The 72,089-nt window shown below is 39.8% G+C and overlaps 3 protein-coding genes across 4 annotated transcripts; all 3 read right to left on the reverse strand.

The window, feature by feature from the left end:
- Window positions 1–20,470: 20,470 nt before the first annotated feature.
- Window positions 20,471–23,506, reverse strand: LOC309701871 (lactose-binding lectin l-2-like). Its single transcript, XM_082526187.1, has 9 exons — window positions 23,442–23,506; window positions 23,230–23,306; window positions 22,751–22,777; window positions 22,223–22,249; window positions 22,066–22,110; window positions 21,826–21,932; window positions 21,614–21,748; window positions 21,417–21,525; window positions 20,471–20,729 (listed from the first exon to the last, which is right to left on the reverse strand). Exons 2-9 carry the CDS (start codon window positions 23,288–23,290, stop codon window positions 20,653–20,655), a joined length of 588 nt encoding a protein of 195 aa, XP_082382313.1. The 5' UTR covers window positions 23,291–23,306; window positions 23,442–23,506; the 3' UTR covers window positions 20,471–20,652.
- Window positions 23,507–38,609: 15,103 nt separating this feature from the next.
- Window positions 38,610–41,643, reverse strand: LOC309701870 (type-2 ice-structuring protein-like). 2 transcript variants are annotated; one of them, XM_082526186.1, is made up of 9 exons: window positions 41,580–41,643; window positions 41,368–41,444; window positions 40,889–40,915; window positions 40,361–40,387; window positions 40,204–40,248; window positions 39,964–40,070; window positions 39,752–39,886; window positions 39,555–39,663; window positions 38,610–38,868 (listed from the first exon to the last, which is right to left on the reverse strand). In XM_082526186.1, exons 2-9 carry the CDS (start codon window positions 41,426–41,428, stop codon window positions 38,792–38,794), a joined length of 588 nt encoding a protein of 195 aa, XP_082382312.1. In that variant the 5' UTR covers window positions 41,429–41,444; window positions 41,580–41,643; the 3' UTR covers window positions 38,610–38,791. The 2 variants fall into 2 exon arrangements, with proteins under 2 accessions (XP_082382312.1, XP_082382311.1); XM_082526185.1 differs by having other exon boundaries at window positions 40,877–40,915.
- A 15,897-nt stretch (window positions 41,644–57,540) lies between these two features.
- Window positions 57,541–62,612, reverse strand: LOC309703139 (uncharacterized protein; the record flags this gene model as incomplete). The annotated part of the gene is made up of 13 exons (XM_082527849.1): window positions 57,541–57,799; window positions 58,486–58,594; window positions 58,683–58,817; window positions 58,895–59,001; window positions 59,133–59,177; window positions 59,288–59,314; window positions 61,229–61,267; window positions 61,383–61,409; window positions 61,586–61,662; window positions 61,795–61,848; window positions 61,959–61,963; window positions 62,353–62,464; window positions 62,572–62,612. 13 exons carry the CDS (start codon window positions 62,610–62,612, stop codon window positions 57,723–57,725), a joined length of 855 nt encoding a protein of 284 aa, XP_082383975.1. The 3' UTR covers window positions 57,541–57,722.
- Between the last annotated feature and the right edge of the window lie 9,477 nt (window positions 62,613–72,089).

A 72,089-nucleotide genomic window follows, 5' to 3' on the forward strand; every position in this document is an offset into this window, starting at 1 on the left:
TTTTCGTGGATAATGTAGTTTTTTACTTGTAGGCCTTATAAGCCTATACTGGTGTTTTTAAAAGTCACGTTTGACTTTTATGCTTTTCCGAATAGTTTCTAGGATGCTTACAACTCAAATTGCACAGCTTTAAATAGTTTATTTTGATGCACATGCTGTTTTCTTTGCAAATTTGCATTATAGGATTGTTTTTTGTTTTTTCTGCAGCATTTGAGAAATTGGAGTATCTGAAAAATAAAACTACGAAAACACTCAAAATAAATTTCCTGTGGTTGGAAACAATTTTTTGCAACTTTTTTGTATTTAAAGTTTTGAGGGATAAGCCTCTCTAAGTAGAAATATGTCGCAGCAGATGGCCGCCCCTCCTTGAGCCTGGTTCTGCTGGAGGTTTCTTCCTGTTAAAAGGGAGTTTTTCCTTCCCACTGTCGCAAAAGTGCTTGCTCATAGGGGGTCATATGATTGTTTGGTTCTACTGTAAAATATAATTTGATTTGGCACTATATAAATAAAATTGAATTGAACTGAATATTTAATAATAAAAAAGTGATCTATTGCAAAATTACCTTCTGTTCATCCTTCTCAAAGTCAGTCTGGAGTTCAGTCTGCTTGTGTGGACAAACTGTATTCAGCTTTAAATAAGAAAAAAAAATGACTCATTCAAACATGACTCAGCGATTCTATTGGCCCCAACATCCTGATCCTTTTACAGGGAATACCTTGAAACTCACCTGACCTGTCATCAGAAAAAGCAAAGTAAACTTTATAATGTTTATTCAAGGCTTCAGCAGTGCTTTAGTATTTGTTTCAATACTTCACATAGTGTTTCTGGCAGACGTAACAATAAGAGACTGCACTGACACAACACATGTGCAAGGTCTTTCTCTGAAATTTTGATAAGATGAAATTGCAGGTCACGAGTCAAATACTAATATATTTTGAAAGTATGAGCTATCATGAGCTTAGACAGAGTCCCAAAGATCCGCCTGATAACCGGCAGAATCCTCTCTCCACGTTGAAGAGGCCGAGCCACCCGGACCACAACTCCTCCATGGTCACCTTCCATGACCATGTATCAAAGGGATCAAAGCTCACTAAGCCCCAGATAAGCCCCAGATTCCAGGTCCAGTCATACATATACACACCCAGGCCATTCATTTACACATACCCACCAACTAACAACCTAAAGACAAAAATACACACCTCAACAACTACCTCTGAACTGCAGCAGAGCAGATGCTTCCCCAGAACCAGCAGGAAACCACCAGCTAGAACATCCCCGAAAGATCAGTGAATCCCGACTTAGGCGAGGTGTGTGAAATAGAGGTGTAGGAAGACCAACATAGCTAAGCCAATCTCAGCTGAGCATAGGGTAAATAATAGTACTAAGATTCTATATAATGGTAAAATGATAAATTGATCATTATTAATTTAGTTTTCTAGACAAATTACTACACCAAGCTGAAGATATCAGAGGCCCAGCCAATAAAAGGTGTGAAGAGCTGTAATAATTGCACATTTATTATAATCAATTCGTTAAATTTTAATAGAGTAAACTGACTGAAAGCAACATTTAAATCTGCATCCAACTCTAGTTTACACCCTAAATGGGAAAATCTAGCCAATAATGGTTGAAAGTTAGTGATAGCTATAAACCTATGTGCATTACATTAGCTTCATGTTTTCCACTTGGTATATGTCAAACTGCACTGTCCATTTTAAATAAATTAATAAATAAAATAAAATAAAATTAGTGTGTTGCCAGACCTGAATGCCTTCATCCTCTGTATGGATGGTCGTTTGGACCTTTCAAATTGTATTGTCATGAGAGAAACATAGTTGATGCATTTATTGTAATTTGACAATTTTTTCAAAGCCACTGTATCAGACATAGACTTACCTTGTTGTGCTACTAACTTCCACGTAAAACAAATTGTATCATTTATTCCTAAAACTAAATCAGGATGTTGCTTTAGAAAATGTCACTTGCAAGTGAGTTACACCCTCAGTAAATAAATACAGTACCAGTGAACTTCAACAGTGGTCTAAAGGCTGCAGTGTTTTTATATTAACTGTTTGAATTCACAAGTTTTATTTCTGTAAATTAAACCCTTGCTTGACACTATAGCTGGACTGGCCACTGGGCACGGTGGGCTGATGGTTATTTTTTGTGTTAGGTCTGCACTCGCAGGCCTTGCTAGCTCAGAGACTTATCACCACGAACAAAGCAAGACAATCAGAGCTAGGGTTGCAAAATTCCCGGAATTTTCAAAGATGGAATCTTTCCATGGGAATAAACGGGAATTAACGGGAATTTATGGGAATAAATGGGAATTAACGGGAATTTATGGGAATAAAGTGGGAATTTTCAAAATTGAAGGTTGGCTCTTCTTAGGGAACTTAAATATAGTTGAGCAAAGTATATTTTAGCATAATATTGACAAAAACAAACAAATGCAATTCAAATACACTTGAATATCCATGCCATTCCTTAATCACATGTACAGAGCACAAGCTTGCTGCATGGCTATTGAGACCACCTACTGGCACTGTGCATGCCTCCATCACATGTACACATGGACCACACTTTTGAGCCTGAAGGACAAAGAGTATTAAAGGCACACATTTGAGCCTGTGGACTTAACAAGTGAGGTAAGTTTTGGTGATATTATGGGAAAATATATTCATTAAATGTTTAAATTGTGAATATCACAAAAAATGTATTAATCTGGTAGATAGCAATCTGATAAGATGCTAAATAAAATGCTAGCATCTGTTAGATGCTAAATAAGCCATAGCTAGTATAACATAAAGAAGATGCTAGCTTCCTCATTTGGCTGTTTTGTTTTGAAGATCATTCCAGTTGTTTAGCTAGCCTTACTATTTATATCTGTTTATTATCATATTGCAATTGTATTATTACGATCTCTTGCATTGCATTCGCATTTTTACAAGCTCTTGTTTTATTTTACAGAAAAATGCCACGTACGCTATCTGATGTGTGGAGACATTTTACACCAGCTAATGTACAAGGGAAATCTGTATATATGTGTAAGTATTGTGATAAGACGTACGTGAAGAATGCCACAAAAATGCAGCAGCACATTGCAAAGTGCAAAAAAATTCCTCAAGGCCCAACACATGCAGCAGCCAGGAGTTCCACTCAAGGGGAAAATTAATCTGTTTCAGCTGTATCAGAGTCAGATACCCACTCATCAGCTCCTGGTCCCTCTGGCATCGGAGGATTTTATGGATGACACTAGCCAGAAAAACGCAGATGAGTGTTTCGCTCGTGCAATCTATGCAACTGGCTCACCCCTGATGCTGACATCCAATGTGTACTGGAAGAGATTTTTGAATGTTCTCCGACCAGCATACATTCCCCCAACCAGACATGCATTGTCTCCTAATCTACTGGATGAAGAGTTCAGTCGAGTTCAAGCAAAGGTGAAACAGACCATTGACCAAGCTGACTGTATTTCAGTCATCTCTGATGGATGGTCCAATATCAGGGGACAAGGAATTATTAACTACATATTCACCACTCCTCAGCCTGTGTTCTACAAGAGTGTAGACACAAAGGAAAACAGACACACAGGCCAATACATTGCAGATGAGCTAAAAGTGATCATCAATGACCTTGGACCAGATAAGGTTTTTGCACTGGTCACTGACAACGCAGCAAACATGAAGGTTGCCTGGGCACATGTGGAGGAGACCTACCCTCATATAACTACTATTGGCTGTGTAGCCCATACACTAAATCTTCTCCTAAAAGACATAATGGCACTAAAAACAATGGACACTGAATAAGAGAGTGAAGCAAGTTCTGAAATATGTTAAAGGCAAACAAGTAACTTCCGCTACATTTCTGTCAAAGCAAAAGGAAAAGAACAAGAGTACTATACTGAAGCTTCCCAGCATAACGTGATGGGGTGGTGTTGTTATCATGTTTGACAGCCTTCTGGAGGGAAAGGAGTCTCTGCAAGAGATGGCCATATCCCAGTCTGTAGGCATCGACAGTGACATCAAGAAGGTCATCTTGGATGATGTGTTCTGGGAAAGAGTATCTAGCAGTCAGAAAATCCTCAAACCTATTGCAGCAGCAATAGCGAAGATAGAGGGGGATGGTGCCATCTTGTCAGATGTCCAGTGCCTTTTTGCAGAACTCAAAGAAGAAATCCAGACAATTCTGCCCACTTCCCTACTACTGAAAGCAGAGGAAACGGCTGTGGTCAAGTCATTGGAACAGCAGAGGGAGCATGCACTGGCTTCATGCAGCCAGTGCATGCAGCAGCATACATGCTGGACCCCAAATATGACAAGGGCATACTTTCTGGGGAAGAGATCAACGGTGCCTATGCGGTCATTACAGCCATGTCTGACCACCTGGGTCTCGATAAAGGCAAAGTTCTAGGCAGTTTGGCAAAGTATCGAACAAAGCAAGGCCTTTGGAAAGGGGATGGAATATGGCAGTCATGCCGGCACATATCTGCAGCCACCTGGTGGAAGGGACTATGTGAATCTGAGGCCCTTGCACCTGTAGCCTCCATCCTCCTCCAAATCCCACCATCATCAGCCGCCTCCGAGCGCAACTGGTCACTGTTTGCGAACACCCACACAAAGGTTCGCAACAGGCTCACAAATGTGAGAGTGGAAAAGCTGGTCGGCATTCGGGCAAACCTACGGCTCTTTGAGCCTGACACAGAGCCATCCTCAACAAGGCTGGAAAGTGACACTGAAGAGGAAGACTCAGAGTTGGATCCTGAGGAAGTGGACATGTTGTTGGATGATGATGAGGTCCAGGAAGAGTCTATTGACTGAGCAAAAATGAGAAAAGAGGATTGCTTGAAGGAAGATTTGCATGTTTAATGGGACGTTTTGGAGGATAAGTGACATTTTTCATTTAACCTTTTGAGTGGGACTTTGTGGGGATTTTTGGACAGGGGGCATTTTTGAATGAGCGGGGTTACGGGATGGTAATATTGAACTCAACATTTCTGTTTTTATTCATCCATGAAACAAGTTATTGAAACATGTTCTATTCTACTGTACTTACAAATAAATCTGTTGAAAACATTTTGCATGGAGGTTTTCTTATGATTTCTGTTTATATTTATGCTTGGAAATAATATATTCCCAGTTAGTTCTCCTAAATTCCCATTAATTTCCATAATTCCCATTATTTCCATGGACAGTTTCCAATATGGAATATTTCAAAAATTCCCAAGCTTAATTTACCATGGAAATTTACCGGAAACTTTTCGGAAATTTACCGGAAATTTTCCGCCCCTTTGCAACCCTAATCAGAGCTCGATTGGTTTTTGCTTGTGCAAGGGAAGCTGGTCTATTCAGGATCTTGGAGGGCTCACCTGATCCCAGACAACTCAAAAAAAACAGCATCCCCTCACAGCCTTTTATTGAGTGACAACAGTTACACAAACACCCCATTATAAAACCCAAATGATGTGTTGTAAAAGCTAAGGCACTGTGTGTGCATGCATGTAAGATAAGATAAGATAAGATAAGATAAGATAAGATAGAACTTTATTAATCCCTCGGGTGGGTTCCTCTGGGAAATTCGACTTCCAAAAAGCACAGCAACGACCGAAGTTACAGTTACAGAATTGTTATATATATATATATATACACACACACACACACACACATATATAAATACAGAGACAAATATAAATAAAATATACAAAGGGGATAAATAGAATAAATAGGAATAAAAAATAAAAATACAAGTGAATTGCACATTTCAAGTATTGAGTCTATTGCACTGTTGACTATTTACAAAAAGTATTGCACAAGGTATTGTACAGTGAGGTGAAGAGGCACTACAGCTTAGTTGTTCCCCCCTCCTTTGTCCGTGCGAGTAAGGAAGTAAGGAAATCAGAACCTTGCATGGAATTGTGACTTGGTTAAAGACTATAGCTCATAGCATCCCCCACCATCCTAGATGTAGGGGAGGGACAGAAAAATATCTTTTTTTTTTTTTCGTAACGGTATAAACAATGAAAGGTGGTGGATTGACCAGATGCTGGAAGATGTGTAAAAATAACTCAACTGTTTGGTGGTGGCTATGGCAGAGCTTCCACAGATTCAGTAACATTAGCAAGTGGTGGAGGCCACCGATCAATCCAAATATCAATGGTAATAACAGGAATGCCACTCAAAACATGTACCACCAAAAATCTATTTCTGATGATTGTGACAGCTGTTTAACATTTTAAAAACAGAAGTGTAAGTGCTTAGAGACAGGCACATTTACATTCCATATTTTTACACCTTGCACAAATTTGACCATTATAAATTTTTTAAACTCTCTCTCACTCTTTCTCATAGTATACCTTTTGAGGCAGATGCTAGTCTACGTACTACATACTACTACATACTAGAAACTCATCATAAGGAGCTTGTAAGACTTTTTTGTTTGTTTTTTTCATTGTTACTTTATTCATTTTGTACAAAATGTATTTGTTTGATTGATTTTGATATATATTATATATATACTAGTTTTATTTTCTATGGATAGGGTATAACCAGCTGTTTGATTATGTTTAGTTTAACTGTACCATGGATTAAACTGGTCCCCAGAAAGACAAACACAAAGATAACACAGAGGATAGTTGGTTATATTTACATAGTTGCAAAATCAGGAACTAATATTTCATTAGAAAGAAAAAACTGATGAAAAAAAAGATGTAACTAAGATCTTTATTGCACTTTTCTGTTTCTGAATCAAAACATAAAATTACTTAATTATTACTTAAATAATTAATTTCATCTACTGACTGATGTTCAATGACAGAGCACAACCAGTCAACAATGAAAAATAAACTTTTCTGTGGTAATGGGAAATGACACAATTTTAAAGTCCATCTATCCATCTTCTGTGACTTATCCACATTAGAATCGATGGCTGGATGGATGGTCAAGGTTCATATATTCACCCATAGCCATGAACTGTGTATGTATGTGTCTACAGATACTTTATCTTTATCTTATATATTGGAGAGATATGACTCCTGCATTTACCCTTAATTGTACATCTCACATACCCCATTTTTAACTTATTTGCAGGTATGAGTATGCGTTTTAATAAGGGAGAGAGAATTTCAGTATTGAAATACATGCTAAAAAGTCCAGTGCTAGCACTAGCACTCATCTGTCCCAATGCATGTGTTGTAACTATTCTGTACTGCTGTGTAATATTGCATATAATGCAAGACACAAAGAAGGGCTGAGCCTTCATTTCCACTTTCAGTAGAAAAAAAAAAGATCAGATTCTCCTTTTGACCTGTAGCATGTGGCCTCGTTTTTTCTTTTACTTGTTCATGCGTGTATCCATTGTGGGCACACTTTGTCTGCATATTGAAAAAATAATATTATTATGTTACATTCACATTTATGTTGCAATGACATATTGCATATGACCATATTTTGATTTCCAAAAAAGGGGACACTTGGCTCAGTCATGAAGAACTTGCTTAAAGAAACATATTTAACATATTTAAACGATGCCTTCTCTGTGCGGTTAATGAATTGTGAAATAAAATATGTCACATAGGCTTTTACAAGTCAACAAGTACAAAATAAAATAACATAAAAGCCTCTGGAATTAAATAATGGTACAGAAATAATGCCTCATCTGCATAAGAAAAATTACCAGTACTGGGTTGGTACGAGGAAAATGTATCTTTTAAACCAACTCTTCCTCCTATGATGTTTAGAAAAGAGTGGGTTTACTAGCCATAATTCTTGCACTTTATCTACAGTCCTTTTCATCTAGGAGAAACAGAATTTCACTGATTGTTGAAAGTGCTCTTGTGAAATGAAATTTCATGATTTCTGTCTGATTGGGATTGCGCTCTAATTTTGTTGGGCCTTGTAATACAAGTTGACTTGAGACCTTAAGGTGACTGTTGTTTCTGAGACTGCTCTATAAAAAATAAAATATATCTTAAATGAACTTAATATGATTCTGATATTAGATCAGCCGGGGGAGGTGGAGCACCAGCCCTAGTCACTGGGAGATACAGGTTTCTGTTTTTGTACTAAAACTGCAGTTAGTCATGATGAGTGAACCAATTAACCAAGACTGTTGCCCAGTTGAGGAGATAATACTGAGTTTATGTACAATCGCTGTTGGTTTGCTTTCTAATAAAACTCACCAGACATTGCATTTTCAACTACAGGCAATAAAGTCTCTTAAGGTTCAGTCCAGAAACCTTCAACTATCTAAACAAGAGGCTGTTGTATTGGAAAGCTGTAAAAACAAAGTAGGTTTATAAGGGAAGGTTTTGTTTGCAAACATGTTAAGAACACTTTTAAAAAACCTTTTGAACGAGCTCAAACACAACTGTTGACCTAAGGTTTACTTCTCTTGGTGGATATGCACAACGGAATTCAGCAAGCTGTACTTGTGACCAGGAACACTACAGTAAGTGTGCACCAGTGCAACATAGTGCATTATTGTTAAAGCAAGCTGACCTGTTAAACCTAACTAAACTTCTTAGTAATTTCATTCAACCTTCAAATAACACAAAGTTAGTAGACCATAGCTCGTTTTGCAGGATATTTCACAATATGATAAGGTCATGATCCCGGAGTCTTCCTGAGCTAACCTGCCTTCTCTGACTCCCTCTCTCTCGCTCTCTTTTTCTCCCTGCCTGTGTATGTTTGTTTATGTTTGTGGGTGTGTTTTTATTTAGCTCTTACAGCATTGGTTCCTCCAGGCTCCCCCCCCCCCCCCCCCCCAGCTGTTAAACCTTGCCAAAGATCTGCTGTTATCCAGTCTGGTCCTCATGGGGTCATCAGAATGACTATTTTAGCCTGAACCACTCCCTCATGCTTTAAATCAGTTGGTTCTCTGTAGTGAATTACCAAATTTTCTCGAGGTTTAAATGTTAAAGTGCTAAACTCACACATTGCAGATTTAAATGTGCATAGAGGAAAAACAGATTCAGAGCAAAGTTAAAAAATTGGTTATAAGGTTTCAAAACTCAGCTCACAACTACACATTGTGATTTACAAGTACAAAATATTTATGACCACAATTTGAGCCCATTGCTTTTCTACTAGTTCGGGTGACTATGCAGAAATATGCTGACAGTCTGAGGAAGTTTTCCGAGATTTGCTCACAAAGTCAAAGACATTTTTCAAATTGAAAAGGAAAAAAAAAGAACTTGTGAATTCCACGAGAGCTCTGAGTGTGAGGATTGTTTTATATTGTGGCATGCAGAGGAATCTTTACAAAGAAGCTCACAGAGAGAGATTGTTATTCAACCCCAAGCTGGTAGGGGGAGCTCTTTATTACAACACACACTGATGCTACACTGTGCTTCGAGGGTCATCAACAGCATAACAGAACTCACCCATGGTTGCATTCATTCTATAAAACAACACTGTAAGTGCCTTTGAACTGCAGTACAAACACAACATTCAAGATAACAGTTAAAAGTAGTGTAACCATAAACAACAAAACAAGAACATCCAAACAGCAGTCCCAAGGCATGATGGGAGAGAACTAGCCGCTCCCCCAACACGCCACACAGCCCCCACCTGAGTGGTTAGCTGTCCCCAGCAACCGGCATGTCCATAGCAAAGTCTCTGAGGTGTCGGGGAAGGCGACGGCTTCGTTGAGGACGTTCCGTGGGTCCCCCAGCTGCCTCCGAGGCCAGGTTGGGGGCCTGCAGTTGAAGCTGGGACCCTGACGTCTCCCTGGATGGACTCAAGGGCTGATAGGGTGCCAGGCGATCGCGATGGAGTACGACCACCCTGTTCCGTTTGACCAGCCGCACCCTGTAGACCACGTCAGACGGCCTCTCAAGAACAGTGCAGGGTCCAACCCACTGGCTCATCAGTTTGGGAGAAAGCCCTTTCTTCCTCTCCGGGCTGTAGACCCACACATGCTGACCGGGCGAAAGTCCTTCCCCCTTGCAGCGGGTATCATAAGCCCGCTTTTGCCGGGAGCCTGCATCTCGGAGAGCCTGCCTGGTCAACTGATGCACCTCTCGGAGCCGAGCGAGGAGGTTGTGGAGGTAGTCCAACCCGGGGTCCCCGCATACTTCCTGCCCGGGGGGAGATCCAAACACCAAGTCCACTGGGGTACGAAGCTCATGACCGAACATCAAGGCCGCTGGAGTGCACTTAGTAGACTCCTGGACTGCAGAACGGTAGGCCATTAGGACCAGGGGAAGGTGTTGATCCCAGTCACGCTGCTGGTGGCAGGTCAGGATAGCAAGCTGGGTGGCCAGGGTGCGGTTGAAGCGTTCCACCAACCCATCGCTTTGGGGGTGCAGTGGCGTCGTCCGGGTCTTCCTGATACCCAGCCGCTGACAGACCTCCTTGAACACCGCAGCCTCAAAATTCCGGCCCTGGTCGCTGTGCAGCTCCTCTGGTACCCCGAACCGGCAGAACATCTCGTTGACCAGACGCTCAGCAGTGGTAACAGCACTCTGGTCAGGGACTGCATAGGCCTCAGGCCACTTAGTGAAGTAGTCCATGGCAACCAGGACGTAGCGGTTCCCCTGGTCAGTGGTGGGGAAGGGTCCCAGGATGTCCACACCAACCCGCTCCATGGGAGCCCCCACCTGATACTGCTGCAAGGGGGCATGAGAGCGTTGGGAAGGCCCTTTCTGAGCCGTGCAGGCATCACACCGATGGACATAGAGCTCTACGTCCTGGCGACACCCGGGCCAGTAGAACCGAGACCGGAGTCGCCGCAGAGTCTTGGTAACTCCAAAGTGTCCTGCCCCCGCTGCACCATGAACCAGCTGGAGCACCCTGGACCGCAACTGTTGAGGTACCACAAGCTGGAAGACCTCACGGTGACCCCCGGGAGCCTGCCAGCGGCGATAGAGGAGGCCGTTTCGGTTTGTGAGGTTGGCCCATTGGGAGTAGAGAGCCTTGGTCTCGAGGTCCAGTGCAGATACCTCTGGCCATGATGGTCTCTGACCGGCTCCAATCCAACACTGAACCTGGGAAAGGGCAGGGTCCTGGTTCTGGTCGTGTTGCAGCTGTTGGGGATCCATGGCCTCCAGACCCTCAGTATCCCCTGCGGCGGACTGGACCTGAAGACTGCTACAATGCCCACCTGGAACAGAGTCATTCTCAGGGTCGCCCTGTGGTGACGCGATCACTGAAGTCATGCCCATCTACTGACTGATGTTCAATGACAGAGCACAACCAGTCAACAATGAAAAATAAACTTTTCTGTGGTAATGGGAAATGACACAATTTTAAAGTCCATCTATCCATCTTCTGTGACTTATCCACATTAGAATCGATGGCTGGATGGATGGTCAAGGTTCATATATTCACCCATAGCCATGAACTGTGTATGTATGTGTCTACAGATACTTTATCTTTATCTTATATATTGGAGAGATATGACTCCTGCATTTACCCTTATTTGTACATCTCACATACCCCATTTTTAACTTATTTGCAGGTATGAGTATGCGTTTTAATAAGGGAGAGAGAATTTCAGTATTGAAATACATGCTAAAAAGTCCAGTGCTAGCACTAGCACTCATCTGTCCCAATGCATGTGTTGTAACTATTCTGTACTGCTGTGTAATATTGCATATAATGCAAGACACAAAGAAGGGCTGAGCCTTCATTTCCACTTTCAGTAGAAAAAAAAAAGATCAGATTCTCCTTTTGACCTGTAGCATGTGGCCTCGTTTTTTCTTTTACTTGTTCATGCGTGTATCCATTGTGGGCACACTTTGTCTGCATATTGAAAAAATAATATTATTATGTTACATTCACATTTATGTTGCAATGACATATTGCATATGACCATATTTTGATTTCCAAAAAAGGGGACACTTGGCTCAGTCATGAAGAACTTGCTTAAAGAAACATATTTAACATATTTAAACGATGCCTTCTCTGTGCGGTTAATGAATTGTGAAATAAAATATGTCACATAGGCTTTTACAAGTCAACAAGTACAAAATAAAATAACATAAAAGCCTCTGGAATTAAATAATGGTACAGAAATAATGCCTCATCTGCATAAGAAAAATTACCAGTACTGGGTTGGTACGAGGAAAATGTATCTTTTAAACCAACTCTTCCTCCTATGATGTTTAGAAAAGAGTGGGTTTACTAGCCATAATTCTTGCACTTTATCTACAGTCCTTTTCATCTAGGAGAAACAGAATTTCACTGATTGTTGAAAGTGCTCTTGTGAAATGAAATTTCATGATTTCTGTCTGATTGGGATTGCGCTCTAATTTTGTTGGGCCTTGTAATACAAGTTGACTTGAGACCTTAAGGTGACTGTTGTTTCTGAGACTGCTCTATAAAAAATAAAATATATCTTAAATGAACTTAATATGATTCTGATATTAGATCAGCCGGGGGAGGTGGAGCACCAGCCCTAGTCACTGGGAGATACAGGTTTCTGTTTTTGTACTAAAACTGCAGTTAGTCATGATGAGTGAACCAATTAACCAAGACTGTTGCCCAGTTGAGGAGATAATACTGAGTTTATGTACAATCGCTGTTGGTTTGCTTTCTAATAAAACTCACCAGACATTGCATTTTCAACTACAGGCAATAAAGTCTCTTAAGGTTCAGTCCAGAAACCTTCAACTATCTAAACAAGAGGCTGTTGTATTGGAAAGCTGTAAAAACAAAGTAGGTTTATAAGGGAAGGTTTTGTTTGCAAACATGTTAAGAACACTTTTAAAAAACCTTTTGAACGAGCTCAAACACAACTGTTGACCTAAGGTTTACTTCTCTTGGTGGATATGCACAACGGAATTCAGCAAGCTGTACTTGTGACCAGGAACACTACAGTAAGTGTGCACCAGTGCAACATAGTGCATTATTGTTAAAGCAAGCTGACCTGTTAAACCTAACTAAACTTCTTAGTAATTTCATTCAACCTTCAAATAACACAAAGTTAGTAGACCATAGCTCGTTTTGCAGGATATTTCACAATATGATAAGGTCATGATCCCGGAGTCTTCCTGAGCTAACCTGCCTTCTCTGACTCCCTCTCTCTCGCTCTCTTTTTCTCCCTGCCTGTGTATGTTTGTTTATGTTTGTGGGTGTGTTTTTATTTAGCTCTTACAGCATTGGTTCCTCCAGGCTCTCCCCCCCCCCCAGCTGTTAAACCTTGCCAAAGATCTGCTGTTATCCAGTCTGGTCCTCATGGGGTCATCAGAATGACTATTTTAGCCTGAACCACTCCCTCATGCTTTAAATCAGTTGGTTCTCTGTAGTGAATTACCAAATTTTCTCGAGGTTTAAATGTTAAAGTGCTAAACTCACACATTGCAGATTTAAATGTGCATAGAGGAAAAACAGATTCAGAGCAAAGTTAAAAAATTGGTTATAAGGTTTCAAAACTCAGCTCACAACTGTCAGGGTTTCTGGGTCTTTGACCCAGTATTCTTAGTTCATGTTCACTGTTTATATTCTGTCTGCTTCACCTCCTGTTTTATTGTGTTAGCCTTGGTCCATGTGCATTATGTTCAGTCCTCTTCCCGTTTATCATTAGGTCATTATGTTCAGCTGTGTACTCACCAGGTTCTAATCTCTCATCACTCAGCCTGTGTATTTATGTCCCTCAGTTCAACCAGTCCAATGTCTTGTCATTGATGTTATTGTGATGTTGTTCTTGCCGCCGTTAGGTTGTCCTCTGTTCAGTTCCGTCAGGTCAGCCGGTCAGTTGTCAGTCAGTCTTTCATTCATCCATTCAGTCAGTCGTCCAGCCGGCCAGCCGTTTCCTACTTCTGTTCTGTTTGTTCACTCCGTTGACAATAAAACACCAATCTTCACCTACCTGTGAGTCCAGCGTTTGGGTCCTCCTTCTTTCGTCCACGACCTCATCCTGACAACAACTACACATTGTGATTTACAAGTACAAAATATTTATGACCACAATTTGAGCCCATTGCTTTTCTACTAGTTCGGGTGACTATGCAGAAATATGCTGACAGTCTGAGGAAGTTTTCCGAGATTTGCTCACAAAGTCAAAGACATTTTTCAAATTGAAAAGGAAAAAAAAAGAACTTGTGAATTCCACGAGAGCTCTGAGTGTGAGGATTGTTTTATATTGTGGCATGCAGAGGAATCTTTACAAAGAAGCTCACAGAGAGAGATTGTTATTCAACCCCAAGCTGGTAGGGGGAGCTCTTTATTACAACACACACTGATGCTACACTGTGCTTCGAGGGTCATCAACAGCATAACAGAACTCACCCATGGTTGCATTCATTCTATAAAACAACACTGTAAGTGCCTTTGAACTGCAGTACAAACACAACATTCAAGATAACAGTTAAAAGTAGTGTAACCATAAACAACAAAACAAGAACATCCAAACAGCAGTCCCAAGGCATGATGGGAGAGAACTAGCCGCTCCCCCAACACGCCACACAGCCCCCACCTGAGTGGTTAGCTGTCCCCAGCAACCGGCATGTCCATAGCAAAGTCTCTGAGGTGTCGGGGAAGGCAACGGCTTCGTTGAGGACGTTCCGTGGGTCCCCCAGCTGCCTCCGAGGCCAGGTTGGGGGCCTGCAGTTGAAGCTGGGACCCTGACGTCTCCCTGGATGGACTCAAGGGCTGATAGGGTGCCAGGCGATCGCGATGGAGTACGACCACCCTGTTCCGTTTGACCAGCCGCACCCTGTAGACCACGTCAGACGGCCTCTCAAGAACAGTGCAGGGTCCAACCCACTGGCTCATCAGTTTGGGAGAAAGCCCTTTCTTCCTCTCCGGGCTGTAGACCCACACATGCTGACCGGGCGAAAGTCCTTCCCCCTTGCAGCGGGTATCATAAGCCCGCTTTTGCCGGGAGCCTGCATCTCGGAGAGCCTGCCTGGTCAACTGATGCACCTCTCGGAGCCGAGCGAGGAGGTTGTGGAGGTAGTCCAACCCGGGGTCCCCGCATACTTCCTGCCCGGGGGGAGATCCAAACACCAAGTCCACTGGGGTACGAAGCTCATGACCGAACATCAAGGCCGCTGGAGTGCACTTAGTAGACTCCTGGACTGCAGAACGGTAGGCCATTAGGACCAGGGGAAGGTGTTGATCCCAGTCACGCTGCTGGTGGCAGGTCAGGATAGCAAGCTGGGTGGCCAGGGTGCGGTTGAAGCGTTCCACCAACCCATCGCTTTGGGGGTGCAGTGGCGTCGTCCGGGTCTTCCTGATACCCAGCCGCTGACAGACCTCCTTGAACACCGCAGCCTCAAAATTCCGGCCCTGGTCGCTGTACAGTTCCTCTGGTACCCCGAACCGGCAGAACATCTCGTTGACCAGACGCTCAGCAGTGGTAACAGCACTCTGGTCAGGGACTGCATAGGCCTCAGGCCACTTAGTGAAGTAGTCCATGGCAACCAGGACGTAGCGGTTCCCCTGGTCAGTGGTGGGGAAGGGTCCCAGGATGTCCACACCAACCCGCTCCATGGGAGCCCCCACCTGATACTGCTGCAAGGGGGCATGAGAGCGTTGGGAAGGCCCTTTCTGAGCCGTGCAGGCATCACACCGATGGACATAGAGCTCTACGTCCTGGCGACACCCGGGCCAGTAGAACCGAGACCGGAGTCGCCGCAGAGTCTTGGTAACTCCAAAGTGTCCTGCCCCCGCTGCACCATGAACCAGCTGGAGCACCCTGGACCGCAACTGTTGAGGTACCACAAGCTGGAAGACCTCACGGTGACCCCCGGGAGCCTGCCAGCAGCGATAGAGGAGGCCGTTTCGGTTTGTGAGGTTGGCCCATTGGGAGTAGAGAGCCTTGGTCTCGAGGTCCAGTGCAGATACCTCTGGCCATGATGGTCTCTGACCGGCTCCAATCCAACACTGAACCTGGGAAAGGGCAGGGTCCTGGTTCTGGTCGTGTTGCAGCTGTTGGGGATCCATGGCCTCCAGACCCTCAGTATCCCCTGCGGCGGACTGGACCTGAAGACTGCTACAATGCCCACCTGGAACAGAGTCATTCTCAGGGTCGCCCTGTGGTGACGCGATCACTGAAGTCATGCCCTCCCGGTCCTCCAAGCGTTGGCAGTACCTGCACTGTTTTTCCTCACAAGGGCGTCGGGAGAGGGCATCTGCATTGGTGTGGAGACGTCCCGCCCTGTGACGGACCTCAAAGTGGTAATCTTGCAACGTCTCCAACCACCGGGCTAGCTGTCCCTCCGGTTCTTTAAAGCTGAGCAGCCAAGTGAGGGACGCATGGTCTGTGCGCAGGAGGAACTTCTTCCCGTAGAGGTAGGGTCTGAAATGGCGGAGACCCAGGATGATGGCCAGCAGCTCTCGACGGGTGACACAATAGTTCCTCTCCGGTCTGCTGAGGGAATGGCTGTAGTAGGAGATGACCCGCTCCCCCTCAGGGCCTTCCTGCGACAGTACAGCCCCCACCCCTGTGTTGCTGGCATCGGTGTCCACGACAAAAGGGAGCTGCAGGTCTGGGTAGGCTAGCACCGGTGCCTCAACCAGTGCAGATCGGAGCCGATCAAATGCCACGGCACTGTCCTCACTCCAATGGAACTCCCGGCCCTTCTGTGTGAGCCAGTGCAGGGGGCTTGCAATGGTAGCAAAGTCCTTGACGAAACGCCGGTAGTATGATGCCAGGCCAAGGAAACCCCGCAACTCAGCAGTGTTGCCCGGAATGGGCCAGTCTTTCACAGCGGCCACCTTCGCAGGGTCAGTGGAAACCCCTGCTCCGCTCACAACGTGACCCAAGAAGGTCGTCTCCTTTCGGAAGAGATGGCACTTTTTGGGGTGGAGGCGAAGGCCAGCCTGGCGGATAGCGTGGAAAACAGCAGTCAGGTTAGCCAAGGCTTTCTCGAAGTCTGTCGCGTGGACGAGGAGGTCATCCAGGTAGACCACACAGCAGTCGCGGGGGATGTCAGCCAGAACCCTCTCCATTAGGCGCTCGAATGTGGCTGGGGCATTGCAGAGGCCAAAGGGCATCACCTTAAACTGCCACAGTCCCTGGCCAATGGAGAAAGCAGTCTTTGGGCGGGCCTCTGGCGTCAGCTCCACCTGCCAGTAGCCACTGCGCAAGTCGAGGGAACTGAACCAGCAGGACCCAGCAATGTCGTCGAGGGCATCGTCAATCCGGGGCAATGGGTAGGAGTCCTTGCGTGTGATGCTGTTGAGTAGACGATAGTCGACACAAAACCGCCAGGTACCATCCTTTTTCCGAACCAGTACAGCCGGGGCTGCCCAGGGGCTGTTTGAGGGTTCGATGATGCCCGCCTCTGCCATTTCCCTGATCTTCTGCTCTGCTGCGGCACGCTTGGCAAGGGGAAGGCGACGAGGGCGGAGGCGGATGGGCCGTGCATCCCCAGTGTCAATGTCGTGTTGTACCAGGCTGGTTTGCATGCAGTCCTCATCCTTGGCTGCAAAGATGTCGGCAAACAAGTCTAGTATCTCTCGCAGCTGCCGTCGCTGATCAGCCTGGAGACCCTCGCAGCTCCTCTGGTATAGGTCCTCGACAGCTTGCTTGGTCTCTGCAGACAGTTGCGGTACTGCTGGTGAAGGGGAGGCCCCTTCCCCCGCCAGCAGTGACAGGTCCTCAGGCTTCCTGACGCTGGCTGAAAAAGTGGAGGCAGGCAGCGGGACTTCCGTTGTGGTGTGGAGCTTCACAGCCTCCGTGCCCAGGTAAAGGATTGCTCGGGACACGTCCACTGTGGCCTCCCATTTGGCTAGCAGGTCCAGGCCAATGATGCATTGGTCCTGGATGCTGGCTAGCCAGAACTGGTGGTCCACGCTGCAGTTAGCAACAGTCACCGGGAGGGATCTTTCCCCCTTAACTTTGGCATGCTCCCCCGTGACTGTGGTGATGTGGAGCTGAGTAGGCTGCCAACCCTGCGGTATTGGGCCATCAGAACCAGGGAGGACTCCAGCCTGTACTAAGGAGAGCGTGGACCCAGTGTCTATCAGGGCTCTACAGGTGGTGCCGGCAAGGTCACAGTCCAGATACAGTCCCCGTGTCTGGCCAAGCTGGCCAACCCGCAATTGTGATTCGGAGGACAGAGTGGTGGCAGGGGGCAGTCCCTCCGTTGTGCCACCCCGCCTCAGTTTAACGGCAGCTGGGGTGCCAAGCTTTGTGGGCTTGGTGCTAGACAGTAGCGTGCGATGTGGCCTGGTTCTCCGCACCGATGGCAGTTACCCCTGGATTGGCCTCCTGCTCGCCTATTCCCTCGCCAAGATCGCCAGGGTGGTGTGTTGGTGGTTTGGCGGGCCTCCTCCTCCTGGTCGCTCCTTTCGTAGTCTGTTTGGCGCACTTGGTGACTTATGCCAGGGCTGCGTGCACCTGGGCTGAGCACATGCTCCACTCTTTCGGCCTCAGTTAGAGCTGCCACCAGGGTTTCTGGTGCATGCAGACGGATGTGCTCTTGTAGTCTTTTTGGCTGGAGACCCCGGACAAAAGCCTGGAGAGCAAGCTCTTCTTGTGCTGCAGCATCAAAAGCAGGGTACCCTCTACGTGCATAAAGACGTAGGTCAGCAGCATAGGCACCCAGACTCTCCTCTTGTCTCCGTGGGCGGCTAGCAAGTTTATCTCGGGCATCATCTGCATGTGTACGGAGGCCAAACCTGCTCTGCATTGCTCTGGCAACAGCAGGCCAACTTAAACCCTCTTCTGGCTGAAGATCTATGAGGATCTGCAGGGCCCTGCCTCCCCATTATAGCGTGGCAGCTTCATGCTCCCCCGAACAGGAGCCTCTGATGGCAGTGGCGGCTGCACTTGGTCCTGGAGACAGTTGGCGTTGTCCCCCTCGGCTGCCAACGATGAGGGTGTGCTGCTCCCAGGCATCACCATGAGTGGAGGCTGACCGGTCGCTCGTGGTCTTGGAGCCTGCAGCATGCCTTGGCGGCTCCGACAGCTCCCCAGTGGGCGGGGGTGTGAGGCTCCATCTGGTAAGCCCCACAGATCTTCCCCTGGCTGGCTTGCTGCTGCCCGGGGCTCTCCCCGCTTCTTCAATTGTGCTCCATTCACTGCTTCCAGGTGAGTGATAAGCTCCTCAATCTTCCTCAGCTCCTCTTCCTCTTTCAGAATAGTGGCCATGCTCTTGGAATCCCACTTCTGACACCAATGTGGCATGCAGAGGAATCTTTACAAAGAAGCTCACAGAGAGAGATTGTTATTCAACCCCAAGCTGGTAGGGGGAGCTCTTTATTACAACACACACTGATGCTACACTGTGCTTCGAGGGTCATCAACAGCATAACAGAACTCACCCATGGTTGCATTCATTCTATAAAACAACACTGTAAGTGCCTTTGAACTGCAGTACAAACACAACATTCAAGATAACAGTTAAAAGTAGTGTAACCATAAACAACAAAACAAGAACATCCAAACAGCAGTCCCAAGGCATGATGGGAGAGAACTAGCCGCTCCCCCAACACGCCACAATATGGTAATGTATTGTTAAAACTTATTTTTTTAAGGGTTATGGAATTGTTTCATGTTCTTCTTTTTTAACTACAGTTTAATGAAAATAACTCTCCTTGTCTCCATTATTATATGGTCAGATTATGCTTATGGTCTACAAAGTTTGATTGTTCGTATCAATGTATATTTTCCAATAAGAAGAAGAAAGTGATTATTACTGTATTAATTTTTAAAGGTAATATATAGAGAGAGTTGAATAGGCAGACTTTCATTATGCAGAATATTACTTAAGCATTACTTAATTACTTAGTAATTACTTAGGCTGCTACGATACTTAAAGTTATTTACAGAAGAATTTGTGTCTCCTTAAGTAAGTACAGGGTACTTGTGCTTTATTTGCGTGTCAAGTTATAAAGTGTTACCCTCTCTGTTCTCTGACTTGACAATCATCTCCGCTTTATAAATCTGTGGAGCAAACGGAAGGGCAAGGCTGCAACCTAACCAAATATGTTTTAAATGGATAATTCAGATAATTAAGAGCAATGAGTTTTCAGTGAGTTTATTTAGCAAAGGGCCAACGTTGTAAGTTCTTTTTGAGGTTGTTGATAACTAAACTCACAGTCAACTGAAATTCCTGTGTGTTATGGTTATTTGCACTCATATTCAACTCCTCCCTGAGTGGTTGGGGCGTGGGTTACAATACTTTAGTCAGACTGCAGCCTATTCTGGTGTCTACCATTGACTTTCCTTATCTTAACCCAGACATGCTGCAGTTTGGAGGAACATCTCTGTAACCAGCAGGGTCGGTAGCCATACCTCCACCCTGCTGGCTGTCAGAAGAACATGATTGACAGTTTCTATGTCACCATGAATAAACATCTCATCCATGGAAGGCACAGCTCCTTTGGGGCATTTGGACATAAACTTTAAAAAACCCCATTTTGTATTCAATTTGCTAATGTTAGTGGTGAATAACTCACAGACAAATTTCAATGCTAACAGTTGTTTTTTTTGTTTTTTTTTTGTTTTTTTTTGTTTTTTTTGTTTTTTTTGCTAACAGTTTTAATTTAAGAATGAGATACAGTTCACTCTACAAAGTAAAGGTCTACAGAAAGCTTTCTTTTAATCGTACAGAAAATTCAGCTCCAGTTCATTGCACATGATGCCTGATTGCTTGCATCATAGCGATGGTGTGGAAATACAGAGAAAGAAACAGCACTGAGAAAGAAAAACACAGATCTTTGTGCTTTTTACTGATGCATTATAGAGTTGATTCACAATTACATAATAATGTTTCCACAGATAGACGGGAGCTCAGTTTCACAGTCCATGCTCTCTAAGCATCCACTCTTTTCCTCTGCAAGAAAACCAAAATAAAACACAAAAATCACACTCAGTCAGTGCTACTCAGACTAAAAAGGTTTCCAACATGGGGTGACAATGTTTAGCAAATAAGTGTAATTTTAGTTTGTTCAGTACTAACTGTGAAATTACAGTATTTGTAAATGGTAATGGTATTTACATTAAAGGGTATTTGTCAAGAAGACTGACACAAACAGTGATTAGCTGTTTTACTTCCTGATTCACAGCCATTTATGTTACTCAATTCAGTGTTCTGTGCCTATATATAAATGTCCCTGTCTTTTTAATCTGTTTCACCCACCATGTTTGTACACAATACTTACAGTTATTTTTTGTACCGCACAATTAACATCTTAGTGAGTGGACAACATTAATCCACATATTAATAACCCAGTACATAGAAGTTTTGAACATAACATGATAGCTTTGTGTAACTTCAGAACACTGTATTTTTTTTTTTATTTCTAAAATCTCAATTATTTAATGATGCATCACTGGGAACACAAACTGTAAATATTCTAGGATAAGAAACAATGCTCAGTGCAATAATAAGAAAAGAAAAATATACTTTAATACATACTTTTAAAACACTTGATAGAGTAGTAATGAGTTTGAAGTGATAATCAAAATAAATGAATCCAAATAAGATTGTTTTGTTTTTTTAAACACTTGACAGACTTACCAGTAAAAGTTATTTGCAAACAGTGGTGCTCATCTTCGGCTGTGTCTCCATTACAAAAGTCAGCAAAAGCAGACATTCCCAAATAATCACTCCAGGACCAAGAAGGATTCTGTTAAAGCAAAATAAAATATTATATAAATTCATATTCATAAAAAAAAACAATTGTTTCTCAAAATCTTAGACATCGTGCTATTTACCCCTGGACTATTATGGCCTCCAACCCAAAATTCTCCATGATCATGTCCAGCACGCTTCAGCTCCGCTTGAATCTCATAAGCTTGAAAGTCATCATACACAGATGCAAGCTGTCCTCCATGAGAGTGACAGTTATTCTACGATGGAGATAAACAGCATGGAGTGACCAAGAAAATGTAAGATTTATTAATAGGAAAAAAGTCATCCTTGTTACCTGAGCATCGTCCCAGGTCATGTTTTCTGGAACAAAGATGAGGCACTGTTGACTGTGCATACTCCATCCATCTGGGCAAGATGGATGCCAGCCCCCAAATGAGTCATCTGCAAACAAATAACAAATAAAGAAGAAAGCATGAAACTGAGTCTGAAGTGTAGATTTTCCTTATGTTCAAATTGAATTTTAAAGAAGGAAAAAAAAATAAATAAATCCATATACTCCAATAAGTATACCCACCTTCTGTAGATGGTGGAGATGGTGGTGTTCCCCAGTTGTCTCCATCTGCATGAGTTAAAATGTTCTTTTGTTGCAATTAACTTCATGGGGTAAAAACTTTCAATATTTACTAGTGGATAAAAAATTATTCTCATTAAAAGACAACTTTTAGATTCACCTGGCACAGTTGTTTCCTCTGGAAGAGCTGCAAAGACAGTTTGAACCACAGATATTTTTTTCAGTGTATCATTGCTGTGGTGTCATTGATTACCTTCTACGTTTTACAACATTAAAAATAAATACAAAATGCAGGTAAATTACAGAAGTGAAGAGATATTAGCAAAATGTAAACTAAGAATTATGTCACTTAGCGTGTCTTTATGTACAGTATAATAAATGTATGATTACACAAGCTTATAATGTGTATTATATTACATTATTGTACAATATTTTTAAAAACAAATCGTAGATAAAGAAGAACACATGAAAATGAGTCTGCTGTGTAGACTTTCTGTATGCCTGACTTTTGGAGGAGAAAAGAAGTAATGTACTCCAAGTGAAGGTTATGGCAGTACTCCCAAACAGTCTCCATCTGCATTAGTTGATGGTTTTGGTTGCAGTTAGTATTGTAGATTAATCGCTTTAATTATTTACTAGTGGATCAAAATAGAGTATATTCCCACTAAAAGACAACCTTTATATTCACCTGGTACAGTTGTTTCCTCTGGAACAGCTGCAAAGACAGTTTAAAATACATTTTATTTGACACACAAATATTGTTTGTGATTAGTAACAAAAGTGATTAAAAAGAAGTAGAAAATTTGTGATGCAAGTTACTCACAGAAGTGAAGCGATATTGGCAAAATGCAAACAAATCAAACTCAAATTGATCAGCATGTCCTTATATACAGTATAGTCATGGTATATCTATACATAGGCTTAGATATTATATGAAATTACTGTACAATGATTCTCATTCATGTTTAGACAAAGAAAAAGTTCCGATTGTTTAATTCAGTTTTGCAAAGCCTTGACACTTTTTTTCTTACAAACATGGGTTTAAAACAAAATTTAAGATATTCCATTCTCTGGTTATGTTTTGCATGTATATTCTATATATACAGTGTGCATGTATAGATAATGTAGAAAAAGTGAGAGAGGAACTTCTGTGTTTTAAATACTCACATCGACTGTGTGTGAAAGTCATCATGACACACACATGCAGAAACACAGTCAGCATCTTCATGGTGCAGAAATTAAATCTGATGATAACATATGAAAAATATATTAGGAAATGTTACATTTGCAGTCAGCTCATAATGTACTGTACTGATATTTCATAGATACTTATTAATTATTAATTAATAATAAAATAAAGAAATCTTCTGTGAAAATACCTTTTGTTTGTCCTTCTCAGTGTCAGTTTGCCTGCGTTCAGGAACTTTATGCAGCTTCAAATCAGTATAAATGACTAATTCAAACATGATCCAAAGCTTTTATTTGCCTGACAACACCCTCATCCTTATCCAATGAATTTGTTTGTTCCAGAGACAGCTCACCTGACCTTTCTCCAGAATAAGCAAAGCAAACTTTATAACATTCATGTGTACTCAAGGCAGTGGATATATAAACAAAAGCAAATAATCATTGTCTATTGTGGATTTCTCTCTACATGTCACTTGACGTGTACAACACATTATGTTTGTGGCTAGTCCTAACAATAATAGACCACAGAGACACCACACCTGTGCCGCATCCTTTCACAAATACTTTCACATGATGAAGCTGACCCTGCTTGAGGCCAGCTGACAACAAGCCCATGGAAGTCAATTTAAGCCGAGCATACACTGAACACTAATTCTTTATAATGGTAGAATGACAAATTGATTATTATTTATTTTCTGGAAAAATGACTATATTATATTGTAAATGTTGGAGGCTCAACCAATGAAACTGGGGCTAGACTACCCTAGTTTACACACTGAATGGGAAGATATAGGCAAAAAAATGTATTTCCACCCTGCCATCATCACTTGTACAGTGTGAGTAAAAGAAAACATAATTAAAATATGATGTGTTAAATTTGTTAGATGAGAGGGTTCTGCTGTAGATCAGAGGAAAAGGGAAGGATGTGTGAATGTCTGTGTGTTTCAGTTTGGTGTAGCTATAGGCCCGAGTGTGTGTAATTGTGTAGAGGGAGAGGAATTTATGGATACTGGGGGTCATCCTGTCATAAAAGGAGACAGGAAGCTACAGTTGGGGGATACTTGTACCTGAATGTAATAAAGCTCATAACTGTCATTACTTAGAAGTAGGTTTGCAGGAGACTCTCCACATGCTTAAGCTGTAAAAGTAAGACAACAAGAGGCCAATGACCCAGTGGATGCAGAGTGGGGGTCTCAGTGTTTGTAATATGTTAACTCGGTTTTGTATGTTTTCTAAAGTAATTTGGTGTAGCTTGGGTGAGGGGAAATGGACTTTTATGCCCAACAGAAAGTGACATATACAAAGACACACACAGTGCTTTAACTGTTATGATGCACACACACCCACACACACACTCACTCACGTACACACACAGGCACTCACGTGTTCGCGCATACATACACAAACACAGAGTGCACAACACACCATGTGGGTTTTATGATGGAGTCGCTTCTATAAAACTGGTTAAAACAGACAAAGCAGTGAAGATCTGCAGAGGGCCTTGCACATCTCCCCTTCTAGAAGATGCATGCATAACTGAAGATGAATAAAGGTTTTGTGAAATGACTACTGAGTCCGGTGTAGTGGGCGATCGTGGCTCAAGAGTTGGGAGTTCGCCTTGTAATCGGAAGGTTGCTGGTTCGAGACCCGGCTTGGACAGTCTCGGTCGTTGTGTCCTTGGGCAAGACACTTCACCCGTTGCCTACTGGTGGTGGTCAGAGGGCCCGGTGGTGCCAGTGTCCGGCAGCCTCGCCTCTGTCAGTGCACCCCAGGGTGGCTGTGGCTACAATGTAGTTTGCCATCACCAGTGTGTGAATGGGTGGATGACTGGATATGTAAAGCGCTTTGGGGTCCTTAGGGACTAGTAAAGCGCTATATAAATACAGACCATAGTCTCTGAAGGCCTGAGTACTAAAAAAGAACAGGGGTGAAACTGCTTTTCAGAACAACAGATTGGATCTTTTGATGAGCGTTTTCATGAGAGAAATATAGTTATAGTATTTACTGTAATTCACCATGCTTTCAAAGCCACTGTTACAGATACAGACTTGTGCTACTAACTCCCATTAAAAGAAAACAAACAGAAAACAACTGTCAGTCATGCATGAATCTGAATCAGGATGTTGCTTTAGAGAAGGACTAGTGAGCAACACCCTTAATAAATAAATATAGTTCCAGTTAAATTCAAGAATGATCTAAAGCCTGCAGTCTTTTGCATTTTGTGGTCTTTTTTGTTTGTTTGTTTGTTTTTTAAAGCACTCTATCATAATTTACACTATGAAATTAGCATGGGAGAAATATAGTTACTATATTTACTGTTGTATGAGGATGTTTTTAAAGCCCTGCTCCCAGCTAAAGACTCACTCTCTCTTCCATAACCACTCTGGTTGGCACCATCAGTCATGCATTAAACTAAATCACCTCACCTTATCTTTCCTGCTTGGCTTCTATGTCCTTGTCTAGTGTGGTCTAATGTTGACCCTCAGAGAGTCTTGTTCTCTAAAACCTAAAGAGTAATGGGTTTGATCAACTGGTCCCTCAATGCAATTGACACCCTTTTCTCAACGAGAAGCCAGGGTGCAGGAGAGCCCGATAGTCCTGGAGGGATGTTTCCTGCTGGATACATGATGGATGGGTGGGAGCAGTGGCATGTTGTCTGCCTTGTACGACTGTCGCTTGAGGACATAAAAGATTTATACCTATTTGGAACCACGATAACAGGGTTCCTGCTGATTTGAGTTGGCTCAGTCCTTGCTTATTGAAGATTGAAGAAAGTGGTTACAGCTGTTCAAAACCCCACAAAGCTAGCTGCTCGAAGTGATGGGACAGGCTGTGAGTACCCACAGCATGCTGCTGTCCACACCGGAAAACCCATACCCTACCCTGTTGCTTGTGATGATTTTTCATGGTGTTACTAGGAACTCAGTCTGAGAAGAGTTCTCTTTTTCTCTCCTCCATTCTCCTGTTTTGTTGTAGATTTCATTTTTTTCTCTTGACGCTACCTGTTCTGAACTGTCTGCCTAATGTGATGTTTGCATATTGTACGTATGGTTGGAAGTGTTCCAATATCGCTGCAGGCAACTGCCAGTGACAAGTAAATGGCTTCATCATCAATTAGGATGTTGTTTTAGAAAGTGCTTAGTGAACACCCTGAAATACCAATTGAATTAAAAAATCTTCCAAACACATTTTTATCCTGTCTCTCTTATCACCACCTCGTGGGTACAGATCGTCACCCTCCCTGAGTCTCTTCTGTTGGAAGTTTCTGTCTTCTGCAAAGACCTTTTTTCCTTTCCACTGTCACAAAGTGCTGCTTAAAGAATGGGATACACCAAAACTCAGAAATCGCTTGAATTCAATGCTAAAACACTTAGTGATGCAGAGGATGAGGAAAACAAATGAACAAAAACTGTTAACTTGGGGGCAAAAAGTATGCTTTCCATTAATTTCCCCTTACATTACATCACTTTACAGAATGTTGCACATTTCACATAATAGCATATTTTTAGCCACTGTTTTTGGTGACTGGTTTGCTCTTACATTGGACTGCAGCATCTGACAAAGTGGATCATGTAATGTTACTCTGTTGCTTGGAGCATCAAGCACATAGGAGTGGTGCAGATCCTATTTGGTGAATGGAGCTTTCTGTGTTAGTCTTGGTGACTTTGATTCCTCCCGCACTCCCTTTTTCTGCAGGGTCCCATATGGCCTAGTTTTAGACTCCCTTTTCTAAAACTGAGCCATATGGTATTTCATTCACTGTTATGCAGATGATAACCAGATTTTTCTCTCTTTTCTCTCTCTCGCATATTCTGCCAGACTGATGCTCAAGTGTGTGTGAAGATATAAAGGCCCAGAGGCTCTCAACTTTTTAAATTATAATACAAAGAAGACAAAAGTGATGATGTTTGTCAATTCCACTTAGACCCCCTTTGTATATTTGTGTTGCTTGGCTCAGTGCATAAAGCCAACTATCACAAACCTCAGGATTAAAGTGGATGCTGAACTCAAATTTGACAGTCAAATCAAAACAGTGGTAAAACTGACCATTTTCCAGTTTAGGCAGCTCGCCAAAATAAAGCCAATACCTTCTGGGCAGCACTTTGAGACAGTTATCTTTGCTACCACTCGATTTCTGTAATGTACATTATATGGAGATTAGTGATTCCTATATCACTCATCTACAGTTGGTACAAATTGCTGCCAAACACCTCTTAACTGGCAAATGTAAATATGAGCATGTTTCTTTCATTTTAGCCTTGCTCAACATACTGCCAAAAATCTTAATTTCTTCTTAATTTAAACATTTTTTTTCAAATACCTTAATTGTCTTGCCCCACACTACCTCGCTAAACTGCTACAGCCTTATATACCCTTCTGTTCCCTCCATTCAAGCATAAAACAGGAAAACCATTGTTGTGTCTACACATAACAGACAACTTAGCAAAGAACCTATTTTAATTTGACTCTTCAAAATCAATCAATCAATCTATCTATCTATCTATCTATCTATCTATCTGAAAAAAATAAATAAATACATGTGTGACAGACCCAACCCATTTTACATTCAAGTTTTCCACATACACCTGTACAGATTTTAAGCAGTGGAGGAGACTTCACACTTTCGGTAATAAACACTCACCCTCAGCTTAAGTAAGAGCCATCTTTGCAATAAGAAGCACATAAATGCTTCACATTGAAAGTTAACGTGTCTTTCCTGCCACAACAATCAGTTTTCTCCCCCTATATAAACTCCTTGATGCAAATGACGGAGTGTGTGGTGTGCTAACCTAGTAAAATGAGAAGTGTACTTCAAAAGTACAGGTTTGGTGTTTGATGTTGTTCACAAAGAGGTAGATGTCAGCACACTATTATCATTGGTTTGGGTACATAATTTCTAAGTTCATAAGTTATTTTGGTCTAACTTGTGCAAACACAATAAAATCCCTGAGTGGATGATTGCTTAAAAAGATGCATTGCATTTCAGTGTTTGTGAATGAATGAATGACACTTTCAGTGTGATACCACCTTGACTATGTACTTCATAGCATCTTTAAATAACTAAAAACATGGTTCATATGTAGAATAGAATAGAATAGAATTCAACTTTATTGTCATTGCACATGCACAGGTACAGGGCAACGAAATGCAGTTTGCATCCATCCAGAAGTGCTTTAGTGATATAGATATATTACAATATATATTAGCAATAGTATAGATATGTAAGTATATTACAGAAATGGGTCTATTATGGTATGTTATAATGTACACGGTATGAAGTATGTTGTGAATATTCTATAACTATAAGTATGTACAGGCTGTAGTGAGTACAAGCTATGTACAGGCTATGAACAGGATATAAATATGAAAAACTTTACAGAATATGAAATAAATAACTTTACAGAAATCTGAGATATACAGCTATACAGAAATGGGAACTATGCAAGTTGTAAACAGTTGTAGGGTTAAAAATTATCGTATGTACAGAATGATTATTTACACAGAGCTATACAGTAGTGCAGTTAAGATAAGTGAGGGTGTAGATAGTTTCTACAGAGGCTATATAAAGTGCTAGTGGTTGTGAGTGGTGGTTCAGTCCATGTTATTATTGTGTTTGAGGGTACAGTTGTCCATTGTGGGTGTGTGTATGTTCATATGTAGACATATGGAGTCATTTTGAAATTAATTTCATAGAAAATAAGAGTTTGTGAACCATGTAGAGCAACTCTCAGTGGGAAAAAAACACGAAAAACTTTTACACTTTTTATTTTAGTCTAATGAAACAACTTTAGATTTAGTCTGCTATAATTAATTAAAACTAGACTAAAATAATTTAGATATTTGAATTATGACTAAAACTAATTCAAAATTTGATTTCAAAATTAAGACTGGAAATAACCAAAGAACCAGCTCCTGTCTGAAAGGGGAGTATACCAGGACTTGAAGACCAGGCTGACCAACCTGAGCAATAGTGATGTGTCGGTCGCGAACGAAATGGCTCTTAGAGCCGGATCTTTGACGTGAACGACGCGAGCTGGCTCCAGAAGTTAAGACACACTGGCCACAGGAGGAGATGCCATTAATATCACACCACAAAAAGTTGTCATAATGCATGGAGGTCTCCAATCAAAGTCAGTACCCTGAGGCTCTATGAGGAACTGAAAGAGGGAGGATGAGGATTAGTAAGTGTCACGATCCAGGATGAAACACAGAAATTCTGAAAATAAATCAAGAAGACATGATGGTGAATGGGAAGAAGAACTGTCATGGACGACCAAGCACCTGCATGTGATCTACAATGGACAGATAGAGCGAATGGTTAACATCATGAAATCCTACCAGTGGCTTCAAAAAGACAGCCTAGTCCCGATACCAAATGTATCTGAGAACAACAGGGCTAAGGTGCTGTGGGACTTCCACTTTAAGATAAGTCAAGCAGCTATTGCCTAACCAACCAGACACAGTTGTGGCTGACAAAAAGCAGAAGACCACAGTTGTGATACAGTGGGGCAAAAAAGTATTTAGTCAGCCACTGATTGTGCAAGTTCCCCCACTTAAAATGATGACAGAGGTCAGTAATTTGCACCAGAGGTACACTTCAACTGTGAGAGACAGAATGTGAAAAAAAAAATCCATGAATCCACATGGTAGGATTTGTAAAGAATTTATACGTAAATCAGGGTGGAAAATAAGTATTTGGTCACCTCAAACAAGGAAAATCTCTGGCTCTCACAGACCTGTAACGTCTTCTGTAAGAAGCTTTTCTGTCCCCCACTCGTTACCTGTATGAATGGCACCTGTTTGAACTCATCATCTGTATAAAAGACACCTGTCCACAGCCTCAAACAGTCAGACTCCAAACTCCGCCATGGCCAAGACCAAAGAGCTTTCGAAGGACACCAGGAAAAGTATTGTAGACCTGCACCAGACTGGGAAGAGTGAATCTACAATAGGCAAGCAGCTTGGTGTGAAAAAATCAACTGTGGGAGCAATCATCAGAAAATGGAAGACATACAAGACCACTGATAATCTCCCTCGATCTGGGGCTCCACGCAAGATCTCATCCCGTGGGGTCAAAATGATCATGAGAACGGTGAGCAAAGATCCCAGAACCACACGGGGGGACCTGGTGAATGACCTGCAGAGAGCTGGGACCAAAGTAACAAAGGTCACCATCAGTAACACACTACAATGGCAGGGAATCAAATCCCGCAGTGCCAGACGTGTTCCGCTGCTGAAGCCAGTGCATGTCCAGGCCCGTCTGAAGTTTGCCAGAGAGCACATGGATGATACAGCAGAGGATTGGGAGAATGTCATGTGGTCAGATGAAACCAAAGTAGAACTTTTTGGTATAAACTCAACTCGTCGTGTTTGGAGGAAGAAGAATACTGAGTTGCATCCCAAGAACACCATACCTACTGTGAAGCATGGGGGTGGAAACATCATGCTATGGGGCTGTTTTTCTGCCAAGGGGACAGGACGACTGATCCGTGTTAAGGACAGAATGAATGGGGCCATGTATCGTGAGATTTTGAGCCAAAACCTCCTTCCATCAGTGAGAACTTTGAAGATGAAATGAGGCTGGGTCTTCCAACATGACAATGATCCAAAACACACCGCCCGGGCAACAAAGGAGTGGCTCCGTAAGAAGCATTTGAAAGTCCTGGAGTGGCCTAGCCAGTCTCCAGACCTCAACCCCATAGAAAATCTGTGGCGGGAGTTGAAAGTCCGTGTTGCTCGGCGACAGCCCCAAAACATCACTGCTCTCGAGAAGATCTGCATGGAGGAATGGGCCAAAATACCAGCTACTGTGTGTGCAAACCTGGTAAAGACCTATAGTAAACGTTTGACCTCTGTTATTGCCAACAAAGGTTATGTTACAAAGTATTGAGTTGTATTTTTGTTATTGACCAAATACTTATTTTCCACCCTGATTTACGAATAAATTCTTTACAAATCCTACCATGTGAATTCATGGATTTTTTTTTCACATTCTGTCTCTCACAGTTGAAGTGTACCTCTGGTGCAAATTACTGACCTCTGTCATCATTTTAAGTGGGGGAACTTGCACAATCGGTGGCTGACTAAATACTTTTTTGCCCCACTGTAGATGTGGCAATCCCAGTGGAAGAAGAGCCACAAGAAAATTAATAAAGAGAAAGTACAGAGAGCTGAAGTAATGACTGGAGCAGATCTTAAAGGTCAATCCCAAAGTAATCCCAGGGATAACAGGAACATTTGCTTCAGTTTAGCTAAGTTTTATTTATATACCATCAAATCTCAGCAAAAGCCATATCAGTGTGGTAGAACTTTATAATGTCACACTATGAAGCATTATTGAGTTATTAGTGATTCTGAAAGATTGACATTGAATAATTTTTTAAATGAAATTACTGAATTTATTTTTTAAAATTTGCAGATTCCAAGTGTTGTGATGTCTGCAATGTAACTCACATCAGCCATCTCTCTATGCTAAGGAAAATCAAGACATCTGGGCTGACATTGAAGCATAAAATTCCCATGAAAACACAAACCAATGTATAATAGTGTTTGTGTTATGCTGTCTCCTACTTCTTTCATTTTCCAGTTACATTTTTCCTTTCTTGGTAGCACCCAATCTAAACATCACAATTACAAATCAACAAAAGCTACATTGTCTTTTAGGCATTGTGTCTTTAACAAGTGCCGACTGGTTGTTTTATTATAGCACTGATCTTACAAAACTGTTCTTTCTTCTGTTTTTCTTGTTTTGTTTTCTCTTTTCTTTTGGTCTTTTGTGCAATTGAAGCTTTCAGTCAAGTATCTGTCTGTGTTACATCTCATTGGGGAATTTTATATTTATCTGCAAGTGCTGGTTCTGTTATCAGTCTTAATTATATGTCCGTCTAGTCCAAACTCTGGACAATTAAAAAAATGTTGTCATAGGCATGACAGTTTGATCACCTTTTAAAATACTTTGTGGATTCTATAACCAGTATTCCTAACTTTTTGGCTGTCTCTGTACAGTTGAATTAAGGTGAAACATTAAAAAGTTAAAAATAACTCACAGAAGCTTTATGCATACCTTTTTTGTATCATGTTGACCACGGCCCCATCATGTGGTCAGATACTGCAACTACAATGGACAAGGCAAAGTAACAAAGTAAATCCAGTTATAAATGATATGTCCTAATACTTGAATAGAAAATTGGGATGACCTCTGTATTACTATAAAAAATTAGGGACTCTTTAGGTCACCAAGACTTCTTCAGTGTATTCAAGTGCAATACACATTGACCTAAAAACGTGTGTCAACACCAAATGGGAACTGAAAAAATAAGCCATATCACAAGTACTCAAAACCTGAAGATCATGTAATAGCCAAGTCCAAATTTATAACACACACACACACACACACACACACACACACACACACATATATCTAAATGCATTTCTGCATTTAGATATATGCATTTCTGGCTGATTACCTTTAACTCTTTAGTTAGAGTGAATCCTATTGAGTTTAAAACTAAATATGTACCTACTTTGACTACACAGTGGTGGATGAACATATATTGGTTGTTTGAGAAAAGAATAATAGCTGGATGCCTTTGAATGAAACTGGTCACATGTTCATGGGTCTACTCACACATTTCAATGTTTAACATTTTAATGATACAGACAAGACAGAAAGAAAAGTTCGTTTTTGGACAAAGGTTTTGCTAAAAGCAGAATTTCAATACATAAAATTACTTCATTTTGTCATAATTTCATCTATTGACTGATGTTCAAAGAGGAGGATCCACAGAGCATAACCGCTCAACAATAAAAAAACAAACAAACAAAAAAAAAACTTTTTCTGTGGCAATGGGGAAATACATGGTATTAAAGTCCATCTATCCATCTTCTTTGACTTTTCCACATTAGACCGATTGCTGGACTGATTGATTGATGTATGGATGGATGTATGGATGGTCAAGGATCATATATTCGCCTTTAGCCACAAACTGTGTATGTATGGGTCTACCGATACACCATCAGAAATTAGCCTCCTCCACAAGGTGCCTGGGCTGGGGTGACGAGTCTAGCCTTGGCTGGAGGTTAGATGTTTCAGGCATTAGGAGATCGAGGCGCAGACTCACAACACACTGAAGATATTATTTCCCTTGACTGGCTTGGTGCCTTGGTGTCCTCATCAAATCACTGAAGAAGTTGACGGGGAGTGTGTGGAGAGGGTCCACACTTTCCGGTTCCTTGGTGTCCTCATCTCTGCTGACATCTCCTGGACAGGAAACATCTCAGCGGTCGTCAAGAAGGCCCAACAGCAGCTGCACTTCCTGAGAGTCCTCAGGAAGTACAAGCTGAACGCCAACCTGCTGCTGACCTTCTACCGCTCGTCCATTGAGAGCCTGCTAACCTACTGCATCACGGTATGGTACGGCAGCTGCACCAAAGCAGATAGAGTGGAATTTATACCAATTCCACGTGCAATAACTCAACTGTATATACATAACACAATTTATTACATATTACTTACGGCTTGTATATTGTACATTCTATATATATATATATATATGTTTTTCCCTATGTTAATACTGTCCATATGTACATAGCGCTGCAGAACTGTACCCCCCCAGCATGTTTACACTGAGTAGGAGATGCTCTGTATCTCACTGTACAACTGTATAGTGACAATAAAGGCATTCTATTCTATTCTATTCTATTCTATTCTATTCTATTCTAAGTTGGCTGGAGAGAGGTACATCTTGGCATCACTGTTTACACCACTGTCCCTACAACCTGGACTTGGATAAATGGCAACAATAGACTGAGAATGGACAGATGTCTTTTGCATCTTGATTACATACATACATAAAAAAATACATACAAATGGGTTTACTAGCCATAATAACTGCACTTTATCTACATTCCTTTTAGTCCAGGAGTGTCAATTTTAGCTGGCAGTCATGGGTCACCTACAATAAAATGGCACGAGACTGGAATAAAATGCATCCATCAACTGGAGGACTTTATTAAAGAGAATACATGTTTACACATCAACACACAGTAACAAATCCAACCTATCTGCAAGCAATTGGCTTCCTTTTATACTCGTCCTGTCTCAGGTGAGCATCTGGAATAGCCCAAGTCTGGGGGTCAGCATAAGAAATAAAAACATAAACCTCCACATGAGCAAACATCAACCACAATATAACATATGATCGACATATTCAGATTTGTAACAACTCCTATACATTACTCAATAACATTATAACTTCAACCACTTCTATATACATGAAAACACCTTAACCCCACTCCCCTAGCCTGGCACATTGGTTTGCTCCAGGAGCTCATAAGCAGGTGATTGAGCTGCTTGTATTCTTTTGTTCCAGAAAAGAAGCAACCAGGAAAGGTCAGTACTGTTACCTACTGATGGGTAGATGAGGCCTCGTGAAGCGTTTCAGCACATTCCCCAAACTGCATCGACACTGTGTCGACACAGTTTTGCTCCATACTGACACCTGCTGGACCTTAAATATCATTGCAGGCAACTTACTTGAGACTCACAACAGACACTGATTCAATGACCTAGTCATACTTATATACACTGTATACACTGTAAGGTATTGTACTTTCCATGGAATCATTTTATATCTTCTATATTACAAATATTGTAGACATGTTTAAAATATATTATGAATGACATTAAGTGAAAATTAAAATGAAAGTATTGTGAATGTAATATTACCCATTTGACTCAGAGTTTATTATAAATTTCTATTCAGAAAAATAGGTTTATCCAATGTTTTTGCATTCAGTCTATTGCATTTTTTGTTTTTGTTTTTACACCATTTCCCCAGCTTTGGAAAACTCACAGGAACAGATGAAGCTGGGGTACACAAAAGCTGTAAAGCCAGGTGGATAAGGTTCTGATAAGATGTCTTCCTATTCCCTCAGTACGTTACACTCTCTCTCCACAATACTAAGGGGTTGGCAGTCCTTTATAATAAAATTCAGGACTGCCTGGTCCAGAGCAGTCTTCCTAGATGAAAATAATAAAACACATATTAATTTAAAAAAAAAAAATGATGATAAAGATGTTCAGTGTTGTTATGGATTCAAATATTGGAGATGGATACAAGAGGAAGTCAAAGTCAAAGTCAAAGTCAACTTTATTTGTCGATTCTGCCACATGTACAGGACATACAGAGAATAGAAATTGCGTTACTCTCAATCCCTAGATAAATAGCAAATGAACATTTAAATATATTTAAATATAAAAGTGATTAAAAATGCAAGTAAAATAATTAAAAAGTAAAAATTTAAATAAATACAATTTTACATATAACAAGAAAGCTATACAATATACAATATAATGGGTAAGTGACATTGAGTGTAAACCAGGCAGAGTAGTGTACCACAATAAAAAAACCACAATAACAACACTGGTCCGGCCGGGTTGAGTCAAACGATGATTTTAATGTACACGCGTGGGAGATGGACACCGTACGCAGACAGCATCAGATCTCAAAATGGTGGAGCATTGATCAAACTCTTATAGCCTCTAGTGGCCCCACCTAATCATAAAAGCCTAAACATTCACATTCTTTCTCTCACACGGCGCCTAAGCTACGACCTTGGCTCCCTGTTTATCTGCTCCTGCTGAGATGGGGCAGAAAACTCCAGCATGTTCTGTTCTCTTCTAATCAGACAAATAAGGCGATGACTTTCTGTGAACAGTATTTCTTATAACTCAGCAGTATAATGCATCATAAAACAATATCATTCATTCACAATAAATCAGCAGTCTAATGTAATGCAAATGTAATAGTTATCACCTTCTTCTAATTCAGGAGAATAATGCAAACTAAAACTACATAATAATTCACAACCTTTAATTAGGGGTCTAACATGGCATAAGGTAATATTATAATCCCACAGTGTCTATATAGGCCTACCAGTGTTCATTCTTGGTGTGTTTGTCTCCTCATTTTCATGTTTGGCTCTGTAATGCCTAAACACTGGGGAGGTGCTTTTGTTTGTGTAAGAAATGCAGAACAGATGTGACATTTAACCTGCATAAAATGAAATAAATAATTTACACTTCAAGTCACATTGCTGTTTTTTTCTATTCTGATAGATTACACTGAAACAAAGGCAGACAAACTATTACCTTATTTGCAGTTAAAAGATCAAAATGATCCCAGACAGCAGAAACATTTATTTTTCTTTCGGGCTCCATTTTGTTATGGAGAGATGTGTATTATTATTTTTTTTTTTATCTTTGCCAGAGTAATTTTGTGGTTTTTTTTGTTTGTTTTTTTTTTGGTGGCGACTCATTCTGTTGGCAGATATGGATGCGGTACCTTTTAAACACAGTTTGGCACGTTGGCAATTAGCGATACAGCAGCTGTATCGATCACGTGACTTTTTCTTAAAGCGACGCACGCACCGATACAGGCATCGCTAGGTGAGCTTGATACATGCGTCGATGCGTCAGTGTTGCTGGACCCATCACTACTGTTACCACTTCTCTTTTTACATATACGAATAATTTAGGTTATACACAAATGATTAAATGTGACCAGCTGTAACTCAAGTTCTTTTCCTTACACAGGTAGGGTGGCCGGTCCCCCTGTCTGTTCACCTTTCACAAGCAGTCACTTAAATACTAACTCAAAAAACCTAATAAAAAATGTGTTTTTCTTTATTATATAGTTTATAAATGCCAATCAGTCAAATTAATAAAAATACAAGTAAGGGTAATGGAACCCCTAGACGAAAGCTTGTTTTGCAGTATATTTCACAATATGAAAAGGTCATCATCCCGGAGTCTTCCTGCGCTGGCCTGCCTTGTCTGACTCTCTTTCTTACTCTTTTTCTCCCTGCTTTTGTATGTGTGTTTATGTTTTGGGCCGTGTTTTTTTTATTTAGTTCTTACAGCATCGGTTTCCCTCCAGGCTTCCCCACCCAGATGTTAAACCTTGCCAAAGATCTGCAATATTAACCAGTCTGGTCCTCATGGGGTCATCAGAGTGACTATTTTAGCCTGAACCACTCCCTTAGTCATTGTAAGATTGTTGCACTGGCTTGAGGTTTTGTGTTGTGGATTCTGTCCTGGTTATGTTTTACATCAGTTTGTTGTCTTTAGTGCTGGCTAGATGCTGAAGTACCATGACCAAAGCTTGACATCTGAACCACAAAAACCTTTTCAGATCGTTCTAGCCTTACTGATTACAGAATTTCTTGGAGGTTTAAATGTTAAAGTGCTAAAGTCACACATTATAGATTTAAATAAAAGTGAAAAAAAAATGGTTTGAAGGTTACAAAACTCAGTTCACAACTAGACTTTCTGATTTACAAGTACAAAATATTTATGACCACAATTTGAGCCCATAGCTTTTCTACTAGTTGGGGCGACTATGCAGAAATATGCTGACAGTCTGAGGAATTTTTCGGACATTTTCTCACAAAGTCAAAGACATTTTTCAAATTGAAAAGGAAAAAAAAGAACTTGTGAATTCCATCAGAGCTCTGAGTGTAAGGATTGTTTCATATGGCAATTTATTGTGAAAGCTTATTTTTTTTAAATGCCCTGTATTTGTATAGTGGAAGTGTCTTGCCCAAGGACACAACGACTTACCTAGTAATTGCTTAGGCTGCTACGATACTTAAAGTTATTTACAGAAGAATTTGCATCTGTTTCCCAGGAAAACACTTCAAAATTAAATGAGATTAAGTGAATCCATAATATGGCTCACACCCCAGAAAGTACAGGGTACTTACAGTGCACTTGTTTCATTGTTTCCTGCAGAAACCTGAATTGTTGCCTGCAAATTGCCTGTAAGTACAGGGTACTTGTGCTTTATTTGAGCGTCAAGTTATAAAGTGTTACCCTGATATGTTCTCTGTCAACCATCGACTCTTTATAAATTTAAGGAACAAACTTAAAGATAAGACTGCAACCTAACCAAATATATTTTAAATGGATAATTCAGATAATTAAGAGCAATGAGTTTTCAGTGAGTTTACAATACTTTAGTCAGACTGCAGCCTATTCTGGTGTCTACCATTGACTTTCCTTATCTTAACCCAGACATGCTGCAGTTTGGAGGAACATCTCTGTAACCAGCAGGGTCGGTAGCCATGCCTCCACCCTGCTGGCTGTCAGAAGAACATGATTGACAGTTTCTATGTCACCATGAATAAAAATCTCATCCCATGGAAGGCACAGCTCCTTCGGGGCATTTGGACATGAATTTAAAAAAAAACAGAAGTATTCAATTGCTTATGGTAGGGTGATTAACACATCACAGAGGAAATTTCTTTCAATGCTAATAGTTTTAATTTAAGAATGAAATACAGTTCACTCTACAAAGTAAAGGTCTACAGAAAGCTTTCTTTTAATCGTACAGAAAATTCAGCTCCAGTTCATTGCACATGATGCCTGATTGCTTGCATCATAGCGATGGTGTGGAAATACAGAGAAAGAAACAGCACTGAGAAAGAAAAACACAGATCTTTGTGCTTTTTACTGATGCATTATAGAGTTGATTCACAATTACATAATAATGTTTCCACAGATAGACGGGAGCTCAGTTTCACAGTCCATGCTCTCTAAGCATCCACTCTTTTCCTCTGCAAGAAAACCAAAATAAAACACAAAAATCACACTCAGTCAGTGCTACTCAGACTAAAAAGGTTTCCAACATGGGGTGACAATGTTTAGCAAATAAGTGTAATTTTAGTTTGTTCAGTACTAACTGTGAAATTACAGTATTTGTAAATGGTAATGGTATTTACATTAAAGGGTATTTGTCAAGAAGACTGACACAAACAGTGATTAGCTGTTTTACTTCCTGATTCACAGCCATTTATGTTACTCAATTCAGTGTTCTGTGCCTATATATAAATGTCCCTGTCTTTTTAATCTGTTTCACCCACCATGTTTGTACACAATACTTACAGTTATTTTTTGTACCGCACAATTAACATCTTAGTGAGTGGACAACATTAATCCACATATTAATAACCCAGTACATAGAAGTTTTGAACATAACATGATAGCTTTGTGTAACTTCAGAACACTGTATTTTTTTTTTATTTCTAAAATCTCAATTATTTAATGATGCATCACTGGGAACACAAACTGTAAATATTCTAGGATAAGAAACAATGCTCAGTGCAATAATAAGAAAAGAAAAATATACTTTAATACATACTTTTAAAACACTTGATAGAGTAGTAATGAGTTTGAAGTGATAATCAAAATAAATGAATCCAAATAAGATTGTTTTGTTTTTTTAAACACTTGACAGACTTACCAGTAAAAGTTATTTGCAAACAGTGGCGCTCATCTTCGACTGTGTCTCCATTACAAAAGTCAGCAAAATCAGACATCCCCATATAATCACTCCAGGACCAAGAAGGATTCTGTTAAAGCAAAATAAAATATTATATAAATTCATATTCATAAAAAAAAACAATTGTTTCTCAAAATCTTAGACATCGTGCTATTTACCCCTGGACTATTATGGCCTCCAACCCAAAATTCTCCATGATCATGTCCAGCACGCTTCAGCTCCGCTTGAATCTCATAAGCTTGAAAGTCATCATACACAGATGCAAGCTGTCCTCCATGAGAGTGACAGTTATTCTACGATGGAGATAAACAGCATGGAGTGACCAAGAAAATGTAAGATTTATTAATAGGAAAAAAGTCATCCTTGTTACCTGAGCATCGTCCCAGGTCATGTTTTCTGGAACAAAGATGAGGCACTGTTGACTGTGCATACTCCATCCATCTGGGCAAGATGGATGCCAGCCCCCAAATGACTCATCTGCAAACAAATAACAAATAAAGAAGAAAGCATGAAACTGAGTCTGAAGTGTAGATTTTCCTTATGTTCAAATTGAATTTTAAAGAAGGAAAAAAAATAAAATAAATCCATATACTCCAATAAGTATACCCACCTTCTGTAGATGGTGGAGATGGTGGTGTTCCCCAGTTGTCTCCATCTGCATGAGTTAAAATGTTCTTTTGTTGCAATTAACTTCATGGGGTAAAAACTTTCAATATTTACTAGTGGATAAAAAATTATTCTCATTAAAAGACAACTTTTAGATTCACCTGGCACAGTTGTTTCCTCTGGAAGAGCTGCAAAGACAGTTTGAACCACAGATATTTTTTTCAGTGTATCATTGCTGTGGTGTCATTGATTACCTTCTACGTTTTACAACATTAAAAATAAATACAAAATGCAGGTAAATTACAGAAGTGAAGAGATATTAGCAAAATGTAAACTAAGAATTATGTCACTTAGCGTGTCTTTATGTACAGTATAATAAATGTATGATTACACAAGCTTATAATGTGTATTATATTACATTATTGTACAATATTTTTAAAAACAAATCGTAGATAAAGAAGAACACATGAAAATGAGTCTGCTGTGTAGACTTTCTGTATGCCTGACTTTTGGAGGAGAAAAGAAGTAATGTACTCCAAGTGAAGGTTATGGCAGTATTCCCAAACAGTCTCCATCTGTATTAGTTGATGGTTTTGGTTGCAGTTAGTATTGTAGATTAATCGCTTTAATTATTTACTAGTGGATCAAAATAGAGTATATTCCCACTAAAAGACAACCTTTATATTCACCTGGTACAGTTGTTTCCTCTGGAACAGCTGCAAAGACAGTTTAAAATACATTTTATTTGACACACAAATATTGTTTGTGATTAGTAACAAAAGTGATTAAAAAGAAGTAGAAAATTTGTGATGCAAGTTACTCACAGAAGTGAAGCGATATTGGCAAAATGCAAACAAATCAAACTCAAATTGATCAGCATGTCCTTATATACAGTATAGTCATGGTATATCTATACATAGGCTTAGATATTATATGAAATTACTGTACAATGATTCTCATTCATGTTTAGACAAAGAAAAAGTTCCGATTGTTTAATTCAGTTTTGCAAAGCCTTGACACTTTTTTTCTTACAAACATGGGTTTAAAACAAAATTTAAGATATTCCATTCTCTGGTTATGTTTTGCATGTATATTCTATATATACAGTGTGCATGTATAGATAATGTAGAAAAAGTGAGAGAGGAACTTCTGTGTTTTAAATACTCACATCGACTGTGTGTGAAAGTCATCATGACACACACATGCAGAAACACAGTCAGCATCTTCATGGTGCAGAAATTAAATCTGATGATAACATATGAAAAATATATTAGGAAATGTTACATTTGCAGTCAGCTCATAATGTACTGTACTGATATTTCATAGATACTTATTAATTATTAATTAATAATAAAATAAAGAAATCTTCTGTGAAAATACCTTTTGTTTGTCCTTCTCAGTGTCAGTTTGCCTGCGTTCAGGAACTTTATGCAGCTTCAAATCAGTATAAATGACTAATTCAAACATGATCCAAAGCTTTTATTTGCCTGACAACACCCTCATCCTTATCCAATGAATTTGTTTGTTCCAGAGACAGCTCACCTGACCTTTCTCCAGAATAAGCAAAGCAAACTTTATAACATTCATGTGTACTCAAGGCAGTGGATATATAAACAAAAGCAAATAATCATTGTCTATTGTGGATTTCTCTCTACATGTCACTTGACGTGTACAACACATTATGTTTGTGGCTAGTCCTAACAATAATAGACCACAGAGACACCACACCTGTGCCGCATCCTTTCACAAATACTTTCACATGATGAAGCTGACCCTGCTTGAGGCCAGCTGACAACAAGCCCATGGAAGTCAATTTAAGCCGAGCATACACTGAACACTAATTCTTTATAATGGTAGAATGACAAATTGATTATTATTTATTTTCTGGAAAAATGACTATATTATATTGTAAATGTTGGAGGCTCAACCAATGAAACTGGGGCTAGACTACCCTAGTTTACACACTGAATGGGAAGATATAGGCAAAAAAATGTATTTCCACCCTGCCATCATCACTTGTACAGTGTGAGTAAAAGAAAACATAATTAAAATATGATGTGTTAAATTTGTTAGATGAGAGGGTTCTGCTGTAGATCAGAGGAAAAGGGAAGGATGTGTGAATGTCTGTGTGTTTCAGTTTGGTGTAGCTATAGGCCCGAGTGTGTGTAATTGTGTAGAGGGAGAGGAATTTATGGATACTGGGGGTCATCCTGTCATAAAAGGAGACAGGAAGCTACAGTTGGGGGATACTTGTACCTGAATGTAATAAAGCTCATAACTGTCATTACTTAGAAGTAGGTTTGCAGGAGACTCTCCACATGCTTAAGCTGTAAAAGTAAGACAACAAGAGGCCAATGACCCAGTGGATGCAGAGTGGGGGTCTCAGTGTTTGTAATATGTTAACTCGGTTTTGTATGTTTTCTAAAGTAATTTGGTGTAGCTTGGGTGAGGGGAAATGGACTTTTATGCCCAACAGAAAGTGACATATACAAAGACACACACAGTGCTTTAACTGTTATGATGCACACACACCCACACACACACTCACTCACGTACACACACAGGCACTCACGTGTTCGCGCATACATACACAAACACAGAGTGCACAACACACCATGTGGGTTTTATGATGGAGTCGCTTCTATAAAACTGGTTAAAACAGACAAAGCAGTGAAGATCTGCAGAGGGCCTTGCACATCTCCCCTTCTAGAAGATGCATGCATAACTGAAGATGAATAAAGGTTTTGTGAAATGACTACTGAGTCCGGTGTAGTGGGCGATCGTGGCTCAAGAGTTGGGAGTTCGCCTTGTAATCGGAAGGTTGCTGGTTCGAGACCCGGCTTGGACAGTCTCGGTCGTTGTGTCCTTGGGCAAGACACTTCACCCGTTGCCTACTGGTGGTGGTCAGAGGGCCCGGTGGTGCCAGTGTCCGGCAGCCTCGCCTCTGTCAGTGCACCCCAGGGTGGCTGTGGCTACAATGTAGTTTGCCATCACCAGTGTGTGAATGGGTGGATGACTGGATATGTAAAGCGCTTTGGGGTCCTTAGGGACTAGTAAAGCGCTATATAAATACAGACCATAGTCTCTGAAGGCCTGAGTACTAAAAAAGAACAGGGGTGAAACTGCTTTTCAGAACAACAGATTGGATCTTTTGATGAGCGTTTTCATGAGAGAAATATAGTTATAGTATTTACTGTAATTCACCATGCTTTCAAAGCCACTGTTACAGATACAGACTTGTGCTACTAACTCCCATTAAAAGAAAACAAACAGAAAACAACTGTCAGTCATGCATGAATCTGAATCAGGATGTTGCTTTAGAGAAGGACTAGTGAGCAACACCCTTAATAAATAAATATAGTTCCAGTTAAATTCAAGAATGATCTAAAGCCTGCAGTCTTTTGCATTTTGTGGTCTTTTTTGTTTGTTTGTTTGTTTTTTAAAGCACTCTATCATAATTTACACTATGAAATTAGCATGGGAGAAATATAGTTACTATATTTACTGTTGTATGAGGATGTTTTTAAAGCCCTGCTCCCAGCTAAAGACTCACTCTCTCTTCCATAACCACTCTGGTTGGCACCATCAGTCATGCATTAAACTAAATCACCTCACCTTATCTTTCCTGCTTGGCTTCTATGTCCTTGTCTAGTGTGGTCTAATGTTGACCCTCAGAGAGTCTTGTTCTCTAAAACCTAAAGAGTAATGGGTTTGATCAACTGGTCCCTCAATGCAATTGACACCCTTTTCTCAACGAGAAGCCAGGGTGCAGGAGAGCCCGATAGTCCTGGAGGGATGTTTCCTGCTGGATACATGATGGATGGGTGGGAGCAGTGGCATGTTGTCTGCCTTGTACGACTGTCGCTTGAGGACATAAAAGATTTATACCTATTTGGAACCACGATAACAGGGTTCCTGCTGATTTGAGTTGGCTCAGTCCTTGCTTATTGAAGATTGAAGAAAGTGGTTACAGCTGTTCAAAACCCCACAAAGCTAGCTGCTCGAAGTGATGGGACAGGCTGTGAGTACCCACAGCATGCTGCTGTCCACACCGGAAAACCCATACCCTACCCTGTTGCTTGTGATGATTTTTCATGGTGTTACTAGGAACTCAGTCTGAGAAGAGTTCTCTTTTTCTCTCCTCCATTCTCCTGTTTTGTTGTAGATTTCATTTTTTTCTCTTGACGCTACCTGTTCTGAACTGTCTGCCTAATGTGATGTTTGCATATTGTACGTATGGTTGGAAGTGTTCCAATATCGCTGCAGGCAACTGCCAGTGACAAGTAAATGGCTTCATCATCAATTAGGATGTTGTTTTAGAAAGTGCTTAGTGAACACCCTGAAATACCAATTGAATTAAAAAATCTTCCAAACACATTTTTATCCTGTCTCTCTTATCACCACCTCGTGGGTACAGATCGTCACCCTCCCTGAGTCTCTTCTGTTGGAAGTTTCTGTCTTCTGCAAAGACCTTTTTTCCTTTCCACTGTCACAAAGTGCTGCTTAAAGAATGGGATACACCAAAACTCAGAAATCGCTTGAATTCAATGCTAAAACACTTAGTGATGCAGAGGATGAGGAAAACAAATGAACAAAAACTGTTAACTTGGGGGCAAAAAGTATGCTTTCCATTAATTTCCCCTTACATTACATCACTTTACAGAATGTTGCACATTTCACATAATAGCATATTTTTAGCCACTGTTTTTGGTGACTGGTTTGCTCTTACATTGGACTGCAGCATCTGACAAAGTGGATCATGTAATGTTACTCTGTTGCTTGGAGCATCAAGCACATAGGAGTGGTGCAGATCCTATTTGGTGAATGGAGCTTTCTGTGTTAGTCTTGGTGACTTTGATTCCTCCCGCACTCCCTTTTTCTGCAGGGTCCCATATGGCCTAGTTTTAGACTCCCTTTTCTAAAACTGAGCCATATGGTATTTCATTCACTGTTATGCAGATGATAACCAGATTTTTCTCTCTTTCTCTCTCTCGCATATTCTGCCAGACTGATGCTCAAGTGTGTGTGAAGATATAAAGGCCCAGAGGCTCTCAACTTTTTAAATTATAATACAAAGAAGACAAAAGTGATGATGTTTGTCAATTCCACTTAGACCCCCTTTGTATATTTGTGTTGCTTGGCTCAGTGCATAAAGCCAACTATCACAAACCTCAGGATTAAAGTGGATGCTGAACTCAAATTTGACAGTCAAATCAAAACAGTGGTAAAACTGACCATTTTCCAGTTTAGGCAGCTCGCCAAAATAAAGCCAATACCTTCTGGGCAGCACTTTGAGACAGTTATCTTTGCTACCACTCGATTTCTGTAATGTACATTATATGGAGATTAGTGATTCCTATATCACTCATCTACAGTTGGTACAAATTGCTGCCAAACACCTCTTAACTGGCAAATGTAAATATGAGCATGTTTCTTTCATTTTAGCCTTGCTCAACATACTGCCAAAAATCTTAATTTCTTCTTAATTTAAACATTTTTTTTCAAATACCTTAATTGTCTTGCCCCACACTACCTCGCTAAACTGCTACAGCCTTATATACCCTTCTGTTCCCTCCATTCAAGCATAAAACAGGAAAACCATTGTTGTGTCTACACATAACAGACAACTTAGCAAAGAACCTATTTTAATTTGACTCTTCAAAATCAATCAATCAATCTATCTATCTATCTATCTATCTATCTATCTGAAAAAAATAAATAAATACATGTGTGACAGACCCAACCCATTTTACATTCAAGTTTTCCACATACACCTGTACAGATTTTAAGCAGTGGAGGAGACTTCACACTTTCGGTAATAAACACTCACCCTCAGCTTAAGTAAGAGCCATCTTTGCAATAAGAAGCACATAAATGCTTCACATTGAAAGTTAACGTGTCTTTCCTGCCACAACAATCAGTTTTCTCCCCCTATATAAACTCCTTGATGCAAATGACGGAGTGTGTGGTGTGCTAACCTAGTAAAATGAGAAGTGTACTTCAAAAGTACAGGTTTGGTGTTTGATGTTGTTCACAAAGAGGTAGATGTCAGCACACTATTATCATTGGTTTGGGTACATAATTTCTAAGTTCATAAGTTATTTTGGTCTAACTTGTGCAAACACAATAAAATCCCTGAGTGGATGATTGCTTAAAAAGATGCATTGCATTTCAGTGTTTGTGAATGAATGAATGACACTTTCAGTGTGATACCACCTTGACTATGTACTTCATAGCATCTTTAAATAACTAAAAACATGGTTCATATGTAGAATAGAATAGAATAGAATTCAACTTTATTGTCATTGCACATGCACAGGTACAGGGCAACGAAATGCAGTTTGCATCCATCCAGAAGTGCTTTAGTGATATAGATATATTACAATATATATTAGCAATAGTATAGATATGTAAGTATATTACAGAAATGGGTCTATTATGGTATGTTATAATGTACACGGTATGAAGTATGTTGTGAATATTCTATAACTATAAGTATGTACAGGCTGTAGTGAGTACAAGCTATGTACAGGCTATGAACAGGATATAAATATGAAAAACTTTACAGAATATGAAATAAATAACTTTACAGAAATCTGAGATATACAGCTATACAGAAATGGGAACTATGCAAGTTGTAAACAGTTGTAGGGTTAAAAATTATCGTATGTACAGAATGATTATTTACACAGAGCTATACAGTAGTGCAGTTAAGATAAGTGAGGGTGTAGATAGTTTCTACAGAGGCTATATAAAGTGCTAGTGGTTGTGAGTGGTGGTTCAGTCCATGTTATTATTGTGTTTGAGGGTACAGTTGTCCATTGTGGGTGTGTGTATGTTCATATGTAGACATATGGAGTCATTTTGAAATTAATTTCATAGAAAATAAGAGTTTGTGAACCATGTAGAGCAACTCTCAGTGGGAAAAAAACACGAAAAACTTTTACACTTTTTATTTTAGTCTAATGAAACAACTTTAGATTTAGTCTGCTATAATTAATTAAAACTAGACTAAAATAATTTAGATATTTGAATTATGACTAAAACTAATTCAAAATTTGATTTCAAAATTAAGACTGGAAATAACCAAAGAACCAGCTCCTGTCTGAAAGGGGAGTATACCAGGACTTGAAGACCAGGCTGACCAACCTGAGCAATAGTGATGTGTCGGTCGCGAACGAAATGGCTCTTAGAGCCGGATCTTTGACGTGAACGACGCGAGCTGGCTCCAGAAGTTAAGACACACTGGCCACAGGAGGAGATGCCATTAATATCACACCACAAAAAGTTGTCATAATGCATGGAGGTCTCCAATCAAAGTCAGTACCCTGAGGCTCTATGAGGAACTGAAAGAGGGAGGATGAGGATTAGTAAGTGTCACGATCCAGGATGAAACACAGAAATTCTGAAAATAAATCAAGAAGACATGATGGTGAATGGGAAGAAGAACTGTCATGGACGACCAAGCACCTGCATGTGATCTACAATGGACAGATAGAGCGAATGGTTAACATCATGAAATCCTACCAGTGGCTTCAAAAAGACAGCCTAGTCCCGATACCAAATGTATCTGAGAACAACAGGGCTAAGGTGCTGTGGGACTTCCACTTTAAGATAAGTCAAGCAGCTATTGCCTAACCAACCAGACACAGTTGTGGCTGACAAAAAGCAGAAGACCACAGTTGTGATACAGTGGGGCAAAAAAGTATTTAGTCAGCCACTGATTGTGCAAGTTCCCCCACTTAAAATGATGACAGAGGTCAGTAATTTGCACCAGAGGTACACTTCAACTGTGAGAGACAGAATGTGAAAAAAAAAATCCATGAATCCACATGGTAGGATTTGTAAAGAATTTATACGTAAATCAGGGTGGAAAATAAGTATTTGGTCACCTCAAACAAGGAAAATCTCTGGCTCTCACAGACCTGTAACGTCTTCTGTAAGAAGCTTTTCTGTCCCCCACTCGTTACCTGTATGAATGGCACCTGTTTGAACTCATCATCTGTATAAAAGACACCTGTCCACAGCCTCAAACAGTCAGACTCCAAACTCCGCCATGGCCAAGACCAAAGAGCTTTCGAAGGACACCAGGAAAAGTATTGTAGACCTGCACCAGACTGGGAAGAGTGAATCTACAATAGGCAAGCAGCTTGGTGTGAAAAAATCAACTGTGGGAGCAATCATCAGAAAATGGAAGACATACAAGACCACTGATAATCTCCCTCGATCTGGGGCTTCACGCAAGATCTCATCCCGTGGGGTCAAAATGATCATGAGAACGGTGAGCAAAGATCCCAGAACCACACGGGGGGACCTGGTGAATGACCTGCAGAGAGCTGGGACCAAAGTAACAAAGGTCACCATCAGTAACACACTACAATGGCAGGGAATCAAATCCCGCAGTGCCAGACGTGTTCCGCTGCTGAAGCCAGTGCATGTCCAGGCCCGTCTGAAGTTTGCCAGAGAGCACATGGATGATACAGCAGAGGATTGGGAGAATGTCATGTGGTCAGATGAAACCAAAGTACAACTTTTTGGTATAAACTCAACTCGTCGTGTTTGGAGGAAGAAGAATACTGAGTTGCATCCCAAGAACACCATACCTACTGTGAAGCATGGGGGTGGAAACATCATGCTATGGGGCTGTTTTTCTGCCAAGGGGACAGGACGACTGATCCGTGTTAAGGACAGAATGAATGGGGCCATGTATCGTGAGATTTTGAGCCAAAACCTCCTTCCATCAGTGAGAACTTTGAAGATGAAATGAGGCTGGGTCTTCCAACATGACAATGATCCAAAACACACCGCCCGGGCAACAAAGGAGTGGCTCCGTAAGAAGCATTTGAAAGTCCTGGAGTGGCCTAGCCAGTCTCCAGACCTCAACCCCATAGAAAATCTGTGGCGGGAGTTGAAAGTCCGTGTTGCTCGGCGACAGCCCCAAAACATCACTGCTCTCGAGAAGATCTGCATGGAGGAATGGGCCAAAATACCAGCTACTGTGTGTGCAAACCTGGTAAAGACCTATAGTAAACGTTTGACCTCTGTTATTGCCAACAAAGGTTATGTTACAAAGTATTGAGTTGTATTTTTGTTATTGACCAAATACTTATTTTCCACCCTGATTTACGAATAAATTCTTTACAAATCCTACCATGTGAATTCATGGATTTTTCTTTCACATTCTGTCTCTCACAGTTGAAGTGTACCTCTGGTGCAAATTACTGACCTCTGTCATCATTTTAAGTGGGGGAACTTGCACAATCGGTGGCTGACTAAATACTTTTTTGCCCCACTGTAGATGTGGCAATCCCAGTGGAAGAAGAGCCACAAGAAAATTAATAAAGAGAAAGTACAGAGAGCTGAAGTAATGACTGGAGCAGATCTTAAAGGTCAATCCCAAAGTAATCCCAGGGATAACAGGAACATTTGCTTCAGTTTAGCTAAGTTTTATTTATATACCATCAAATCTCAGCAAAAGCCATATCAGTGTGGTAGAACTTTATAATGTCACACTATGAAGCATTATTGAGTTATTAGTGATTCTGAAAGATTGACATTGAATAATTTTTTAAATGAAATTACTGAATTTATTTTTTAAAATTTGCAGATTCCAAGTGTTGTGATGTCTGCAATGTAACTCACATCAGCCATCTCTCTATGCTAAGGAAAATCAAGACATCTGGGCTGACATTGAAGCATAAAATTCCCATGAAAACACAAACCAATGTATAATAGTGTTTGTGTTATGCTGTCTCCTACTTCTTTCATTTTCCAGTTACATTTTTCCTTTCTTGGTAGCACCCAATCTAAACATCACAATTACAAATCAACAAAAGCTACATTGTCTTTTAGGCATTGTGTCTTTAACAAGTGCCGACTGGTTGTTTTATTATAGCACTGATCTTACAAAACTGTTCTTTCTTCTGTTTTTCTTGTTTTGTTTTCTCTTTTCTTTTGGTCTTTTGTGCAATTGAAGCTTTCAGTCAAGTATCTGTCTGTGTTACATCTCATTGGGGAATTTTATATTTATCTGCAAGTGCTGGTTCTGTTATCAGTCTTAATTATATGTCCGTCTAGTCCAAACTCTGGACAATTAAAAAAATGTTGTCATAGGCATGACAGTTTGATCACCTTTTAAAATACTTTGTGGATTCTATAACCAGTATTCCTAACTTTTTGGCTGTCTCTGTACAGTTGAATTAAGGTGAAACATTAAAAAGTTAAAAATAACTCACAGAAGCTTTATGCATACCTTTTTTGTATCATGTTGACCACGGCCCCATCATGTGGTCAGATACTGCAACTACAATGGACAAGGCAAAGTAACAAAGTAAATCCAGTTATAAATGATATGTCCTAATACTTGAATAGAAAATTGGGATGACCTCTGTATTACTATAAAAAATTAGGGACTCTTTAGGTCACCAAGACTTCTTCAGTGTATTCAAGTGCAATACACATTGACCTAAAAACGTGTGTCAACACCAAATGGGAACTGAAAAAATAAGCCATATCACAAGTACTCAAAACCTGAAGATCATGTAATAGCCAAGTCCAAATTTATAAACACACACACACACACACACACACACACACACACACACACACACACACACACACACACACACACACACACACACACATATATATCTAAATGCATTTCTGCATTTAGATATATGCATTTCTGGCTGATTACCTTTAACTCTTTAGTTAGAGTGAATCCTATTGAGTTTAAAACTAAATATGTACCTACTTTGACTACACAGTGGTGGATGAACATATATTGGTTGTTTGAGAAAAGAATAATAGCTGGATGCCTTTGAATGAAACTGGTCACATGTTCATGGGTCTACTCACACATTTCAATGTTTAACATTTTAATGATACAGACAAGACAGAAAGAAAAGTTCGTTTTTGGACAAAGGTTTTGCTAAAAGCAGAATTTCAATACATAAAATTACTTCATTTTGTCATAATTTCATCTATTGACTGATGTTCAAAGAGGAGGATCCACAGAGCATAACCGCTCAACAATAAAAAAACAAACAAACAAAAAAAAAACTTTTTCTGTGGCAATGGGGAAATACATGGTATTAGAGTCCATCTATCCATCTTCTTTGACTTTTCCACATTAGACCGATTGCTGGACTGATTGATTGATGTATGGATGGATGTATGGATGGTCAAGGATCATATATTCGCCTTTAGCCACAAACTGTGTATGTATGGGTCTACCGATACACCATCAGAAATTAGCCTCCTCCACAAGGTGCCTGGGCTGGGGTGACGAGTCTAGCCTTGGCTGGAGGTTAGATGTTTCAGGCATTAGGAGATCGAGGCGCAGACTCACAACACACTGAAGATATTATTTCCCTTGACTGGCTTGGTGCCTTGGTGTCCTCATCAAATCACTGAAGAAGTTGACGGGGAGTGTGTGGAGAGGGTCCACACTTTCCGGTTCTTTGGTGTCCTCATCTCTGCTGACATCTCCTGGACAGGAAACATCTCAGCGGTCGTCAAGAAGGCCCAACAGCAGCTGCACTTCCTGAGAGTCCTCAGGAAGTACAAGCTGAACGCCAACCTGCTGCTGACCTTCTACCGCTCGTCCATTGAGAGCCTGCTAACCTACTGCATCACGGTATGGTACGGCAGCTGCACCAAAGCAGATAGAGTGGAATTTATACCAATTCCACGTGCAATAACTCAACTGTATATACATAACACAATTTATTACATATTACTTACGGCTTGTATATTGTACATTCTATATATATATATATATATATATGTTTTTCCCTATGTTAATACTGTCCATATGTACATAGCGCTGCAGAACTGTACCCCCCCAGCATGTTTACACTGAGTAGGAGATGCTCTGTATCTCACTGTACAACTGTATAGTGACAATAAAGGCATTCTATTCTATTCTATTCTATTCTATTCTAAGTTGGCTGGAGAGAGGTACATCTTGGCATCACTGTTTACACCACTGTCCCTACAACCTGGACTTGGATAAATGGCAACAATAGACTGAGAATGGACAGATGTCTTTTGCATCTTGATTACATACATACATACAAAAATACATACAAATGGGTTTACTAGCCATAATAACTGCACTTTATCTACATTCCTTTTAGTCCAGGAGTGTCAATTTTAGCTGGCAGTCATGGGTCACCTACAATAAAATGGCACGAGACTGGAATAAAATGCATCCATCAACTGGAGGACTTTATTAAAGAGAATACATGTTTACACATCAACACACAGTAACAAATCCAACCTATCTGCAAGCAATTAGCTTCCTTTTATACTCGTCCTGTCTCAGGTGAGCATCTGGAATAGCCCAAGTCTGGGGGTCAGCATAAGAAATGAAAACATAAACCTCCACATGAGCAAACATCAACCACAATATAACATATGATCGACATATTCAGATTTGTAACAACTCCTATACATTACTCAATAACATTATAACTTCAACCACTTCTATATACATGAAAACACCTTAACCCCACTCCCCTAGCCTGGCACATTGGTTTGCTCCAGGAGCTCATAAGCAGGTGATTGAGCTGCTTGTATTCTTTTGTTCCAGAAAAGAAGCAACCAGGAAAGGTCAGTACTGTTACCTACTGATGGGTAGATGAGGCCTCGTGAAGCGTTTCAGCACATTCCCCAAACTGCATCGACACTGTGTCGACACAGTTTTGCTCCATACTGACACCTGCTGGACCTTAAATATCATTGCAGGCAACTTACTTGAGACTCACAACAGACACTGATTCAATGACCTAGTCATACTTATATACACTGTATACACTGTAAGGTATTGTACTTTCCATGGAATCATTTTATATCTTCTATATTACAAATATTGTAGACATGTTTAAAATATATTATGAATGACATTAAGTGAAAATTAAAATGAAAGTATTGTGAATGTAATATTACCCATTTGACTCAGAGTTTATTATAAATTTCTATTCAGAAAAATAGGTTTATCCAATGTTTTTGCATTCAGTCTATTGCATTTTTTGTTTTTGTTTTTACACCATTTCCCCAGCTTTGGAAAACTCACAGGAACAGATGAAGCTGGGGTACACAAAAGCTGTAAAGCCAGGTGGATAAGGTTCTGATAAGATGTCTTCCTATTCCCTCAGTACGTTACACTCTCTCTCCACAATACTAAGGGGTTGGCAGTCCTTTATAATAAAATTCAGGACTGCCTGGTCCAGAGCAGTCTTCCTAGATGAAAATAATAAAACACATATTAATTTAAAAAAAAAATGATGATAAAGATGTTCAGTGTTGTTATGGATTCAAATATTGGAGATGGATACAAGAGGAAAAACCACAATAACAACACTGGTCCGGCCGGGTTGAGTCAAACGATGATTTTAATGTACACGCGTGGGAGATGGACACCGTACGCAGACAGCATCAGATCTCAAAATGGTGGAGCATTGATCAAACTCTTATAGCCTCTAGTGGCCCCACCTAATCATAAAAGCCTAAACATTCACATTCTTTCTCTCACACGGCGCCTAAGCTACGACCTTGGCTCCCTGTTTATCTGCTCCTGCTGAGATGGGGCAGAAAACTCCAGCATGTTCTGTTCTCTTCTAATCAGACAAATAAGGCGATGACTTTCTGTGAACAGTATTTCTTATAACTCAGCAGTATAATGCATCATAAAACAATATCATTCATTCACAATAAATCAGCAGTCTAATGTAATGCAAATGTAATAGTTATCACCTTCTTCTAATTCAGGAGAATAATGCAAACTAAAACTACATAATAATTCACAACCTTTAATTAGGGGTCTAACATGGCATAAGGTAATATTATAATCCCACAGTGTCTATATAGGCCTACCAGTGTTCATTCTTGGTGTGTTTGTCTCCTCATTTTCATGTTTGGCTCTGTAATGCCTAAACACTGGGGAGGTGCTTTTGTTTGTGTAAGAAATGCAGAACAGATGTGACATTTAACCTGCATAAAATGAAATAAATAATTTACACTTCAAGTCACATTGCTGTTTTTTTCTATTCTGATAGATTACACTGAAACAAAGGCAGACAAACTATTACCTTATTTGCAGTTAAAAGATCAAAATGATCCCAGACAGCAGAAACATTTATTTTTCTTTCGGGCTCCATTTTGTTATGGAGAGATGTGTATTATTATTTTTTTTTTTATCTTTGCCAGAGTAATTTTGTGGTTTTTTTTGTTTGTTTTTTTTTTGGTGGCGACTCATTCTGTTGGCAGATATGGATGCGGTACCTTTTAAACACAGTTTGGCACGTAGGCAATTAGCGATACAGCAGCTGTATCGATCACGTGACTTTTTCTCAAAGCGACGCACGCACCGATACAGGCATCGCTAGGTGAGCTTGATACATGCGTCGATGCGTCAGTGTTGCTGGACCCATCACTACTGTTACCACTTCTCTTTTTACATATACGAATAATTTAGGTTATACACAAATGATTAAATGTGACCAGCTGTAACTCAAGTTCTTTTCCTTACACAGGTAGGGTGGCCGGTCCCCCTGTCTGTTCACCTTTCACAAGCAGTCACTTAAATACTAACTCAAAAAACCTAATAAAAAATGTGTTTTTCTTTATTATATAGTTTATAAATGCCAATCAGTCAAATTAATAAAAATACAAGTAAGGGTAATGGAACCCCTAGACGAAAGCTTGTTTTGCAGTATATTTCACAATATGAAAAGGTCATCATCCCGGAGTCTTCCTGCGCTGGCCTGCCTTGTCTGACTCTCTTTCTTACTCTTTTTCTCCCTGCTTTTGTATGTGTGTTTATGTTTTGGGCCGTGTTTTTTTTATTTAGCTCTTACAGCATCGGTTTCCCTCCAGGCTTCCCCACCCAGATGTTAAACCTTGCCAAAGATCTGCAATATTAACCAGTCTGGTCCTCATGGGGTCATCAGAGTGACTATTTTAGCCTGAACCACTCCCTTAGTCATTGTAAGATTGTTGCACTGGCTTGAGGTTTTGTGTTGTGGATTCTGTCCTGGTTATGTTTTACATCAGTTTGTTGTCTTTAGTGCTGGCTAGATGCTGAAGTACCATGACCAAAGCTTGACATCTGAACCACAAAAACCTTTTCAGATCGTTCTAGCCTTACTGATTACAGAATTTCTTGGAGGTTTAAATGTTAAAGTGCTAAAGTCACACATTATAGATTTAAATAAAAGTGAAAAAAAATGGTTTGAAGGTTACAAAACTCAGTTCACAACTAGACTTTCTGATTTACAAGTACAAAATATTTATGACCACAATTTGAGCCCATAGCTTTTCTACTAGTAGGGGCGACTATGCAGAAATATGCTGACAGTCTGAGGAATTTTTCGGACATTTTCTCACAAAGTCAAAGACATTTTTCAAATTGAAAAGGAAAAAAAAGAACTTGTGAATTCCATCAGAGCTCTGAGTGTAAGGATTGTTTCATATGGCAATTTATTGTGAAAGCTTATTTTTTTTAAATGCCCTGTATTTGTATAGTGGAAGTGTCTTGCCCAAGGACACAACGACTTACCTAGTAATTGCTTAGGCTGCTACGATACTTAAAGTTATTTACAGAAGAATTTGCATCTGTTTCCCAGGAAAACACTTCAAAATTAAATGAGATTAAGTGAATCCATAATATGGCTCACACCCCAGAAAGTACAGGGTACTTACAGTGCACTTGTTTCATTGTTTCCTGCAGAAACCTGACTTGTTGCCTGCAAATTGCCTGTAAGTACAGGGTACTTGTGCTTTATTTGAGCGTCAAGCTATAAAGTGTTACCCTGTGTTAAGGTTCACAATTGAGGAGGGAGAGTACAAACCACCCATGGTCCAGAAGCTCTTGGTCAAACAATGATTTTAATGAACACACGTGTGGGAAGACACTCTGTACGCAGACAGCCAGTAGTCCTCGACTTAATCAAAGCATGAACAGATATTTTATAGCATCAGGGTTTGATTTACTGACGCCCCTTCATGCGTCACAGATACATTTTATACATAGATCAGATCAACAACACCATGGCTTTTCACCCAGAAAATCATCTTCTATTTTCATGGCTGGTACTTTCCGTTCTTATCTTAAAGTGAATTGTTCCTCTTTCTTGCCGAGACAACAAGGACGGTTCCTCTTTTACCGAGACACTTTTGCAGTTACAACCAGACATGACTAATCTCTCCTCTAAATAAATCTAACTAATGTGTGTGTATGTGTTGACCTCACATGCTCTTTGTGTCACCTCTTCACCTCCAACCTGCTGTGTCTCGTCCTCAAATGCTCTTTCTCAATTCACCTGTTGCACTTCTGACCTTTCACTAGACCAGAAGCTCACTGGGACTATGTGTATGTCTTCTACTAAATAAATGTTTTAACCAAGAACCTCTACTAAAACCTTAATATAAAATGATCTGATATATAAGTGTTTTGTAAGCATGTATTGCAATTCCTTCTATGGCTCCAAGTCACTTGCACAATAGATTGTCCGAACATCGCGCCGGACAAAGCTTCCGACCCCCAATTAATTGACCGAGCTCCAACTCTTTAATAAGCACAGATATGCATTGTGTATAAAATAGTCATAACTGCTTAAGGCCTTCTTAAAGCTATCTGTTACATTGTTAAAGCCTTGTCTTAGCCTGCTGCTCAAAATAACTTCCACTTCTGCAAAACTCTCCAAGCCTGTTTCCTGTCCTGTTACTTTTAGCCTTTCTGAAAGACACACTGTTTAACCCCTGAATGCAATATAAACTCCAGATTATATTATTAATGCAATGGTAATAATGATGATTATTCAACAATAGCAGTAAAATAATTTCCCTGCTCCACACCTGATATGTTCTCTGTCAACCATCGACTCTTTATAAATTTAAGGAACAAACTTAAAGATAAGACTGCAACCTAACCAAATATATTTTAAATGGATAATTCAGATAATTAAGAGCAATGAGTTTTCAGTGAGTTTACAATACTTTAGTCAGACTGCAGCCTATTCTGGTGTCTACCATTGACTTTCCTTATCTTAACCCAGACATGCTGCAGTTTGGAGGAACATCTCTGTAACCAGCAGGGTCGGTAGCCATGCCTCCACCCTGCTGGCTGTCAGAAGAACATGATTGACAGTTTCTATGTCACCATGAATAAAAATCTCATCCCATGGAAGGCACAGCTCCTTCGGGGCATTTGGACATGAATTTAAAAAAAAAAGAAGTATTCAATTGCTTATGGTAGGGTGATTAACACATCACAGAGAAATTTCTTTCAATGCTAATAGTTTTAATTTAAGAATGAAATACAGTTCACTCTACAAAGTAAAGGTCTACAGAAAGCTTTCTTTTAATCGTACAGAAAATTCAGCTCCAGTTCATTGCACATGATGCCTGATTGCTTGCATCATAGCGATGGTGTGGAAATACAGAGAAAGAAACAGCACTGAGAAAGAAAAACACAGATCTTTGTGCTTTTTACTGATGCATTATAGAGTTGATTCACAATTACATAATAATGTTTCCACAGATAGACGGGAGCTCAGTTTCACAGTCCATGCTCTCTAAGCATCCACTCTTTTCCTCTGCAAGAAAACCAAAATAAAACACAAAAATCACACTCAGTCAGTGCTACTCAGACTAAAAAGGTTTCCAACATGGGGTGACAATGTTTAGCAAATAAGTGTAATTTTAGTTTGTTCAGTACTAACTGTGAAATTACAGTATTTGTAAATGGTAATGGTATTTACATAAAGGGTATTTGTCAAGAAGACTGACACAAAAAGTGATTAGCTGTTTTACTTCCTGATTCACAGCCATTTATGTTACTCAATTCAGTGTTCTGTGCCTATATATAAATGTCCCTGTCTTTTTAATCTGTTTCACCCACCATGTTTGTACACAATACTTACAGTTATTTTTTGTACCGCACAATTAACATCTTAGTGAGTGGACAACATTAATCCACATATTAATAACCCAGTACATAGAAGTTTTGAACATAACATGATAGCTTTGTGTAACTTCAGAACACTGTATATTGTTTTTTATTTCTAAAATCTCAATTATTTAATGATGCATCACTGGGAACACAAACTGTAAATATTCTAGGATAAGAAACAATGCTCAGTGCAATAATAAGAAAAGAAAAATATACTTTAATACATACTTTTAAAACACTTGATAGAGTAGTAATGAGTTTGAAGTGATAATCAAAATAAATGAATCCAAATAAGATTGTTTTGTTTTTTTAAACACTTGACAGACTTACCAGTAAAAGTTATTTGCAAACAGTGGCGCTCATCTTCGACTGTGTCTCCATTACAAAAGTCAGCAAAAGCAGACATTCCCAAATAATCACTCCAGGACCAAGAAGGATTCTGTTAAAGCAAAATAAAATATTATATAAATTCATATTCATAAAAAAAAACAATTGTTTCTCAAAATCTTAGACATCGTGCTATTTACCCCTGGACTATTATGGCCTCCAACCCAAAATTCTCCATGATCATGTCCAGCACGCTTCAGCTCCGCTTGAATCTCATAAGCTTGAAAGTCATCATACACAGATGCAAGCTGTCCTCCATGAGAGTGACAGTTATTCTACGATGGGGATAAACAGCATGGAGTGACCAAGAAAATGTAAGATTTATTAATAGGAAAAAAGTCATCCTTGTTACCTGAGCATCGTCCCAGGTCATGTTTTCTGGAACAAAGATGAGGCACTGTTGACTGTGCATACTCCATCCATCTGGGCAAGATGGATGCCAGCCCCCAAATGAGTCATCTGCAAACAAATAACAAATAAAGAAGAAAGCATGAAACTGAGTCTGCAGTGCAGATTTTCCTTATGTTCAAATTTAATTTTAAAGAAGGAAAAAATAAAATAAATTCATATACTCCAATAACTATACCCACCTTCTGTAGATGGGGGTGCTGGTGGTGTTACCCAAAAGTCTGCATCTACAAGAGTTAAAATGTTTTTTAGTCGCAATTAATTTTTTAGGGTAATAAATTTATTTATTAGTGGATCAAAAAAAATATTCTCATTAAAAGACAACTTTTAGATTCACCTGGCACAATTGTTTCCTCTGGAAGAGCTGCAAAGACAGTTTGAACCACAGATATTTTTTAGTGTATCATTGCTGTGGTGTCATTGATTACCTTCTACGTTCTACAACATTAAAAAGAAATACAAAATGCAGGTAAATTACAGAAGTGAAGAGATACTAGCAAAATGTAAACTAAGAAATAAAAATGTTACCTAGCATGTCCTTATATACAGTATAATCACTGTATGATTACATAAGCTTATGATGTGTATTATATGACCTTATTGTACAATATTTTTTTAAACAACTAAATAAAGAAGAAAGTATGAAACTGAGTGTACAGTTGTGGCCAAAAGTTTTGAGAATGACACAAATATTAGTTTTCAAAAAGTTTGCTGCTTCAGTGTTTTTAGATCTTTGTTTCAGTTGTTTCTGTGATGTATAGAAGTATAATTACAAGCACTTCATGAGTTTCAAATGTTTTTTATTGAGAATTACATCACGTTTATGCAAAGAGTCAGTATTTGCAGTGTTGGCCCTTCTTTTTGAAGACCTCTGCAGTTGTCAATTAACTTCTGTGCCAAATCCTGACTGATGGCAACCCATCCTGTCATAATCACTTCTTGGAGTTTGTCAGAATTAGTGGGTTTTTGTTTGTCCACCTGCCGCTTGAGGTTTGGCCACAGGTTCTCAATTGGACTGAGGTCTGGGGAATTTCCAGGCCATGGACCCAAAATTATTTGTTCCCTGAGCTACTTACGTATCACTTTGGCCTTATGGCACGGTGCTCCATCATGCTGGAAAAGGCATTGTTCTTCATCAAACTGTTCTTGGATGGTTGGAAGAAGTTGCTGTTGGAGGGTGTTTTGGTACTATTCTTTATTCATTCCTGTTTTTTGGCATAATTGTGAGTGAGCCCACTCCCTTGGATGAGAAGCAACCCCACACATGAATGGTCGCAGGATGCTTTACTGTTGGCATGACACAGGACTGATGGTAGCGCTCACCTTTTCTTCTCTGGACAGGCCTTTTTCCAGATGTCCCAAACATCAGAGAAAATGACTTTGCCCCAGTCCTCAGCAGTCCACTCGCTGTACATTTGCAGACTATCAGTTTGTCCGTGGTGGGTTTTTTTGGGAGAGAAGTGGCTTCTTTGCTGCCCTTCTTGACACCAGTCCATCTTCCAAAAATCTTTGCCTCACTGTGCGTGCAGATGGACTCACACCTGCCTGCTACCATTCCTGAGCAAGCTCTGCACTGGTGGCACTCTGATACCGCAGCTGAATCATCTTTAGGAGACGATCCTGGTGTTTGCTGGACTTTCTTGAGCGCCCTGAATCCGTCTTCACAAGAATTGATCCGCTTTCCTTCAAGTTCTTGATGATGTGATAAATGGTTGATTTAGGTGCAGTCTTAGTAGCAAAAACATCCTTGCCTGTGAAGCCCTTTTTATGCAACGCAATGATGGCTACGTGTGTTTCCTTGCAGGTCACCATGTTTAATAGGAAGAACAACGATTTCAAGCATCACCCTCCTTTTAATGCATGCAGTCTGTTATTCTAACTCAGTCAGCATAACATAATGATCTCCAGCCTTGTGCTTGTCAACATTCTCACCTGAGTTGATGAGAACATTATTAAAATGATCTCAGCAGGTCCCTTTATGGCATGAAATGCTGAATGATGAAATGCAGTGGAAATTGAATTTTTGAGATTAAGTTCATTTTCATGGCAAATAAGGATTTTGCAATTCATCTGATCACTCTCCAAAACATTCTACTGTAGAGTATATGGATATAAAAACTGAAGCAGCAAACTTTGTGAAAACAAGTATTTCTGTCATTCTCAAAACTTTTGGCCACGACTGTACAGTATAGATTTTTCTTATGCTCAACTTCAATTTTAAAGAATGAAAAAAATAAAATAGAATAAAAGAAAATCACATACTCCAATAAGTACTCACCTTCTGTAGATGGTGGCGGTGTCCCCCAATTGTCTACATCTGCATGAGTTAAAATGTTCTTTGGTTCCAATTAATTTTGTAGTGCAATAACTTCCATTATTTATTAATGTATTGAAAAAATATATTCTCATTAAAAGACAACTTTTAGATTCACCTGGCATGATTGTTTCCTCTGGAAGAGCTGCAAAGACAGTTTGAAAGACGTTTTATTTGAAACACAATTCTTTTTTGTGAAAAATCTAAGATATTCCATTCTCTGGTCATGTGTTGCATGTATATTCTGTATCTGCAGAGTATATATGTATATTATAAAGTAGATAAAGTGAGAGGAAAAAAATACTTGTTTTAAATACTCACATAGACTGTGTGTGAAAGTCATCATGACACACACATGCAGAAACACAGTCAGCATCTTCATGGTGCAGAAATGAAATCTGATGATAACGTTTGAAAAACATATTAGGAAATGTTACTTTTGCAGTCAGCTCATAATGCTGTACTGATATTTAATAGATAACTACTAATTATTCATTAATAATGAAGAAATAAATCGACTGTAAAATTACCTTTTGTTTGTCCTTATCAGTGTCAGTTTGCCTGTGTTGAGCAACTGTATGCAGCTTCAAGTCAGAAAGAAATGACTAATTCAAACACGATCAAGAGCTTTTATTGGCCTGATAACACCCTCATCCTTGTCCAATGAATTATTTTTGTTCTGGAGGCAGCTCACCTGACCTGCCACCAGAACAAATAAGGTAAACTTTATAACGTTCATGTGTATTCAAAGCAGTGGATATATAAACTAAAGCAAATAATCATTGTAACGTGGTACTTTAACCTCCAAACACCCGAAATCTTTCATGGCATGCATTTTTAACTTCCAGTGTTGGGTGTAATGCGTTACTAAGTAACGCGTTACTGTAATTAAACTACTTTTCCACTGAAAAAGTAGAGTAACTAATTACTGTTCATTTTTAGGTATTTTAATTAGTTACTTACAATGCACTTGCGTTACATTGTAAAATAATTAAACTCGCTGAATATCATTATTTAGTTTCAATGATTTATCTTCTAAATGTAGAAGTAAACTCTGCCGCTTTAACATCGCTGTAGTGCAGCTGTACGTCATTTCGCGCCAGTTTGCTGCATAGTCGTATTCTAAAGCGGAAGATGTCGGACTCGGCTGAAGCGAGTGTCTGTGTTTTGAAATGGACATATTCCCGTCTCTTCACTTTTCTGAAACAAGCAGACACGAACATTACAGTAATATGTAAGCTATGTCCTGGGGACAAAAAACTATCGTCTGCTGTTAATAGCACGAGTAATCTACTGAAGCGCCTGACACGACAGCATAGACGAACACTTCTGAGTGATCCTTGTTCATCATCCGTGGATAACACCGCGGCAACTCCTGCTAAGCAGGCAAAACGTGATTTTTACTTCAGCAGCACAGAAAGCGTCTGAAGGTGATCTTAAAAAAATAATTGCAGGCTACATTGTGGAAGAGATGCTACCGCTGCGTACTGTAGAGTCTACGTCTTTAAAAATATTATTTATTATTTAAAGAGTTTAATTTCTATTGTTTGCCCACTCAAGGTTTATAGGGATTTTAAGAAGTATTTAGTTAAATTACTTTTTTAGTAATTAACCCTCCGGCGCGTCAAAATCACATGACCAATTTAAGACGACACAACATGCAGCATGTCAGAGTCTCCATTTCAACTTGGGTTGAAAGTGCGGACTTCAAACTAAATACCAGTTTTTGAATTGTGTTGATGGGCCACGTAAAACCAGAGTTATAAAATAAAAAATACACGCAATGTTTTTTTTCTGAACAAAACAGTGGTGTTTACAGCGGGAAGAACGGTAAAAACTGCATTTTCTACAGACAGCGCTAGCAAACACTCTCCGCTTGCGAGTGAAAAAAGCAAAAACACCCCTTCCCTATTGGTGTGAGTTTACCATGTAAGCCAATCAAAGAAATGATAAGGCAACATGTGACATTTGGTTGTTTAGGGAGAAGGGGAAGTTTTTAGGAGTGACACTCGCAACGGAAAGCGGGCGAGCGAAAGACAGAGAGAGAGAGTGAGTTTTCATATGTGAGACATTAGTGACGTTTAGCATGTTTGGAGGCTGTAGCTAGTGTGTTGTGTAGTTATTGTCTTGTATTGTGTGTCAGTTATACTGCTGAATTTCATATTTGCTCTAAAAAAGCCGTCAAAGGCAGATTCCAGTGTAAACGCTGTTCTGTCAGACCTGCAGGGTTTAGGCCTGTGCTGTTCTCCTCTGTCTTATACTGAGCACAAACTACATTTTTGGACTGGCACAAATAATTTGTGTGCCTTCTTATTTGATGCAGCACACCTGATTGTTCTGTAAATAGATTTAAATGGTTATATAAAAAACGCCTGAGGCCTTGGCTGCATTTTTAGGTAAATAGTACCATATAACTTTGTTGTTTGCAAAACTTGTGCATAATTTTTAGAAATGTACAATTTCTATTTGTATTTCAAGTTATGAAAAATGATTCGTTAAATATGTTTGTGGGTTATACAGTAAAAAATATAACTTTTTTCTACTCGGATTTTGAATTTTTTGTCTTAATTTAGATCAACTGTGCTAATATAGTATACCAAAATGAAAGAATAACTCAAATTTCAGATATTTGAGGTTGTGCTGAAAATAATGATACCAAACAAGGCAAGCAAAACACATTTTAAAGGTGAAAAATAGAGGTCAAATCAAAAGTAGTCAAAAACGGCCAATTATACCCTGGACCCAGGAGGGTTGAGTTACTTTTCTGACACAGTAATTAGATAAGTATTTTAAATACAATATTGACTAAGTAATTAGTAATTAATTACTTTTTTAAAGTAACTTACCCAACACTGTTAATTTATCTTTGATATTTGAGCATATTGGGACCCAGTGAATGTAAAAACAAAGAATTACCAGATTTCTTTCTTTTTTTACCTGATTTTTGTTCCTAAGAAAAAATGACAGCCACATATGAGGATATTTGTTTAAAATTTCAATAGAACAGTAGCAGTATAATGTCCTCGTAAGCAGTGTTGGTCAAGTTACTTTAAAAAAAGTAATCAGTAACTAATTACTGATTACTTCCCCCAAAAAGTAATCTTGTTACTTTACTGATCACTTATTTTCAAAAGTAATTAATTACTTAGTTACTTAGTTACTTTTTAAAAACACGATTTATAACCTGAATAGGTAATAAAGCGAAAGATCTTTCAGCCCAATTCTACTTTTTCTGCATAATCTCTTTTTAACTTGTTTTATTAGTTTTAATCTTTTAACTTTATGCATCAAGCAAAAACGTAATTATATGCAACATTCTCTGACTGGAAGAAATTTGTTTAAAATTTAAACCTATTTTCTGCACATTCCAGCATATAAAATAAAATATTTTTTGTGTTTACACTCACTCTTTCAAATAGATGCAAGTAAAACACAGCAGAAAATAAATAAAATCAAAGACTCAGTGGTCCTGTTGCTCTATTTTCACCTGTAAAGCAGGAGTGGGGAAGGCGGAGGTTTGTCCTGGTGCAGGTGTGCCACAGCGATCAGTGGAAGAATCCGGGAGTTTCTCTGTGAACTTCCCATTACGTTGTAGCGCACTTGGTGCTTGCTCTGAAGTTTAGGGTTGTTTTTTCGTTATAAAAAAGTTTTCTTCCCACGCACAACGGACACTAATATTTTTGTCACTTTTTATGGAATCAAACTCAAAATAAGGTCAGTACTTCCATTGTTGATCTGCACACAGCTGTTGTCACGAACGTCGCACTCGCTTACGTCATTGTCATGAGGCATTCTCGCAAAAAACTCACGGTTTTAGTAACGCAGTAACTCAGCGTTCCTACGGGAAAGTAACAGTAATCGAATTACCTTTTTTGCAATAGTAATCCCTTACTTTACTTATTACTTGAAAAAGTAAAATGTAATCGGATTACAGTAACGCACATCTCTGCTCGTAAGTGGATATCACACCCTTGTAGAGCAAAATTGATTATTTTGGTCTAAATAACCCAGAATGTGATGTCCACATAGGTGGACCCCAGGTCCTAGAAAGTTAATACTCCTCTGTTTTATTATGGAGGAGGAGCTAACCCAACTGCAAGCAGAAAATCGGCAGATGCTACAAGAGCGAGAACCTGATCAACCTGGGACCAGCACTGCTTCCACCAATCTGTCTACTCATAGGTATTCCTCTGCTTCAGTTCCAATAACAGAGAGTGATCTACCTGCCTCATGAAAGGAAGTGCTCATTGTTCAAAGGTAAGACTGTATAAGTATCGTTGAGTGGGTTGAAGAAGTTTAGGCTTAAGGGCACGACCAGCCAAACAAGCCCTGTTCATTTATCATCATCTAGAAGGAATCACTTAAGAATAGGGATGGGTATCGTTTAGGTTTTATCCGATACCGATGCCAAACCGGTACTTTTGAAACGGTGCTGGTGCTCAAACCGGTGCTTAAAGAATGGAGAACACAAAATTGGTCCAAAAACCTCTCAAGTTCAGCTGTTTTTTTTGTAAAAAGATAACAATGTTAGCCTTTTCTACAGCTATGGGGCATATATGGTATCACTCTTGGCTGGAAGCAGTGCTTAAACAATGGAAAAAACACAAACTTTGTCCAAAAACCTCTCATGTTTAGCTGTTTTCCTCTTTTTCTTTGGTCATTTTAGCCTTTTTGGCCAGGGTGAAGGGAGCATCTGCCATCAAACAAGAAGACAGCCGCATGTAGCTATGATGATGTTTGCTAGTTCACCTTACATGCATTAATGTAATAACGTGGTTAGCCTACTCAACGTAAATTACACACGGACAACATTAAGCTACTCACGCAGAGAAGAACGGCTGCTGCTGCCATCATCATCCGTCATCATTTCTGCTACTCTGGCAGGACTAGGGGCCAGGACTCTATTCTTCGGGTTTTTGGGGGATGTTGCTAACTCCGGGTCCGATAACAGGCAACCCACCCACAGTAGATGTGCACGGTGTGAGGTCTCGCAGCAAGCTATCAAATACGGCGCATTTCTCGGCTTTAAAAAAACAAAAAAACAAAAACGCTATGCATCGCCAAGTGTTTCATCGGATTTGAGGTGTTACCTCCTTTGACAGTATCACAGTATCAGCTTAAAGCACTTGTTGCTGCTGAGTTTGCATATTTTGCTGTGAAGTACAGCCAGACTTTTGACCGCTTCGCCTTGGGCATTTTTAATCTGGAGCTCTGCTCTAAAAGAACGCACATACCTGGCCCCGCCTACTATCCTCGGAAACGTAAAATGATTGGCTAGAATCTAAAGTGTATCACAGCTCAGGAAAAAAAAGCACCGAAATAAAGCACCGAAATGTGCGCCGCTTTTCGGTCTGGTTACTACCGTTTGTCAGAACCGGTACCGGTACCCATCCCTACTTAAGAGATTAAGTATTGACTTTAAAAGGAAAAAGAAAATCCAGAAAAGATTCTGACTATTTTACAGGAATTGTATGGGTGTACTAAGTCATATGTATCTTTCTTTTCAAGACAAAAACAGGAAGTAGAACCATTGCAGGAATTTTCACATGCTCTTATCTTTCTAATGGATGGAGCTGTAAAACAGTCCCCTCATACTCCGCTGAAAAAAAGCCTGTTTATCACAGAATTAATTTCTGTGATAAACAGGAAGCCAATGAAGAGAGGACAGGATAGTTGAAATATGTTCATGCCTTTGTGTACCAGGCCAGCAACATTGAACAAGCTGAAGACATGAGATGGATGCTTGGCTGTCTCCAGTATAAGGTGCATTGCAATATTCAAGCCAAGTTGAGATAAAGGCGTGTATTATTTCCTTCAAGTCATGCCTTGACAAAACTGGTTTAATCTTTGCTATTTGCCTAAACTGGAAAAGGATTTTCTTCAACACAGAACTGATTTGTTTATTCAGTTTAAAATCCAAGTCCATAATGACTCCCAGATTTGTGACATGCTGTTTGACCTAAGCCAACCATAATTGATAACTGGGTTGCATGAGATATTATTAGGCCAAAATATAATTACATCTGTTTTGCTTTCATTCAAGCTCAAAAAGTTCAGAGCCATCCAAGCCATGACATCTTCAAAACAGTTTAAAAGGAATTGGATGGAGCCTGGACTATTAGGTGCTAAAGGCAAGTAAATATGGCATAGATCTGTGTAGCAGTGACAGGATATTTTGTGTTTTCTAAGAATAGAGTCCAAAGGGAACAAGTACAATGAAAAAAGAAGAGGACCAAAGATTGAGCCCTCAGGCACCCCACAAGAACACTGGGCGGACGTTGACAAACATCTTTCAACATAAACACTAAACATTCTGTCACTCAGATAGTAATGAAGCCAACCCAGTGCTGCACCTTTAATGCCAACCCAGTGTTCCAAATGGGAGATGAGAATAATGTGGTCACAGTATCAAATGCTGCAGTAAGATCTAAAAGCACAAGAATCACAGAGCTTCCAGGATCATTTGATAGAAGGATGTCATTAAAAACCTTTAAAAATGCTGTTTCTGTGGAATGTAGATGCAACCAGACTGAAAAACCTGATTAATACCGTTAGTATTCAAAATCGCATTCAGTTGGATAAAAACTATTTTTTTCCAATAGCTTTGAAAGGAATGTGAGTTTTGAGATTGAGATTGTTGATTGAGATTTGAGAAAATTGAGCAACCAGAGTGGTCATTGAAAGTTTATTTTTTGTTTTGTTTTGTAATAAACATATTTAAAACCATCAGTACCACACTGGAAATAATACTGCTATCTATGATAACGTCTGCGGGAGAGCCAGAGAGTTCAATTTGCAAATGAAGACTGCATTCTGTCTCTGCTTTGGTTTTTTGAGTGGAAAATAATGCCTTTTGGGTTGTGTTATGCCCCAAGTACATTCCAGAGGATAATGTAGTGTTTGGAGGCAAACACTGTCAGTATTCACTGCCAAACACATCATTTGCTAAGAGCTTGCTGACCTGCAGTCTATTTAGACCAAGTGGTTCAGTACCAAAGCCAGGAAAAGACCTCTCCCACCCTGACAATGGGCTCTTCTCACTGTTGAAGTCAGGGAAGCAATTCCACCCCTTGAGCCCAACACAGAGAGAATGAGGAGGAGCTTTTCCTCCCAGGCTATTAAGGCCCTGAACCAGGTGTAGGACACATATCTCCACTCACCATTGCGCATGCACTTAATAACAACAACAATGATGTACTTCTGATGTGGTCTGTCTCATATCACATCACTGTACATGTATTTAATAACAAAATAATGTATCTCAATGACACACCTCATAACTGTTTTTGACTGTTCACTGTGAATCTAAAAACACTGCTGATTTGCACACCTTGTTAATTTTGATTTTTTTTAACATTCATTTTATACTTGATTTTTAAAAGATAAAATGGTCTCGCACACTTAACACTTAAAAATAACATGAAACTGATTGAAACATTTAAGATGTACTATTCCCCAATCACATATTATGTAAACAAACAAACAAAACAAAAAAAAACACACACACATGAAATTTGGGCAAAAGCCATCATGGTGCACACATGCAGAGGGATAGTAAGCATCTTCATCATGGAACCTTAACATTTAACCTTGATAATGACCTAAAGCGGGGTAACATTTGAGTGAGTTTACAAACCAATACTGAGAGCATTCATTTCATTGAAAAGAAAGTAAACCTTTGCAAAATGACCTTCTGATCTTCCTTCTTGGTCTCAATCTGCAGATACAGCCTTTCTGTGTGGGGACCTAAAGACAGCTTGTCTTAAGAATCAGAATACTTTATTAATCCCTAAGGAAATATTGTGCATTACAGTTTCTCCAAGACAGTAACAGTAACAGACTAAAAGATTTAAACGATACAATACAATTCTGGATATGCCTGTTCACAGGGGTGAAAACGAGAAAAGAGCTCATATGCACTCATAACACACAAAACAGAAAAGGTAATATAAATTTAACTTGAAAAATGACCCAGTGATTTTACTGGCACATCAATGCCCTCATCCTGTTTCAATGAACTGCTGGAAGACCACCTGATTTTTCTCCAACACAAGCAAAGTACAGTTCTTAAAGTTCATGTTTATTCAAGGCTTTGCCAGTAAAGAAATGTAATCCATTTATGTTTGAATATGGGAGAGGATCTAACACCAGCCCTGCCATGAACAAAGAAACTTTATTGTTTAATCCTGAGGTGTCTAAGACATCATTGGTGATGCACTATAATCCTGACCTCTAAGAAAATGCAAAATCTATTTTCAGTTGTTCCCCAGAATCAGCTTGCATGAGGAGCTGTCATTCTAAATGATTATTTAAAAGTGTTTACATAAAAAAAAAAACATAGAGTTAGGGTTTTTGACTAGGTTGAAGTCTTCATGACATCAGAGCAAAAACTAAAGTAGTTCAGTAAAGACGGATTAGCTATAACTTTCCAACGTCATGACCTAACAGAAAATGACAATTACTTCACACGTCCACATCTATATCTTTACAACTGCTCGACTCAGCCACAGTAATTAGCTACATACATCCCTGAACATGGACAAATGTCAGTGGGTATTTTTTTAAAGTAAAGGAGAATTTCAATTAAAAAGAGATGAAAAGAAAAAAACTTGAAGTTAGTTAAAAAAAAATGTACACACCAGTTATGTTTTTTGTGTTTATCATGTCTTTAATTGCTGAATCAATGTTATCCCACTAGACGTCACGTTCTACCTTTAGATGGCGCATAACACTCAGGAGGAATGTAAAGCCCTTTTGAGAATGAGGGTCTCAACAAAAAACTTTTTTTTTTCCATGGGCTTCCTGGTGTCACCTATTGTAGTCAATCTTTACATCCAGGAAGTGGGAAGTCAGGCTGATTTGAAAGTCCACTATTATGTCCACTATGAACGACTACCCTTGAACAGAGGAGGTGGTTTATGACACCAAATGTCTGCCATCTATAATCCAGTTTTGAGATCCCTTCCCAAACACTTTAATGCCCACTCACACCTTGTATAAGATATCTCAATAAGTCGAGTCTTCAAGAAGTCCAGTCACTTTTCATTCCATCCATCCATTCGCTTCCGCTTATCCTTTTCAGGGTCGCGGGGGGCGCTGGAGCCTATCCCAGCTGTCATGGGGCGAGAGGCGGGGTACACCCTGGACAGGTCGCCAGTCTGTCGCAGGGCCAACACACAGAGACAGAAAATCATTCGCACTCTCATATTCACACCTATGGGCAATTTGGATTAACCAATTAACCTATCCCCAGTACGTGCATGTCTTTGGACAGTGGGAGGAAACGAATGGATGGATGGGACATACTGATAATTGCAAAGAAATGCGTCTGGACTTCTTTAAGTTCCTTGAAGACGTTTCACTTCTCATCCGAGAAGCTTCTTCAGTTCTAAGGTCAAATGGTGGAGAGTCCCAGCTATACACCTAGTGGGAGTGACCCCCCACAGAGGGACAAAAGGACCCCCTGATGATCCTCTAATCGCCTGAGCCAAGGTGTGAAACTGGGTGTGGGTCACAATCAGCCTGAGTTTCGGGTGAGTTCATTGTGAAACCTGGCCCCACCTTATCATGCGAATTCCTGAGACGTGAGCCGGCTCCTTATCGCGAGCCGTCACGTGTTTTTTTTTTTCTTTCTCTCACCCTCTCTCTCTCTCTCTCGCCCTATTTTTTTCGCTTCACTCTACACGTGAGCCTTGTACTTTACGCTGGGCAGAGGAGGGAGGGGCGGTAGTTACACTGAGTAGCACAGGAACAGAGCCAGAGGGAGAGAGAGAGAAAGAGAGCCAGGGACAACATTAGAAAGGTATAGTAATCATCCACAACTATTTTCGTTTGCAGATGATAAAGGATTCAGAAAGTTTATTCATGCAGGCCCATATGACAGAGAATATGCATCTTCTTTTTGTTTTATTATTATAATTTAAATTTAATTGTGTTGTGGTTTGCAGTGTTTTGTGTTGTTTTCACTTTAAATTTGTAAAAGGAAAAAGCTGAAAATTTAAATAGTTAAATGTTGAAGTGTGAATAGTTGATTTTTGTATTATGATTTATTTATTACATTTTATGTGGAGTGAACAAATAAAAGTATATTTATGGTGGCTCCTAGAGACAAAGCACATACAAACTTCAAATCATGTACAAACTCCAAAACACGTACAAACTTCAAAACACGTAAAAACACGTACAAACTCAGAAGCACGTAAAAACTCAGAAGCACATAAAAACTCAAAACACGTACAAAAGACAACAGAAGTGCTCCAGGATGCTGGGCGCAGTGTGGAGCTTTTGTTATCTTGTGCCTACACAAGCCAGCAAGTACCAATGACTGGATTTGGTGTGTGGTAGTAACAGGTAAATTAACTTTTTTTAAATTATTTGAATATATATGAGTGCCTGTGTATACACAAACGATACACACATGCTTTCAATTGTGTAATTTAAGTGATCTAGCACTTTGGAAGTTCAGTTCATGCTAGAAATGTGTTTTGGAGTTTGTACGTGTTTTGTCTCTACGGGCCACCAAATATATTTATATATAAACATATATAAATAAAACCACTTTTTTTTACGTTAGTAATTCCTTTTGTGCATAATTGTATATTATTGTTAATAATAAATTAATTAAAGCAACAAAACAACCCGAAGAGTCGGTTCGGAGCCGGAAATCCCATCTCTATTTCACAATAGTATGATGAAATTTCTCTCGCCTTCTCTCCATGCGGGACTTGCGCAACTTCCCGGGTGCTGTCTCTAATTCTGCTTCATAAAATGGCAGAGTACTAAGGGTCTGAGTGGCATCTGCTGGCTTCATAGCTTGAGCCCTAGT

The sequence above is a fragment of the Aulonocara stuartgranti genome (genome assembly GCF_965226115.1).
Source record: "Aulonocara stuartgranti genome assembly, chromosome: 3".
Lineage (NCBI taxonomy): Eukaryota > Metazoa > Chordata > Actinopteri > Cichliformes > Cichlidae > Aulonocara > Aulonocara stuartgranti.

Excerpts from the sequence above, each read along its gene's own strand:
- LOC309701871 (XM_082526187.1), bottom strand. The coding sequence starts at position 23,290 with ATGAAGATGCTGACTGTGTTTCTGCATGTGTGTGTCATGATGACTTTC. Across the intron at positions 22,778-23,229 it reads GACTTTCACACACAGTCGAT|CTGTTCCAGAGGAAACAACT; the intron begins GTGAGTATTTAA and ends CTGTCTTTGCAG. Across the intron at positions 21,526-21,613 it reads GAGGCCATAATAGTCCAGGG|AATCCTTCTTGGTCCTGGAG; the intron begins GTAAATAGCACG and ends TTGCTTTAACAG.
- LOC309701870 (XM_082526185.1), bottom strand. The coding sequence starts at position 41,428 with ATGAAGATGCTGACTGTGTTTCTGCATGTGTGTGTCATGATGACTTTC. Across the intron at positions 40,388-40,876 it reads TGTACCAGGTGAATATAAAG|CTCTTCCAGAGGAAACAACT; the intron begins GTTGTCTTTTAG and ends CTGTCTTTGCAG. Across the intron at positions 40,249-40,360 it reads AGAGGAAACAACTGTGCCAG|ATGGAGACAACTGGGGAACA; the intron begins GTGAATCTAAAA and ends TAACTCATGCAG.